At 50.3% G+C, this 69778-nt stretch overlaps 3 protein-coding genes across 6 annotated transcripts; all 3 read right to left on the reverse strand.

The window, feature by feature from the left end:
* Positions 1-6664: 6664 nt before the first annotated feature.
* Positions 6665-29549, reverse strand: LOC112829556 (solute carrier family 22 member 20-like). Its single transcript, XM_025879222.2, is given in 12 exon segments — positions 6665-7149; positions 16653-16856; positions 17050-17158; positions 18951-19165; positions 22746-22861; positions 23985-24111; positions 24639-24807; positions 27420-27474; positions 27476-27575; positions 28975-29078; positions 29176-29450; positions 29453-29549. Coding segments are annotated over 12 exon segments (1668 nt in total). The 3' UTR covers positions 6665-7052.
* Positions 29550-31018: 1469 nt separating this feature from the next.
* On the reverse strand, positions 31019-58765 carry CAPN1 (calpain 1). Of its 4 annotated transcripts, none has more exons than XM_025878456.2 (22): positions 58649-58765; positions 56953-57220; positions 56719-56788; positions 56317-56435; positions 54744-54877; positions 54487-54655; positions 53574-53657; positions 53138-53223; positions 52743-52817; positions 52443-52603; positions 37735-37913; positions 36958-36969; positions 36054-36265; positions 35917-35956; positions 35260-35325; positions 35112-35169; positions 34281-34345; positions 33603-33671; positions 33286-33364; positions 32594-32710; positions 32195-32253; positions 31019-31808 (listed from the first exon to the last, which is right to left on the reverse strand). In XM_025878456.2, exons 2-22 carry the CDS (start codon positions 57217-57219, stop codon positions 31782-31784), a joined length of 2148 nt encoding a protein of 715 aa, XP_025734241.1. In that variant the 5' UTR covers position 57220; positions 58649-58765; the 3' UTR covers positions 31019-31781. The 4 variants fall into 4 exon arrangements, with proteins under 4 accessions (XP_025734241.1, XP_025734240.1, XP_025734239.1 ...); XM_025878455.2 differs by lacking the exon at positions 58649-58765 and adding an exon at positions 58437-58572; XM_025878454.2 differs by lacking the exon at positions 58649-58765 and adding an exon at positions 58064-58221.
* Positions 58766-65913: 7148 nt separating this feature from the next.
* SPDYC (speedy/RINGO cell cycle regulator family member C) lies at positions 65914-67850 on the reverse strand. Its single transcript, XM_025878280.2, has 6 exons — positions 67709-67850; positions 67383-67441; positions 67032-67117; positions 66756-66927; positions 66333-66672; positions 65914-66140 (listed from the first exon to the last, which is right to left on the reverse strand). The coding sequence occupies exons 1-6, from the start codon at positions 67848-67850 to the stop codon at positions 66106-66108; spliced, it is 834 nt and encodes a 277-aa protein (XP_025734065.1). The 3' UTR covers positions 65914-66105.
* Between the last annotated feature and the right edge of the window lie 1928 nt (positions 67851-69778).

A 69778-nucleotide genomic window follows, 5' to 3' on the forward strand; every position in this document is an offset into this window, starting at 1 on the left:
GTGCTTGGCGGGGAGTCTGCTTGAGATTCTCTCTCTCCCTCTCCCTCTGCCTCTCCCCCCACTAGCACTCTCCCTCCACCAAATAAATAAATCTTTTTTTTAAAGATTTTATTTATTTATTTGACACACAGAGAGAGATAGTGCGAAAAACAGCACAAGCAGGAGGAGCAGCAGGCAGGAGAGGGAGAAGCAGGCTCTCTGCTGAGCAAGGAGCCCAATGTGGGGTTCGATCCCAGGACTCTGGGATCATGACCTGAGCTGAAGGCAGCTGCTTAACTGACTGAGCCACCCAGACGCCCCTCAAATAAATAAATCCTTAAAAATAAAATAAAATAAAATATTGAGTGTCACAGAAATAACCAGACTTTCTTGTCAATTCCATAATAATGAACTCTCAGCAGATCTTTAACAATGGGCATTTAAAAATCTTTGTCATTAAGCTGTAATCAAGACAGTATGGTACTGGCACAAAAACAGACACATAGATCAATGGAACAGAATAGAGAGCCCAGAAATGGACCCTCAACTTTATGGTCAACTAATCCTCGACAAAGCAGGAAAGAATGTCCAATGGAAAAACAGTCTCCCAATGGAAAAAAGACAGTCTCTTCAACAAATGATGTTGGGAAAATTGAACAGCCACATGCAGAAGAATGAAACTAGACCATTTCCTTACACCACACAGAAAAATAGACTCAAATGGTTGAAAGACCTAAATGTGAGACAGGAGTCCATCAAAATCCTAAAGGAGAACACAGGCAGCAACCTCTTCGACCTCAACCACAGCAACTTCTTCCTAGAAACATCGCCAAAGGCAAGGGAAGCAAGGGCAAAAATGAACTATTGGGATCTCATCAAGATAAAAAGCTTTTGCACAGCAAAAGAAACAGTCCACAAAACCAAAAGACAACCGACAGAATGGGAGAAGATATTTGCAAATGACATATCAGATAAAGAGCTAGTATCCAAAATCTATAAAGAACTTATCAAACTCAACACCCAAAGAACAAATAATCCAATCAAGAAATGGGCAGAAGACATGAACAGACATTTTTCCAAAGAAGACATCCAAATGGCCAACAGACACATGAAAAAGTGCTCAACATCGCTCGACATCAGGGAAATCCAAATCAAAACCTCCATGAGTTACCACCTCACACCAGTCAGAATGGCTAAAATTAACAAGTTGGGAAATAACAGATGTTGGCGGGGATGCAGAGAAAGGGGAACATTCCTACACTGTTGGTGGGAATGCAAGCTGGTGCAGCCACTCTGGAATACAGTATAGAGGTTCCTCAAAAAGTTGAAAATAGAGCTACCATACGATCCAGCAATTGCACTACTGGGTATTTATCCCAAAGATACAAATGTAGGGATACGAAGGGGTACGTGCACCCCGATGTTTACAGCAGCAATGTCCACAATAGCCAAACTGTGGAAAGAGCCAAGATGTCCATCAACAGTTGAATGGATAAAGAAGATGTGGTATACACACACACACACACACACACACACACACAAAGACACACACACTGGAATATTATGCAGCCATCAAAAGGAATGAGATCTTGCCATTTGCAACGACATGGATGGAACTGGAAGGTGTTATGCTGAGTGAAATGGGTCAATCAGAGAAAGACATGTATCATATGACCTCACTGATATGAGGAATTCTTAATCTCAGGAAACAAACTGAGGGTTGCTGGAGTGGGGGTGGGGTGGGAGGGATGGGGTGGCTGGGTGATAGACATTGGGGAGGGTATGTGCTATGGTGAGTGCTGTGAATTGTGCAAGACTGTTGAATCACAGATCTGTACCTCTGAAACAAATAATGCAATATATGTTAAGGAAAAAAAAAGATAGCAGGAGGGGAAGAATGAAGGGGGGGAAACTGGATGGGGTGATGAACCATGAGAGACGATGGACTCTGAAAAACAAACTGAGGGTTCTAGAGGGGCAGGGGCTGGGGGGATGGGTTAGCCTGGTGATGGGTATTAAAGAAGGCACGTTCTGCATGGAAGCACTGGGTGTTATGCACAAACAATGAATCATGGAACACTACATCAAAAACTAATGATGTGATGTATGGTGATTAACATAACAATAAAAATTTTAAAGAAAAAAGACAGTCTCTTCACCAAATGGTGTTGGGAAGATTGGACAGCCACATGCAGAAGAATGAAACTGGACCATTTCCTTACACCACACACAAAAATAGACTCAAAATGGATGAAAGACCTAAATGTGAGACAGGAATCCATCAAAATCCTAGAGGAGAACACAGGCAGCAACCTCTTCAACCTCAGCCACAGCAACTTCTTCCTAGAACCATCATCGAAGGCAAGGGAAGCAAGGGCAAAAATGAACTATTGGGACTTCATCAAGATAAAAAGCTTTTGCATAGCAAAGGAAAGAGTCAACAAAACCAAAAGACAACCAACAGAATGGGAGAAGATATTTGCAAGTGACATATCAGATAAAGGGCTAGTATCCAAAATCTATAAAGAACTTATCAAACTCAACACCCAAAGAACAAATAATCCAGCCAAGAAATGGGCAGAAGACATGAACAGCCACTTCTGCAAAGAAGACATCCAAATGGCCAACAGACACATGAAAAAGTGCTCAACATCACTCGGCATCAGGAAATCCAAATGAAAACCTCAATGAGATACCACCTCACACCAGTCAGAATGGCTAAAATTAACAAATCAGGAAACGACAGATGTTGGCGAGGATTCGGAGAAAGGGGAACCCACCTATACTGTTGGGAACGCAAGCTGGTGCAACCACTCTGGAAAACAGTATAGAGGTTCCTCAAAAAATTGAAAATAGAGCTATGCTATGACCCAACAATTGCACTACTGCGTATTTACCCCAAAGATACAAATGTAGGGATTTGAAGGGGCACGTGCACCCCAATGTTTATAGCAGCAATGAATGAAATCTTGCCATTTGCAACGATGTGGATGGAACTAGAGGGTATTACGCTAAGTGAAATAAGTCAATCAGAGAAAGACAATTATCATATGATCTCACTGATATGAGGAATTTTAGAAACAAGACAGAGGATCATAGGGGAAGGGAGGGAAAAATGAAACAAGACGAAATCAGAGAGGGAGACAAACCATAGGAGACTCTTAATCTCAAGAAACAAAGTGAGGGTCGCTGGAGTGGCGGGGGGTGGGAGGGATGGGGTGGCTGGGTGATGGACATTGGGGAGGGTATGTGCTATGGTGCGTGCTGTGAATTGTGTAAGACTGATGAATCACAGACCTGTACCCCTGAAACAAATAATACATTATATGTTAATAAAAAAGATAAAATAACTTTAAGGTCATAAAACTCAACTGAGTAAGAATTTCCAGAACTAATGGAAAACTGGATTCAAGCAGAGCAAGAATTAATAACGTGGGACCAAATGAACTGACGAGGATGATTATAATTTTTATGACTTTTTGTTTGAAACATGGCTGGTTCCTTAACATTTTGTTTTTCCAGATTTAAGAAAACTTTGTTCTCTTTTCTCTTACTATGGCTTATAGCAATTTGGTAAGGCATACCTTTGTAAACAAAGATGAAACATTAATTTTCTCTACCTACCTGATCCCGACAGAAACTCTTGAGTATTCTTTTTATGGCAATGTAATCAGTTATGTGCAGAAGTTCCATAAGAATCTATTCTCCTTGCAACAGGACACAGTTGGAGATACTGGCTACATTACCAAAGCTTTGATTGGAATGCCATATTTGAGAGAGATATGCAAGGCTCAGATATGACCAGACGATTTTAAGGAACTGCTTTAACCTTGGCTTGGCTTCCTGGCCTCAGGCTTTTAAGAGTTCAATCTGAGATTCCTTATAAAAAGTTCCAGCAAAGCTGTGTGAAAAAGAGCTTATGTGGTCAATCACTATTCTTGCTACACTTATGTAAATAATCAGTCCAAGTTTAATGCAAATAAATTAGTTTTACTGTGACCATCTTTGGTAAAAAAAAAAAAAGGGGGAGGGCGGGGATGACCGTAGATAGAAAAATTATGTTTACACCTTTTTATAGATATTAGATTCTGATCCTGTTCATTGTCTTTGAGGTTTGGGGACATACCTGTAAACTGGCCTCAATCCTGAATTCTTCTGGTTTCCTCAAATATCTGACTATGACTCCCCAAAATGTTTCTAATTTTCTCCCACCCTTCTGATTTGGAATCGTTAAGAACAAGAACTGCCCTTGAACCTCTTTCAAAGGGACTCTCCCAGGTCCATAGGGTCCTGTGCAGACCGGGAGACCTCCAAACCAAATTGACCAGGAGGAGAAGCAGCTGACATTGATGTTGAGTGCTTCTACCCAAGATGCTGAGTCAAAACTTCAAACTTTAACTAAACATGAAATCCTTTCTTCTTTTCTTCCATTTACTCTGGCATTGGCTTGGAAAGATAATACCATCATCTGTATCTCCCAGGCCATTACTAAGGGGGTAATATTTCAGACTGCTGGATTTGTCATCAAAAACTCTGACCTATCCATGATGCCACACACCCTCTGGTCCATTTCGCTGTTGCTGGTTAATAATGCCAAACTTGGGGACTCTGCCGAGGCCGTATGCAAAGAAAGGGACACAAGGCAAAAGTAATCAGAATAAAACTCCCTGTGTGGTCTCTAGCCCTTTCAATATTTACTGGCCTCGTGGATGTTACCTTTCCAGTCCAAAATCAAGCAGGAATTACCAGGAGGCCTTTATGATTCATTTACGCTTTCCTTGGCAGGGCCCTACTTCCCCGGTTGGGGAGTAAATGTAAATGAGGCTATAATCAGGAACGTCTTCTTAACTCTTGAAAATACTGCAGAATTTGCTGCTAAAAAACAATAGCTGCCCAACAAAAAAATCCTTAGATTCTCTGGTCCAAATTGTTCCTGATAATAGGATAACCCTTTACTATCTTTTAGTCGAGCAAGCTGTCTGTGTTGTGGCCAAAACCACCTGCTACACCTGGATTAACACTTCTGGGGAAGTTGAAACCCAATTACATAAACTCAATTGTACATAATTACATACAATTACATAATTACATTGAGCGAGTGGCTTGGCTTAAAAAGGTGACTCCTTCAAAGGGGTCTTTGACTCATTTGATTTTGATTGTTTTGGGTCCTGGGGACCATGGCTCTGAAGTGTGGTCCGGACATTGTCTATAAAAACCTCAGTAATCTCCCTGGCATGTTGTATTCTCTCAAAAGTTTATTTTTTTTAAGGATTTTCTTTATTTGTCAGAGAGAGAGAGAGCACGGGAGGAAGAGCTCTGGGGAGGAGCTCTTTAATTGTATATACGGCAAGAGAGAGTAAATGCCAAAGCAGGGGGAGCGGCAGGCAGAGGGAGAGGGAGAAGCAGGCTCCCCCCTAAGCAGGGAGCCCGATGCAGGACTCGAGCCCGGGACCCTGGGATCACGACCCGAGCCCAAGGCAGACACTTAACCGACTGAGCTACCCAGGTGCCCCCAAATTCTGTTTTTTTAATAAAACATGTACAAAATCTTGTTTTTCTACCCAGGTCTTCCGTTTTGTTTTTCTGCCTCCTCCCTCAGACTTCAGCAGTGACAGGTCCCTTTTTCTTTTTTTTTTTTAATCCTCATGACTATTTCATCCACTCCAGCAACATGAACTGAGTACCTACTGTGAGGTGGACCGTGGTAGGTACACACAAGGATGACCTACCTGACTGTCTTCAAGGAGCCACTACGATAGATCAGCATGTAATGAACCCATCACAACACAGCAGGGAGAATGTGAGGAGGGACTCACGAGAGCCCAGAGGCAGGCAGGGAAGGTCAGGGAATGCTGCTGCCTGGAGGAGGTGACTCCCAAGGTGAATCTTAAAGGACGCCTTTCAAATTTACTGCTCTGCTGAGAGCTGTGGGTTGAGAACAACTCAAACAAGAAAGGAAACACATAAAGGATCACCAAATGAGCGGTTAAATCTATGGGAGGGACTGAGGATTTAGTGCATCAAGGCTCATGCCTTGGGACAGCTTTTTGGAGGATTCGCATTCAAGCTCTGTTCCAAGGGGTAAGCTGCTGAAAGATGACATTGGCGAAAGGACATGTTGCAGTGGTTCCTGCCCAAACTGTGATATTCTTACTTTTTCCCCAGATTGTGCTTTTTTCTTGAGCTTTAGGGGTGGAGCCCTGATCTCAAGGATTCTCTGGCAATTCCAGGAAGAAGGGATCAGACAGGGAAATGTGCTCAAGACTACTCAGAGAGCCAGGATTTGAATCCCTCATGGATCCAATCTGAATTACAGTGAAGGGCAAGGCCAGGGGTGCAGGCACCTCTCCAACATCTGGACTGGAAATGGATCTGAGGTCAGAGAATACCAGGAATTCGTCTCTCTGTGAGACGTTTGGAGAACCACACCACATCCTGTTTCTGCAAGGTGGTATTGCCAGGAATGCTGGTGAGGGGTAGAGGTCTCTATCCAGTGCCTGAGTCTGGCTCATCACATATTCACCAACTACTCAATAAGCATGTGCCATGTGCAAATGCCGCATCTGCTAGTTGAGAAGGTAAGTCATACACAACCAGGGGAAGAGAACTTTAATTGTATATATGGCAAGAGAGAGTAAATGCCAAAGGTGTGGAGCAGAATGAGTTCTCAAGGACGAGCTGGGTGGGGCTGTCCCAGGGAAAACCAAGGGGCCCAAATGTCAGCCACTTTAACCTTGCAAAGACACAATGTTTAGGGGTAGAACAAGAATGAACAGAGGTTTTAAGGGGACAGGTTTGGGGATGGGAAAGGAAAACAGTTCCTCCTTTGGTCCCTGGACATGGAGGGTCCCTGGTTCCTCTTGACTTTGTCCATGTTTGTGATGCCAATTGGCTGCTGGTGGCCAGTTTCCTTCCAGTAACCACAGCCCTGGCTTGTGAGCAGCTCTTTGGCATGGACCCCCAGAGCCACCACGGCCCTTGGCCAACCTCACCCCCATCAGTGTCAAGAAAAGTCCCAGGGGTGTCTGGATACCAGATGAGGTGCTGCCAGCAAGCACCAGGCTTGTGGCAGCTTACATTGTTTCTTTGAGGGCAGAAGCTCCCAGCTGCTGGAGAGAAATTTCTTCCCTCTTCTCTTCTGCATCCTTCTTGGAAAGACCTCCTTTGACTCTGTTGAAATGAAAAGGCAAATGGAAAAATAAGACAGAAAGGCAGAAAGGACATGGTGAGAAGGAGGTGGTGTGTGCACAGCATTCAACACATGTCTCTACTAGCCCAAAGCCCCCAAGGGTGGTAGAAGCCACGGTGGCCCTTCTTCTAGTTCTCGTGGGGGCACCCCAGGGAAAGACTGCAAGGTCAGAAAGTTTTCCAATGAGGACCTGAGGCCAGACACGCACCCAAGGTCACCCAGCTGGTGAATGGGGCACCAGGTTCACTGAACTTGCTGGGGCTGGGCCTGGCTCCGCTGTGGACCAGGGGCACCTGCAGAGACCCCGGGGGACTGGGCACTGCCGGGGCCCTTCTCGCTCTGCCCCAGGTAGAGAATCAGCCAGGCTGGAGCAGGGAGGAGAGTCAGGGGCTGGGGGATGGCAGGGAAGTCATCTGGAAGAGCCTCCCAAACAGCGTGAGGGCTGCCCCGTGGGGCTTTCTGTCCTTTGAACAGGGGCAGTTTTGCCTTTTTCGCTTGTATCCCTCTATCTTTGAAATAATTTGTGTTCTGGTCTCTTTTATTTTATCCTGGAATTGTGCAGACCAAGAGTGGTTTGTTCTATGTAATTATGTTAGTTTTCATTTTTTTCTCGTTTTCATCATTTACACCTCTTGTCCGTTTCTCTGGTCTACTTTTCACTGGCTCCGGTTTGAGAACCTTTTCCAATGTTCCAAATGTTTTTTCAGAGTTTTCATCCTTACCTTGTAACTCTTATTTCTGACCTTTTAGTCCAACAGTTTAAGTCATTTTTGTGTGTGATTATTTCTTCACAAAATCACAAAGAGACATTTCTTTCTTCTTGCTCTACTGTCCTCCATGTCTCTTTTTTCTGCACTTGAAGCCTTGTCTAGTCTTTCTGACTCTGTCCCTTGGGTCCATTCAGCTTCTTGGTTTTGCTTGTTGTGTGCCTGAGGGGTAGGGGCTAAGGGACAGGAGCCTGTTCCGCCTCCCTGTTCCTCCCCAGCCCCCGGCCACGGATTCCTCATCCCTTCCAAAGATGATTCCTAAAAACCCAGAGGCAGACATCCTCCGGATTCAACCACTACAATGGTTAGGCTTGCTCAACACCATTTTTAAAATTCATCATATGAGCAAAGATGACCAGAGGCAGCATGCTGGGTGACCTGAAATCCATGGTCTTCTTTTTTTAATGTCTGAAATATAATACAATAAGCATTAAAAACGTCCTGGGGTCAGCCATGCAACTGGAGTTCACCATGGGTGAGAGGGTGGCAGGAGGCCCCAGCTGACCAATGGCTTGGGCTTTGGCCTTAGTGGAGTGCCAGACCTCCTGCTGAAAGCCTGAGCCCCATCCCCCACCCCTCACCTCTCTAAGCCCCCACTCCCAGTAGGGGGAACTCCATGGAAGGTCACCGGTGGGAACCTGGCAACTTTGTCCAGGCCCTGCTGCCTCTCATCTGGGTCTTTCCGCCATCTTGGCAGGCTTTTAGGAGGACCAGCATCTTCCCAGACACTTCCCTAGCTTCTGGGCCTTGAGAGGGTCTCCCCTGTGTCTGGGAAATTACCTAATTGAATTATCATATTTTTTTTAAGATTTTATTTATTTATTTATTTATTTACTTGACAGAGAGGGACACAGCAAGAGAGGGAACACAAGCAGGGGGAGTGGGAGAGGGAGAAGCAGGCTTCCCGCGGAGCAGGGAGCCCAATGTGGGGCTCGATCCCAGGACCCTGAGGATCTTGACCTGAGCCGAAGGCAGACGCTCAACGACTGAGCCACCCAGGCACCCCCTAATTGAATTCTTATAATTGCTTTCATTTATGCCTCTCCCCCTTGGTTACCAAAGAAAGCCTGCTCAATATAGACAATTTGGAGATAATTTTTATATTAAAAAAAATTTTTAAGTTTTATTTATTTAACTAATCTCTATCCAGTAAGGGCCTCGAACTCAGGACCCCGAGATCGAGTCGCATGTTCTTCTGACTGATCAGTCAGGCATCCCTGGAGATAATTTTTAAAATGTAAAGTAGCCAGGAAAAAAATGTCACTCCTAACTATGAGGCAACCACTGTCACCATCTTAACATATTTCTTTCTCTCTTACAAGTCTTTATTTCTTTTTTTTTTTTAGTTTATTTATTTATTTAAGTAATCTCCACACCCAAGGTGGGGCTTGAACTCATGACCTCAAGATCAAGAGTTGCATGGTCCACCGACTGAGCTGGCCAGGCGCCCCTCAAGTCTCCATTTCTTGACGTAATTAGGAAATACCGTAATTAATTTTAATACACTATTTAACAGTATAGTACAAACATTACCCATGCCCTTAAAAGTCTTCATCAACATAGCTTTTTACTATTGCACAGTAATCATAATTTATTCAAGGGGCGCCTGGGTGGCTCAGTTGGTTAAGCGTCTGCCTTCGGCTCAGGTCATGATCCCAGGGTTCTGGGATCGAGTGCCGCATCAGGCTCCCTGCTAGGCGGGGAGGCTGCTTCTCCCTCTTCCTCTTCCTCTGCCTCTCTCTCTCTCTCTTTCTGACTCTCATGAATAAATAAATAAAACATTTTAAAAAATCATAATTTATTCAAATTGTTGAAGATTTGGAGAGTTTACATTTTTTTCCAGGCATATTAAGCATGATGATGAATAGCCTTGTAAATAAACTTTGTCCACATTTCAGCTTATTTGCTTAGGGCAGATATGGAAATGTTGTTGCTACTTAGAAGAATATGAAAATTTTTCCATCTCATGATCAGTAATGCCAAAGAAACTTCCAGAAAGTTGTAGGAGTTTCCTCCTTCCTGTCTATATTTCGTCATTGACTACTACTATGTTTTAAATGTTTTCCTTATTGGATATTTAAAAATGACCTCTTTTCTGTTTTAATTTACATTTCTTTGATTATGACTGACGTGAATACCTTTCCGCTGTTTATTTTCTATCAGCATTTCCTCTGTGAATGTTATATTCTTACAGGAAAGGATTTTTTGAGAGGGTTAGTCAATTCTTCTTTTGCTATGTTGCCCCAACAAACTGGGGCATGAGCCAAACTGGGTCATGGAGGCTGACCTGGCCCCACACCCCAGACTATTCTGGAGAAACATTATCTGGTCTTGTGATTAACGAAGGATGGGAGCAATTTACATACAAATAACTTACTAATAACTGGATTTTTGTCAGCCTGTGAAATAAATACGAGGAAGTTCCCTTATATCTTTATGTAACCTAGGAACCGGTGGTAGGTGTGTTACCCCTAATCCCTCTTGGCTTGTGGCCATCTTGGAGATGGGTAACATGAACCTTGGAAAGAGCCATTTTCTTCTCATCTTAATCCTTGATACCCAAGGCCTGGGACTAGCACTCATAATTATATGAGATTAGAAATGGAGAAAAATGAAATGGGCTGAGCAGTTCTTGAATTCTTATTGTTCGGATATTGAAAACTCCACTTGACTGACTCATGACAGAGGCCGTTTCTTGCCTCCCGTTCCCCAACATCACCACTGCCTACCAAACCAAAGCCAGTTGAGTCTTTTCTGTCTCATATTTGGTTAGAAGGGAATTGTCGAGAAGAACCCCAGACAGGTTATTGAAGAAGCCCATGGATAAGAACACTCAAGAATCATGCAGGGGCATATTAAATGTGTATCTGATTATAAGCCCCTCAGGGCCTCCAAAAATCTTAACTGTAGGAGATCCCATGGCTGTTGGAACAGGTAATCATTGCTGAAGAATACTCATTCTTCACGGAGGTGATATGGCCCTCAGGGGACGAAAACTGGTTCTTGGAGTGGGGGGGATGAAAAATCTGAGATATTACAGTGGTTTGTGGCCATCCAAAGGGCTACAGTACGTGAACAGATACAATTGTTATTGGCAGGGTGGAGGTGTGATTAGGGAAAAAAATGTATATCTAGAAAGGTCCCCGCAGTGGGGGTGGGAGGGGTGATAATTGATAATGAAAAATGGTTGAGAAACTGTTCTAAAGCAACTGCTCTAAATTCCTAGACCCAAGGCCGCATTTAGGCTGAGATTTACTAATGCAAAGGAGACAGAAAGAGTCTTTAAAAATCAGACCACATCAGTCCCTTCCTCCAAGTCCTGCAGTGGTTTCTCTATTAACTTAAAAGCCTAAGTTCTCAGAGTGGTCTGGAGGGCTGCCCCTGCCTCTCTCCAGGCTCATCTTTCAGGTTCACACCTGGCCATCACTCAGCTCCTCCCAGCTCCCTGGGACTTCAGGGGGCCTTGCATAAGCTGTTCTCTTTTCCAGGGACACACTTGTCCCCTTCTCAGCCTGGCTAATTCCTTCTCCTTCTTCTTTAAGTCTAGAGGCATCCTCAGTCACTCAGTCAGTCTCTCTTAATTGCATATTTATTTCTGCGTCTTTGTTCTCTCTGTGCCTCTCTTCCTCTGTAACCTCCAGGAGGGCAGAGATCACATCTGTCTTGTTCCTTCTGCACCCCATACTTAGCCCTGTGTCTGACCCATCATAGGAACTCAATGAATAATAATACATAAATTAGATTTAATACGCAGACTAGATTTCGAAAAGGCTAAATTGAACACCAGGTAAAATCCCTGGCCTCCAGAGCTCTGCCACAGCTCCGTGACCACTGTCCACTACGTTTAGCAGCTCACTCATGGTGGGCTCCATCCGGACAAGCTCCTGGTGCCTCCCCAAGAGCAGGTTTTGTTTCCCAAGATGTTAGCCCATTCTCTCTGCTAAAAAAGCATCATGACCGTTTCCTCCTTAATAGGTCACAAGTTTAAGTTTCTTATGCAAAAGTTTATTTGAGAGGTAAACAGGCTTTGAGTGTGGCTAGTCTACCTTTTGGCATGGTTACACTGGCTATAATCTCAAGGGGGAACCCGGAGGGGTGTGAGGCTGGAGGAGTGGGGGAGGTCGCGGGGTTGTCCTTTATCTGTTTATGAGAATGACAACCTGTGTCATCAAAAACATACGGAAAACTTTTCTTCCCTTCTCTTCCTGAACGATTCGGTCTTAAAGCCACTATGTGGGGCAGAGCAAGGTAGGTGTCCACATGGAGGGCTGTCCTGGGATGGGGTTTTGGAGCCTAGGTGGGGTGTGGAGGGGTCCGTGAAGGAGAGGGATGAGTTACATGCTGGGGGACTGTTAAGGCTCTGTGTTAGGGCTGAGGGAAGGCAGACTTCTCATTGTCAGAGAAGGGAGTTAAATACGAAAAGGGAGCAAACTGATAGAAACCTGGTGGTGGGTGGTGTTGGAGGTAATGATGTGACTCATGGTTTTCAGTATGATCTACAGCTATAGAAAAAAAGACGTATGGGTCTCTGTACCCATATGCATATTCATATATTCCCTACCTCTGTTCGCTGAGAGGCTTGAGAGCAGAAAAAACCCCTAATAATGAGCCCCTCACACCTGGATCTTGGCTTTTTTTTTTTTTTTTTTAAGATTTATTTATTTACTTTAGAGAGAGAGAGGTGGGGGAGGGGCAGAGGGAGAGAGAGAATCTCAAGCAGACCCTCCGCTGAGCCCAATGTGGGTCTGATCTCACAACCCTGAGACCATGACCTGAGCCAAAATCAAGAGGCAGATGCTTAATCGACCGAGGCACACAGGCGTGCCAAGGATCTTGGCTTCTAAATACCCTTCTCTACTAAAATGAGCTAAGACACTCAGAGAAATGGTTGCTGCCAAGACAGTTACGGGGAAACTCATTTCCTAGGCTATCCAGGAAACAAGGACATGCTTAAAGAATTTTGAAAGAACACAGAAGTCAAAAGGTTCATACTGCCCAAATTTAGGACAAATTGAGCATCAAAATAAACAGGGTAGAATACATTGAAAAATAAGGATTTATAAATCCATAATGATACAAATCCATATATAATAAATTGAAAGTTTGATCAGGAATGGAATACTTACATAGTTTAAAGTACTTCACCACAAAATGCTTGTTAATTACAAAGGGGAAAAGAATTAACTTCACAGTGCAGGGGGCCTGGCAGGTACCTCCTTAATTAAGGGATCAAGGGGAATATCACCAATCACAGGACAAACCAAAATCGTGCACCAGCTGATGGGATACAACGAGCAGAATCAGGTCTCACATTTGTGATAACAGTGCCAGAGATGCGTGAGCTACAATCTGTAACATCAGAAAACCGCAAACCAGGGAGAAATCTACAGAGTAACCGGTCTCCATCTTCAAACAGTCAAGGTCATTGTTACCTCACAGCTAGTCTGTGGCAGCTCCGTGTTCATCTTCAAAGACATCTGGAGCCAAGACACTGCCCATCAACCACAGCAAGGATGAAATGGACTAGCCAGTAATTTTTCATGGGCTGTCAAAGTGTGACCCTCCCTCTGGAGACAGCCTCTCCCAGCTTGTCCAATATTGTTTGTTGAAAATTATGGATTTATGGTCTGCAATTGGTTTACCTGGCTCTATAAACCAATTTTAGCTGTGATCAATGGGATACCAAAAAACCCCTCGGCAGACATGTGCCTAGGCTTCCCCGAGATTGAGGTATCTCCTTTTCATGCTAACAGCCTGTGAGAGAGACCAAAGAGAGGGCAGAGAGGACCCCCGGGCGGTGCACCTCGGTGCCCTGGGCCTTCCTGATGGTTGCCTGCATTTTCTTCCTCCTAACTGTATTGCATCCTTCATCTCCTGAAAGCCTTATATAAATGTGCTTTGTGGACTCATACCTGTCCTTCCTATTATAAAACCCTGTATAACTGTTGGAGTCAAAAGAGTCTGAGAACACCCGAGGATCTAGTCCAGCCTGAACGAAATGCAACATCTAAATACCACTTGCGATTCTGAACCGGATCCTCTTGCTTTATGGGATGTTAGTGGTGGGGCAGGGGTGGGGGTGGGAAAGACTGGCAGAACTTGAATGAGGCCAGAGGATTAAATGGAAATCATATATCAATATTAGCTTTCTAACTGTGATGGTTCTACTGAGGTTGTGTAACAGAACATCCTTGTTGGAGAGAATTACACATTAGAGTATTTGGCAGAGATGTCTCAACAACTTTTTCTCCCAGGGTTCAGACAAAGAGCGTAAGTTTGAGATTGCCCCAGACCACACTCAACACACAGACACGGAGGCAGACCCCTCATACATACGTAATTTAAAAAATAAACGATAAAAGCAATGCAAAATCTGGGACTACTCTGCAACATTGTGCAGCTTCAGAAAGCTTCCTGCATTTTGGATATTGGTTAGTTTCCCAAGGTGTGCAAGCTCTTCCACATTCCCCGGGATGAATGGACTCCTGACAGGACCAGCTAGGTCAGATCCAATCAGCAAACTGTTGTGAGAAAGAATGGCTTGTTCCCAACTATTTTATTTTATTTTATCTTAAAGATTTTATTTACTTATTTGACAGAGAGAGAGAGAGCACAGCAGGGGAGTGGCAGGCAGAGGGAGAAGCAGGCTCCCTGTTGAGTAGGGAGCCTGATGTGGGACTTGATCCCAGGACCCTGGGATCACGACCTGGCTGAAGGCAGACACTTAACCGACTGAGCCACCCAGGTGCCCCTCAACAATTTTAAAAATAAAATTAATTTTAGGGGCGCCTGGGTGGCTCAGTCGGTTAAGCATTGGACTCTTGATTTCGGCTCAGGTCATGATCTCCAAGTTGTGGGATCGAGCCCCGTGTCTGGCTCCGTGCTGGGCATGGAGTCTGCTTGAGATTCTCTCTCTCCCTCAACCCATGCACTCTCTCTCTCTCAATAAATTAAATTAAATTAAATTAAATTAGTTTTAGTAAATGGCCTCCATCATGTAATTGGTTCACATCTGTAACAACATAAAGTAGCTTTATAATAAATGTTCCTGGCAGGATCAAACGAAGCTCTGTTACCCAAAACTCAAATTTCATTTGGCATTACTGGGTTTCTCTATAGCTAGGGTAAGCAAAATGTGACTTTAAAAATGCCCAGGCCAGGGGCGCCTGGGTGGCTCAGTCATCAAGCGTCTGCCTTTGGCTCAGGTCATGATCCCAGGGACCAGGGATCGAGCCCCACATCAGGCTCCCTGCTCGGCAGGAAGCCTGCTTCTCCCTCTCCCACTCCCCCTGCTTGTGTTCCCTCTCTCGCTATCTCTCTGTCAAAAAAATAAACAAAATCTTTAAAAAAATAAATAAATAAAAATGCCCGGGCCAGAACCATTACAGTAATATTGGGGGGGGGGGCCACTCCTCCAGTTATCTCTTCATGTACTTGGGTCCCTGAGGCAACATCTCAGAGCACCTGCAAACAGGCTCTGGATTGGGTTATTGACAAATACTAACCCAGCATCTGGGGTGTCTAGACCTATACCTGTGGCATGAATGGGAATTAAACAGGCAGAGAGCAAAGAGAGGAACATTCCAGAGAGAGAGCAACCTTGGTGTTTGCAGGGGCCAGATCCTGGGAGTCTTGTGAGATTTCATATTTTATCTTCAACGTAAAAGGGTGCCGGGGAAGGGTTACAAAGAGGAGTGATGTGATTCTTTACATGGCAAGGCTTTCACACTAGTTGCCGTATAAAGAATAAAGTGGAAGGGACAGGGGAAGATACGAGGCTTTTAGAGCTGTCCAGACTTGGAGGGGGATGGTCACAGGGGTGACAGAGAGGGACAGATTCTAAATATATTTTGGAGGCAGAATTGACAGGACTTGCCAAAGGATATGTCCTTGATCTATGTGAGTCCAACCTTAGTCCATGGCTCAGGTTAGATGTAGGATGCTCACGGGGGATTATTTCAAGGATTTCAAACACAGTCCACCTCAAAGGTCTCTGGAGAGATGGTTCCAGCTGTGGAATCAAGCTGGACACAGAGAAAGCTACAGACTTGGGCCCTGTTCCCTTCCCCGGCCCCATTCCCCACAACCAAGGGTCTTTGGTGACCCCACTGTTGCTGAGAAATGCAACAAGTCCACCTGGCACTTTTAGAAACATCATCAAGGACATCACCTTACTCAGTGACCTCCCTAAGGAGATCCATGAGAGAAATTTCTTCTAGTGCTAATTGTTGAGGAAAGTTTCACTTTCCCCAGAGAACTGGTAGCCCCTTTTCTCTCAGACAATATGACGAAAGTCATTAACAGGATCTCCCTTTCTGTTGCCAGGAAGCTCTGGCCCAAATTTGAAGGCCACCATGGCAGCCACATGCGCTTGTCTTTGCTTCAGAATATGGCACCTCTCTCCTCCCCACAAACCGTTATCCCCACTTCTCTGCCAGGCTTGACCTCAGCTCATGTTCCTGTTTTGCCTGGTCTCCAGTTTATTCTTCATTCTATTTCACCATTCATTGTTGGGTCTGTCCTTGATGAAAGCCAAGCCTCTTAGACAAAGGTGGGTAGGCAAGGCTGGTCTTCCCAACGCAGCTCCCACCCACGAGCCATGACATTGGAAGAGCAGAGGGAAGACCCTGAGTTATTTCACCTGCAGCTTGTTTGGCCATCCCCCCCATTCCCGCCCCCCATCCGCGCCCCCCCCACCATGACCAGAGGCTCCTTACCTCCTCTACATGGCCTCGATGGTCTCCACCAGGGGCGCATTGCGGGTCTCAGCCAGGAAGCAGACAGCCAGCCCAGCCAGGATCGAAGTGGTCCCAAAGCCCATGGGGGGCAGGATGGCGCTGAACTCCCCGAGTGTGGTGACCAGGGGCGCAACCAGACCCCCAAAGCGGGCACTGACCGAGGCAAAGCCCATCCCCATCTGCCTAAAAAGTGTGGACTGGTCAGTGGCCATGGCCCAGGCTGCCTAGAGGGCTGGGAGTGCCAGGCCCTGGGTGTCAGGGGGCAGACAGAAAGGAGAAGAGGTCCTGCTTCAGCAAGCTCAGCAGGTGCCATCCTGGAGCTCCAGGGCCTCCCAGGTTGGGGCAGGTGCTGCTCTGCATCCCCCCATGCACCCACCTAATCTCTGTGGGGTACAGCTCTCCGGTGAACAGGTACAGACAGATGAAAGAGCTGGCCAAGCAGCCTTTGCCTAGCGCCGCCTGGGCCGTGCGCAGGGTCTGCATATCTGCAGTGGGGTAGGCAGAGCCGGGGGTTAGGGGGAGCTCAGAGCCCCAGGGGGAATCAGGGAGGCAGAGGGGTAGCGGTGGGAGCAGGGGTGCTCAGGAGGGGATGGGATCTGGGGAAGAGGCAGAGGCTGAGGCTCAGAGCCCGAAAAGGGAGGGGGGAGGCAGAGCACTGGGTGGAGGGGCTTGGGATTCCCATGACCTCATGTTCCCACTTAGGCCCCCGAACGCCTGCACTGCACTTCTCTCACTTCTGCCTCCTTTTCCCGTTCCCGAGGCAGGACAAATTTGGAGTTAGGCCTGGATGCAAATCCCCGCTCGGTCACTGTCACTTAACCTCTCTGAGCCTCCCTGTCCTCAACTGTAAAACGAGGAAAACACCAGCAATCTGCTTTGCAGCATTGTCATAAGGTTCCATGACATCATGAGTGCAAAGGGCTCAGTGCTCACTCAGTGTTTGCTGTTACCATCATTAAGTTTGTCGTGCTACTGGTTACGAATAGTAAAACCCCAATGCACATGCCCAACGTCGAAGCAATCGTCAGGGAAATTATGGTACGTCCTCTGACTGCACACTGGATCCAGGAGGGGAGATTTATAAAACACCCACATCTGGGCTCTACCGCCTCTCCATTATACTAAAGCCTCTTGGGGATAGCCTCAAGTTTGGGTATGTCTTTAAAGGTCCCTAGGAGATTCCAACGTGCAGCAAGAGTTGTGAGACACCAATCTGGATGAATTGTTACAGAGTAATACAAAATTAGGGTCATGGAACATTTGTATGAACATGAACAAGCATATTGGGGTGCCTGGGTGGCACAGGCCATTAAGCATCCAACTCAGGTCTCAACTCAGGTCCTGATCTCAGGGTCATGAGTTCAAGTCCCATGTTGGACTCCATGCTGGGCCTGGAGCCTACTTAAAAAATAATAATAAATAGGGGATTATGGGTAGCTCAGTTGGTTGAGCATCTAACTTCAGCTCAGGTCATGATCTCAGGGTCCTGGAGTTGACCCCACTCAGCAGGGAGTCTCTTTCTTCCCCCCTCTCTGCCCCTCCCGCACTATGCATTCCCATTCTCTCTCACTCAAGTGAATGAACAAAAATCTTTAAAAATAATAACAATAAAAATAAATAAATAACATGAAAAAGCATAATTATGTTATAACATATAGTGAAATAGGATATATCTTATATATATAAATAACACATATATACATATATAATCCCATTTATATATATATATGTACATATATAACATTATCTCAATTATGTCAAATACAAAATCTACAAAAAGGAAAAAAGACTGGAAGAAAATATGTCAAAATACCAATAGGAGTAATCTATCCATTTTACAGGAAGGCGATAAAGCACCGAGAAATCAGACAAGCTGCCCAAGGCATGGGCCCTTGGCTTCACACAAGCTCTAGGACTCTGAAACTCAACCCTGGCTTCTTGCTGGAATCACTGGACTGTTCTTTAAATACCTAGAGTTGGGTCCCATTCCTTGACACTGCTGGCATTGGCCTGGAGCCCCTGGGCATTGAGAATTTCAAAGGTCATCAATCTGATCTCCCTGACAAGATGGTGAGTGCTTTGGGGGCAAAGGCTCACGTCTTTGCCAATTCTCCACCATGGCGCTGAGTGCTTAGTAAAAACTCTGCTAATGGACAGTCACTTCCTCTCCAGATCCAGAAGAACATCCCTCAGCCTGTTCCCTTGCTGTAGTCATTGCCCACCAGACCCCAGACCCCAGAGGCTCCTGGGCGGTCATGGCAGAAGCACATGGCTCACCTTCTGGCACAAACATGTTCATGATCACCATGAGCCCGGCCAGGATCAGGAAGGAGGCCACGGTGGCCCGGCGGCCCACGTATATCATGATGGTGGTGGCCACCAGCATGGCCGGGATGTCTATGACTCCGAACAGGACCTGCACCAGGTATACGCCGAGTCCAAACTTCTGCAGGTCCACGGCCAGCCCACAGTAAGCCATGGAGTTGGAGAACCTGGAAGAGGCAGCAGAATAGTCCTGTTCTGGCCCAGGGTTCACTGTTCTGGACCCAGGGGACGGTACACGAGATGAATGACACAGGACGCCATTCTCAGGGGGTTAAATCCCCTGAATTTAACCCGCCCCCCTTTCCCCTTCACCAAATCCAAGTCTCTGACTTGGGTCTCAGAGCCCAGGCTCCTCCCTCCATGTCCCTGCTTAACCACCTGCTCCCTGAGTCAAGTCCATGGGCTCTGGAGTGTGAGTGTTTTCCCGTTTTCCCCTACCTGCACTGCTCTAGCCCCTCCACCTCCACCTTCAGTGGCTGGTCTGAGCTTCACAGCTAAGAGCTGGAAGGAGAAAACGAGAGGCTTCCAACCAGGCGAAGACCCCATTGGACCCTCACAGCGTCTCTCAAGGTTTACTGAGAAATCTACACCTGAAGATGTCTGCTTCTGCCAAGGGGGGTTTACGGTCAATCTGACGGCAAAGGTCTGGAGTTCCCACACCGGGGGGGCGGGGTCTCCAGAGAAATTTAAAATGTCCCTGAGGCAGCGTCTCAAAGAGATATGTGTACATCCGTGTTCATAGCAGCGTTATTCACAAGAGCGGAAAGATGGAAGCAACCCCAAGCTGCGACCAATGGATGGATGGATGGGTGGATGGATGGATGGATAAACAGCATGTGGTGCTTGCGGGTAATTACTCAGCCTTCAGAAGGAATAAGTATGATGTTGAAATTTCTGTTATGTGTCATTTACCCACGTAACAACAAAAGCATGGGACTGGCCCTCATGAACCCCAGCAGGTTGGCCTGGTTTTGTTTCCCTGCGAGACCATATGCTGACATAGGCTCTGGAACATCTTGGGGAGGGGAGATGGAATTTGGCAGGGGGCTCTCTCCAAGCAAGACCCCGGCCTCTCTGCCCCCTTAGCACCTACTGAGAAACGCCTACCATCCCTCCCACCTACCCCCAGCTATATGAGTCAGGGGAGATGGAGAAAAAGAGAAGACACTTCTAGAAAGGTGATACAGTAATTCTTATTGACCCTAGACAGGTCTGGATTCATGTAACACTGTAAAGATATTTACAAATATGGTTAAGTTATTAGAAGCAAGTAGCAGATATGTATGGTATTAACCCATTTTTGTAAGAATACACGTGCGTGTCTTGTGTGTGCAAAGGTCTGGAAGGATACAGACTCATGCTTGGCAGGACTTGCTGCTGGGGGGTGGAGGGGAGCAGAGTGGGGGAAGGAGCACTCGCTTTCCTCTCATCCAGTGATAACAGGTAGGCATCTTGAGTTTACCAAGTGTCAGATACCGTTCTATCGGCTTCACGTACATGAATGCTTCTAATCTTCACAACCGCCCTATGTGGTAGGTCCTAGCATACCCATGTTACAGATGGGGAAACTGAGGCACAGAGCGGTTCGGTAACTCACCCAAGATCATGCAGACAGAGCCGTGGCAGAGCTGGGATTCAAATTCAAGCAGCCGGGTTCCAGAGTCCTGCCTTTTATTTTGTCTTGTTTTTTTATTTTTTTATTTTTAACTTTTTATTTATTTTTAAAGATTTTATTTATCTATTTGATAGAAAGAGAGAGAGACAGCGAGAGAGGGAACACAAGCAGGGGGAGTGGGAGAGGGAGAAGCAGGCTTCCCGCGGAGCAGGGAGCCCGATGCGGGGCTCGATCCCAAGATCCTGGGATCACGACCTGAGCCGAAGGCAGACGCTTAACGACTGAGCCACCCAGGCGCCCCTTGTCTTGTTTTTTTTAAATTAAAGTACAGTTGAGTCCTGCCTCACAACCAATACAATATCCTGCCTATATGTTTCTGGGTTGTTTGAAAAAACATTGTTTTTTTCCCAATGAGTATGCAGTGCTTTTGTAATTTAGGAAAAAAACAAACAAACCAACAAACGAGTAGAGAAAAAAAAATCCAAGTTCGCGGAAGGCATTTACAACAGAAGCCTGTGAAAGTCCACCAGTTGCTCACCCTTCCTCTTCCTCCCAAATCTCCCCACCTGCTGGCAGAAACTCCATGTGGGTGACCCAGTCACTAGCTGCCTGAATTACTTCCTTTGAACAGAAATGGGCCTGAGCTTATTTTTTCTAGAAGGATCCAAGAGGGGACTTTCAACCCTGGAATTTTTAATTCATGATGTTTCTTCCCAGTGGGAAGAGGACTGCGAAGTAGGGGTGGGCCAGCAGGGTGCTGGGGGTAGAGCATCACCTCCCTGACTTGGGTTCTGAGGAGCTCTCCGGCTGCCCGGGGCAGAAGCCCTCTAAAGGTCCAGAGTGGTGGACAACCCCACATTTCCAGGGCTCAGGGAACAGCTATAGCTCTGAACTTAAATCAGAGAACAGACTCTACCCGAGCACTTACCCTGGCCAGGTGGGGGGTTACATGTCTAAACATTTAGTTCTCAAAAGGACCTTAGGGGTAGATACATAAGCCGGAAATTGGGGCACCAGGAGGCTGGCTGACTTGCTCAAGGTCACCCAGGTAGTCTGGTCTCCCACCACAGCCTGGCCGGTAACCACGAAACAAAAGGGCTGAGTCTCCTTCAGAGAACAGATCACTCATAGCCTGTGTTCTCTACTTCACAAATACCAACCCTTTCTATTTACATATCTAGGACATCCCGTCAAGTGCAATTAAAATGGCCCCCTACCCCCTTTTTAAATCAGTTCCTTACCTTAGGATTTGCCCGCTGCCAGTCTGTGCTAATGGGAATGGATTGCCCTTGTGGTTTTACCCATTTTGCACTTCGTGTTTATCTATGTGAGCTGCTACGAATCCCTTCCTGGTCCCCTGGCAAACGCCACAACCATTTTTGTAAAATCCACGTAGATGCTGTCTCCTGCATGAAGCCCTCAGCAGCCCCAATCAGGAGAACTGCTATAAGGACACTTGCCATACCTCATAGACATTGTTTCCTTGTCTGTCCCTTTCTGACCCACAAGTGTTTCTCCAGAATGGGACACTTCCCAGAGTGTCCTGGAGAGCCCCAAGGGCCCATCAGGATGCGACAAGGTGCATTTTGGAAAAGCTGCGTGGGTGATTCCAATGGACGCCCCCCAACAGCCAAGTTGAGACCCACTGTCCAGATGTGGGGTCTCTAGGTCAGCACAGACGTCTCATCTATGACCACATCTCAGCGCCAAGCAGAGGGCCAGAGGACCCTAGAGAAAGAGTAGGGAACAAAATTGAATTCACAAGGCTCACCTGCTCAATGCATTAAGAGTATCTGAGAACAGGGCGCCTGGGTGGCTCAGTCGGTTGAGCGACTGCCTTTGGCTCAGGTCATGATCCTGGAGTCCCGGGATCGAGTCCCGCATCGGGCTCCCTGCTCGGCGGGGAGTCTGCTTCTCCCTCTGACCTTCTTCCCTCTCATGCTCTCTCTCTACCATTCTCTCTCTCTCTCTCCATAAATAAATAAAAATCTTTAAAAAAATAAAATAAAGTAAAATAAAAGTCATTGAACTTTAAAAAAAAAAAAGAGTATTTGAGAATAGAGTCTGGAAGTGGGGATAAAAGGTGTGTCCCTGCCTCAGGTCAAAGACTTGGGCGCAAGCACATCACCTACCAGACCACCACGAGACAGCATGTGACCTTTCGGATGGCCGGGGTTCGGAAGAGGTCCGAGATGGAGTTGGAGGTGCGCACATTTGCAATCTCACTCTGGATGTAGGAGCTCGCCACCTGGACAAGGGAAGTTTGATCAGCAGAAGGGAAGGATCTGGGACCCTATTTTCCTGCGAGGAGTCCCTTCATCTGTGGAGAGGAAGATCAAGGTTGAGGTCCCCGGCAAGGTGGCTTGTTCTAGTCTCTGCAGGCTGGGACTGATGGCTCTCAACAGATTGTTTCCAGAGCTTCGGGTGAAGCAGAGGCTCCAATGTGAGTCCCAAGGCTCCTGAGCTGCCTGCTGATTAGGCTGAAATTGACGCCTGTGGTTCCCGAGGGACCCTCACACCTCATCCCTGGTAGAGACTCTGAGATAGGCTTGGGCAGTGGTTAAGGGCAGGGGTTCTGAGTGGTTCTGCCACTTCCCACTGTGTGTTCTTAGGCAAATGACCGGGCCCATTCAAACTTCAGTTTCCTCAACCACAAAAGTACCATTTTTTTTAAGGATTTTTTTTTTTAAGATTTTATTTATTCATTTGACAGAGAGAGACACAGCGAGAGAGGGAACACAAGCAGGGGGAGCAGCAGAGGGAGAGGGAGAAGCAGGCTTCCCGCGGAGCAGGGAGCCCGATGCGGGGCTCCATCCCAGGACCCTGGGATCATGACCTGAGCCGAAGGCAGATGCCCAACGACTGAGCCACCTAGGCGCCCCCAAAAGTAACACATTCAATGAGATTATGTACATAAAGCCCTTAGCAGAGTGCCAACACGGGGCTTGAGAAACCGTACTTATTTATAATAAATGGTAACTACTTACAAATGGTAATTATCTTACGCTGGTATTTATCGTTAAGGGTACTTTTATTATTGGCTCTTTGATAATTTCATTTTATGACTTCTACTTTAATATTTTCATTTTATTTTCTTATTTTATTTCAATTTCGGCGAGGTGTCAGTGTGAAGGGGGTTATTTCCCCACGGAATAGATGGGTGGACTGATGAACAAAGCCGTTAAGTTATCGCTCTCAGATCACGCAGCCATTCACCTTTTCGCTTCACCGGAACTCTTCCCTCTGTTTATTCCCAGCCTCCTCCCCTGGGTGGTGGGTGACTCCTGGCAAGCTACCGAGTCCCGGCACATCTTGAGGCTACCAGCCAGATTAAAATGGTCCCTCCCTTTTCTTCCACTCATGCCGCCTACCTCTTTGGTCACAAGCCTCTCCCCTTCCTCCGTTCTCCCATTCATAATGGCCACCTTCCGCAGGTTCTCCACAGCTAGGTGCGACTTGCCATGGAGGAGGAGCCAGCGGGATGCCTCTGGCAGCCACCTGGGACCGAAAGAAGGATGAAGGATGGCAGGGGTGAGTAGAGCTCCTTCCATTCTCCAAACCCAAGTACACTTTCCTTCCCTTTCCTGCTGCCCGCAGACTCGGGAAGACCAGGGGACACGCCAGCTTCCCTTTCCCAAAGCACAGCAGACAGCCAACCACTGAAGGGCACTTAGAAACGTTCACAGATCCAGTGTTGCATCTGGTTCTGACCCTGCTGTGTGGCTTGAATAACATGGGCCCTCCCTGGTCTGTGCCTCAGTTCCCCTCCTGTTGTGAGTTGCAAGGAACTGATGAGGCAAAACCACTCGAACGTTCTGGAGCCCTACACTAATGTAAGGGATTTTATGGGAGCTTCCCGACAGCCATGGGCAGTACCCGTGAGCCATGGTCCCCACAAGCATCGCCCCTCTTTCGAGTCCCCACCACGTCCAGCAAGTCCCAGTCACTGCATAGCCCCAGATTGTCACGGGTGGGGCTCGGTCACACGGGTGCACCCACCTACCCCCCTCTCTGTCGGGACGTACCAAGAATAGAGGAAGAAGATGAGGAAAGGAACAGAGATAGCAAACTGCAGCCACCGCCAGGGGCGGATCAGGTATGCCACTCCGGCCAAAATGAGCTGACCCCAGGTGAAGGAGCACCCCAGCAAGATCCCCGCCACGGTCCGGCCCCGGGTGGGCATCCACTCCACGACTGCAGACAGACTCAGGAAAGGATCAGCAGGACTCACAGCCTCCATGGTTGTCTAATCCACCTGTGCCTTTCATGGCGACTCTGTGACCGCTTGAAATTTTTCCAGAGATTTCCTGAGCCACAGGTGCACCAAAGAACTGAATATAACCAATAAAACCACAAGAACGTTAGAAAAAAAATCATGGCAACTTTTTTTTTTTTCAATCTTAAGAGTCAGGAAAGTCTTTTCTAAGAATGCCACAAAACTCAGAAGCAATAAAAGGGAAAATCAACAAACTTGACTTTATAAAAATTAGAGTGTCTGCATATAAGAACGAACACCTTGACTGGCTTTAACAACAACAAAAAAAGCAAACACCGTAAGTCAAGTCATGATGTGAGCAAAAACAGTCAAACAAAAAATTTGCAACTCAAATTATAGAGAAAGGGTGAATTTCCCTAAAATTGGAAAGATTCTTAAATATTTATAGAAAAAAAACAAAAAAAAAAAAAAAAAAAAAAAAAGAAAAAGAAAAAACCCACAAAAAAAAACGGGCAAAAGATGTAAATGGTTGGTAGGAAAGGAAATATAATGGCTCTTAATTACATGATTTTTTTTGTAAATAGCAAAACTTGGAAACGACCTAGCTGTCCATGCTTGAGGGACTGATGAACAAATCATGCACACTCTTACAAGGCAACTGTAGCCCGTTAACGAGGACACTTCTTTCCCATGAGCAGCCAGCTCGTGTGTCCAGTCCATCAGCAAATCCTGCTGCTTCTACCAACAGAACCCAGTCGAGCCCTTCCTGCCTCTTCCTGCTACCCTCGGCCCGAACCAGTGTGCGGCTGGCTGGTGACCGCAGGAGCCGTGGAACTGGCCTCCACAGGGACCCTGGCAAATGCTAAGTCAGGTCAGATCAGGCCTCTCCTCAGCTTGGGATCCTCCGGTAGCGCCTGTCTTGCTCAGAGTCAAAGCCAAAGTCTGTAAGTGGTCACAGGGCCTAAGGATCTGCACCCCCAACTCATCTGTCACCACTCCCCTCCCCACTTCCCGCCCTGTGCTCCGCTCCAGCCACAAGAACCCCCTCCTTAGGACACCCGGGTGGCTCAGTCGGTTAAGCGTCTGCCTTCGGCTCAGGTCATGATCCCAGGGTCCTGGGATGGAGTCTTGCATCGGGCTCCCTGCTCAGCAGGGAGCCTGCTTCTCCCTCTGCCTCTCCCCTGTTTGTGCCCTCACCCCCACACCGTCAAATAAATAAATAAAATCTTAAAAAAAAAAAAAAAAGAACCCCTTCCTCTTGAGCCCACTAGAAACACACACCCCACCAGGGCCTTTGCCTGGAATGTTCTTCCTCCAGATAGCCGCGGGGCGCACTCCCTCCCTCCCGCAAGCTCTGCTGGGTGAGGACTTCCTCCGGCCACTCCGCACCCCCCACTCCCTGCTTGCTTATCCCCTTTCTGGACTTCAGTTTCCTCTGCAGCATTTATCCCCGGCCAACATACTATATGATCCGCTATTTGTGTGGCTGTCTTTCCTCTCCCACAAGAGCACAGGCTCCATGGGAGCAGAGATCTGCCTTGTGCATTGCTCCATCTCTAGTGCTTAGAACCGCATCTGGTATATAGTAGTAGTTCTAGTAGTAGGTATGTGCAGGGGTATTCGTAGGTAGGAGTGTATGTGTGTATGTAGGGGTGTGAGTGTCATAGAGGTAACTCTAGCACGAGATGGACCGTGCATGTCTGTTCCTGCCTTCCGATCCCACAAGCTGCAGCTGGATGCCCAGCCTGGAGGCTGAGGCGAGTGGGCTGGGATTTGCCGGGATTGTGTGTGAGATCAACAAGCTTCAGTGTCCTGGTTCAGGGAGGGGGATGTCAGGTGTGCCAGCCTGATACAGCCTGGTTCTCTAGCCCTAAGATGTCCCCCCCAGTCCCTGAAAAGAAAGACCCGTTCCGTCTTTGGCAGCAGTCTCTGGATCCCTCAGACCCTCCCTGAGCCCGGTAGTGTCCTGGGTGCAAACTAAGCCGTTAGCACAAGCAGGTGGCACACCGTGAGCTTTCTACTCCCTAACAGTGCTCCATGCTGGAGCTTCCGGCAGCTGCCTGAAACTAGCCTGAAGTGAGGACTGACCCTGTCACTTTGGGAGTGGGGGACATTCCCACCTGGCTTCGAAGGGGCCAGGTCTCCACCATGGTGCTAAGGAGTCACCACCTTTGCAGCCCGGGTGAGCCCTGCTCCTTTTTGGAGCCACATAATCTTAGGACTACCTGCAGCCTCGGGGACCACTGTGTCTCAGCTCCCTTCTGTGTCCCCACACTTGAGCCCACACTGGGCGTGGCATACAGTAGGTGCTTACTAAGTGGTTATTGTGGACCATCGCACACAAGAAATAACCCAACCCTCTCAGGGTACAGATGGGCACATCCCAACCCAGGGTCCATGGCTCATTGCCGGCAGGGCCATGGCTGAGAGCCCGGGTCGCCCAAGAACCCTGGGGTGGGGGCTCTGAGTAGAAGTCACTGGACGAGAATCCCAGCACAACAACACAACAGGCGGGACATCCACTAATAGGGCGCCATCCCCACTTCCGCGAGCCCTCCTCCCCTCCAGGCCCCTCCTCGGCTGGACTCACCCAGGGAGAGGGAGTTGAGGATGATGCCGGAGAAGGTCATGCCCATCAGGAACCGGGAAGATGCAGTAGGCACCGAAGGAGCCAAAGTAGGCTGTGGCCGCCCCTGAAACTGCCAACTGCAGGTACGACCAGACCAGGGGGCCCTTGCGGCCCAGCCTGAGCCGGGCACCGGGCACAGGGTTAGCTTCCGGAGGCAGCGGCTGCATCCCTTGTGGGGGTTGCCGAGGGAGGGCAAGAGGAAGCTGCCCCCCAGGCCAGTCCCCCGTAACAAAACAAGGCATATCCGCTGGGACGCAGGCCCTGGCAGCCGAGGTGGGTCAGGGAGGGAAAACTGGACCCGAAGAAATGTCTTTTCTCTTTTGTTCCTTCACTTGAGGAGTATTTCTGGCCCCCCCAACCCAGCTCCTAATCTTCGGGGCTTGTGGTCAGAGGGTCCCCTGAGTGAACTTCCAGCTGGATGGAGGCCTCACACCAGGACTCACAGGCCAGTGGGAGCGGGACCCCAACATCAAGTCCTCATTTGAACTGGTCATGCTGGGGAGGTCAGGGTGGGGCGGGGGCTTGCCACACCATAAAGGGGTCGAAGGTCAGGGTTCAGGGTAGTAGAGTTAACCCAGTCTGGCCTTGGCACTGCCCCATTTGGGAGGGTCCAGGGCCAGAGCCCTAGCGTGGCTGGGAGGGCAGCAGGCCAGGAAGGGGGCCACACACTGTCCATCCCGGATCCACTCATTTGTTCACTCATTCATTCTCTGACACAAACATGCCTCGATCACCTCTAGGAAACCGTCCCGCACTGGGGGCTGGTGACAAACTCGACACCATGGATAAGAGATAGGCTCGTCCACAGGAAGGCCAGGCTGTGTTGTGACACAGTATGACCAGGGTCATGGCAGAGCTGCCCATGAGGGGTCTGAGGCATGTAGTATGGGGTAGGGGGGCAGTCCACACTCCAGGGTGCCGGAGGGCCCCCCAGAACTGGCAGGGAGGGGAAGGGGAGGGCAGGGAGAAGGAGCGGACGAGCTGGAAGGCAGGGGAAATAGGGCAGAGGAGGTGTGGAGACGTCTCCACTGGAGCCTAGCGCCATGTTGGGTTTGCCGGGGTCTCTCTAGAAGGGCTGCCGGCTCTCCTCGGGGGTCGTTCTGCTTAGTTCTGGTCGCTCATACAGTAGAATTCAGCAGGGACGGTAGGGAGGACCAGAAAGCTCTTTCTAAAGGAACATGCAGAGGCCTCGAAGGGAAGTAAAAGCCAGGTCCAGAAGCACGCGTGGGGTGCGCCAGCATTTGTAAGACAGAAGTGGGACAGAGCATATGTCCCTGTTGGCTTGGATGACATAAAATCATAAAATCTCTGGTAAGAGACACAGAAACCAGGCTGCCCTCTAGAAATCCCCGGGCAGTGGAGCAGGAGTGGGAAAGGGACGCTTCCCTGCAGACTCTTCCACACCTTCTGGAATGGTGAACCCTGCGAATGAATTATCTCTATACAAATCAACGTCAATAAAGTAAGATGAATGAAGAGGCTCAGGTGGCTGGGACCCCCCTCCCCTAAGGCTCACCTGTGCGCGAGGCTGCCGAACACGGCGGCGCCCACCAGCACCCCGGCCATGTAGAGGGACTGAGCTAGGTCGCGGAGGGGGCGGGCCTCACACACCAGATCCCACTGCAGCGGGGAGAGAAGCAGGCTCCGGCCTCGGCCCCGGGCAGCACCCCCCACCCGACACCGCCCCAGTCCCCCCTCCCCGCCCCGCCCCGCTGACCTCTATCACGATGGTGGACGGGAAAACACTGCGGTCATAGACCCAGCCGTCCTTGCAGCCCTCCGCGGCCGCTCCGTGGACAGACGTGTTGGGGCTCAGGAGGGCCCAGTGAGGCTTCGTGAAGCGGCGGCATGGCTCGGGGGCCCCAAGCTGGTCCAGGGGTATGGTGGCCCTCAGCCAGGCCCCCGAGTGGTTGGTGGCGGCCATGGTGTGGTTGACAGGGCCCCGGCAGTGGTGGCTGGGCACGGCGGCCGTGAAGTTCTGCCGGAAGTTTGACAGGCCAGCAGGGTACAGGGCAGCAGCAGCAGGGCCGTGCAGACGAGCTGGAAGCGGCCCACGCCACCCAGGCTGTCCAGCAGGTCCGTGAAGGCCATGGCCCACAGCCCAGCCTGCTGCGGGCTTATGTGAAGGATGGGGCCCCGGGGTCAGGACCGCAGACGCCCTGCAACCGGCAGGTCGGAGGGGTCCAGCTACACCTCACAGGAGGCCTCGGGCATCCCCCTGCCTGCAGGGCTCCCCCCCCCTCCAGGGCCTTGCTCCTCATTTCGCTCCCTCTCCCCTCCCAGTTAGAAAACCGGGGTCCCAGAGCGCCACCTCGCAGCACACCACCCAGTTCTGCAGGCCCAGCCGCCCGACCCCTGCCTGCACCACCAGGACCCCCCAAGTCACTGCGACGCCATCATCACCCTCCCCTTTATTTGCGAGGCCATCGTGAGGCATCTTCGAGAGCCCGATCCAGCCTCAGCACAGGGGACTCAGTCCCTGTGCCCCAACCAAGAAGTCAGAAGCTGCGCAGGAAAAACTGGGGTGGGGTGGGGTGGAGTCCTTTAAAGATGCTCAAGCAGGGCAGCCAAGGGGAAGCCCAGGTCTCCCTGCCTCCGTCCCAGGCACTCAGCCTCAGTCGGGGGAGGGGGGGGAGGGGGGAGGTGGGGGGGAGGGGGGGCGGGGTGTCTGTGGGAGGGTGGGGCCGCCAGATCATCCAGACCATTATTCCAACCTGCTCATCAAACAAAAGCCCAAAACAGAGAACTGGGGCCCACTCACGCACCTGCCTCCCAGCCCTCCACCTGGCCCTCTCACACCGCAGCCCAGACTCCCAGGAAGGGATGGGCACTCTCCTTAGTAACAGGACGCCAGGGCCCAGGACCTGGTCTAGGACGCCTGAGGGCAAAATGCAGGCTCGGGACAGGGGGTCCAGGCCCTGCGCAGCCAGCCTGTGGAGAGCCGAGTATGGGAAGGCTGCCGCTCCGGGCTCTCTCTTCAGCCCCCACCCCCAACCTTGGCTCCCTCAGCCTCCGCCCTGCAGAGGCTGTCCAAGTTTGTGGCTCACCCATCCCCCTCCTCTTCCCATTGTTCTAGCTCTTCTACCCTCACCTCAACCCACTCTTATCTCTGGTGAGAAAAGCCAGGAGCCCAGGGGGCTGGAGCAGCTTACAGAAGCTGCAGGCGTCTAGGTGAAGGAGGCGCTCATGTTCTGGGAGCTTCCTGGGGGGGTCAGGTTTGTGCTCAGTAGGAGTTCGGGGTTCAGCCGGCGCCTCCCGGGTCAGAGTGTACAGGGAGGGCAGGGGTCAGGCCTCCGGGGCCGTGAGGAGGGCATTTAGGACCAGTGGGGGTCAGCGGGTCCTCGGCAGTATGGCCTTGTCCCTGCAGCTGGGGCCCCATCCTCCCCAACTTCCTAGATACCCAGGACTCCAGCAGGGGTGAGAGTCCCCGGGGCATCAGGGAAGGAGCCGGAGGGCAGAGCAGGGGTGGTGTGAGGCCCCGGGCTGTCCCTGCAGGTCAAGGCTTGCTGACGCCTTCCTGAGCAGCAGCTTTGGGCAGAAATACACTCCAGAGACAGGTGTGGGGCCTTTTCCTTTATTGGCTGGGGTTTCTCGGCATGGAAACGTGAGACCGCACCCCCACCCCACACACCAGGTGCCTCCCGTTACTGGTACACCAGTCCCTGAAGAGTCCCCTTTAAAATCACCAATATAAAAAAGGAGGGAGCGAGGGAGGGAGCACCTGACTACCTCTCAGTCCAGGCGACTCCTGGTTGGCAGGTGGGGCAGGGCTGGGGGTGGGTGTGGCGGGCAGGCCATGGAGGCGAGGGGCACTGGCTTCTGCACAGGAAGGAACAGGCCGTCCCAGCCTCAGGAGGAGGCCTCTGCTGGGAAGGGCCCTGCACATCTGGAGCGCAGACCGGGCCGAGTTAGTGGTTATGTTTTACAGTCTGCAGGTGGGGCCAGGTGGCTAGGCTAGGTGGGTGGTCTCTGGAGCAAGGGGAGAGGACACATGGGGAGATGCCAGGAGGCCTGGGGCTGTCAGCTCCCCCCGGGAGCCCCATCCTGAGGCAGGAACAGCGAAAGCCGCCCTCCTCGTTTGACGACGGGAGGGGCGGGGGAGTCCATCCGAGCCCACGGCTAGTGGAGGCAGGGAAGGCCACACAGCTCTCCGCAGAGCAGATGAACTGTGGCAGCTGGGAGGTGAGGAAACGGGAGGCCGAGGCTGCCTCCTGGTCCGAGGAAGGCACTTGCAGCTGGTGTGGCCTGCTGCGCATGGCGGGAAGGCATGGCTGGGCAGATGAGGGAGAGGAACACAGCGGGGGGGGGGCCTGAGCCCCTGCCTCATGCAAACATGGTCAGCTGTAGCCACTGCAGAAGGGGGCAGAGACACGGGTCAGCCGGGGACAGCAGAAGCGCTACGTCCAGCCTCCCAGCCCAGAAGCCACCGTCGCTTCACCCACTGAGGGCAGGCGGGAGGAAACCCTCTGGGGGAAGGAGGGCACTTTCTTACCTCCTATACCCCTGGGAGACCAGGGTGCTGGCTCCCACAGAGACCTCCGGGGGAGCCTGGCCCTCCCTTCCTGCTCCCTTCCCAGGACCCAGACGACCCCGACGACCCCACCCCATCCTGCCTGGACTCAGGAGGCCTGGCCTTTGGGGCTGGGTCTGAGGCCATAGGCTCCTGCCGCAGGCAGGTGAGAAAGCTCCACCACCCCTAAACACCCTCCCCTGCCACAGCCAAGGCAAGTTCCCACCTTAAACAGGTCAAAGGTCACGACACCGTCCAGATCTGTGTCCAGAGTTTTGAAAAACCCTACATTCCAAAGAAGATGTTTTAGCGCTGAGAACTCAGTGGGACACTCATGCAGGGCCAGGACCCACCTTGCCCCTGCCCTTCCCCCCCATCCCCACAGCACCCCAAGTCCTCACCTGTCGCTGCCAGGGAAATAGCTCTTCCTGCCGCCTGAGCCCGCCCCTGCTGCCAGGTCCCCGCTCCCCCAGACTCCTGGCACTCAGCCTTCAGGGTCCCAAGTGCAGAGACCTTCGCCGTTCTGGCACACGCCATGACACGTGTGTTCCATGTCTCCCTGTCGTTCCCCCCCCCCAGCTGACGGGAGACAGAACTGGAGACAGGAGCCAGATGGGACACTCACGGAACATGGTCTCCAGCCGCACCAGGCAGCACACAAAGTTGTCGAAGTCCACAGCCAGGTCTGGCTCGGAGTAGCGGGTGATAATGAGCTCATACAGCTTCTTGTTGAGCTTGAAGCCTGGCCCAGGAGAGTGGGTTAGGGCCAGGGAGGCGTGGCCTGGCCCAAGGGGCCAGGGAGGGAGACTCGGGGGCGGGGGGGAACAGGGTGAGCCCTGCAGCTCTGAGGCCTGAAGACCTCCTGAGCAGGGCCCAGTGCTGGGAGGGGCTGGGCAAGCAGGGTCCGATGGCCCCAGGGAATCAGCTGGCTGGGGAGGGCCCAGGGGCGCAGTTTTATTTGTGCGAAAAGCCCTGGTCTCATCCTGACATGCACCTCTCTCACTGCAGGCTCTGAATCCCAGCTCCACCTGTCTCTGGCCGCAGGCTAGTGGCTTTCCCTCTCTGAGCCCTACTTTCCTCCGTGTACAGTGGAGATGGTAAGAGACCCTTTCCCAGTTAGGCTGCAGCGAGGGCAAGAGGAAATGCTGATAAAGCACTTAGTTCAGTCATCACGGGAAGAAGGCAGAAGACAGCTGTTACTGCCATACCCCATCACCGTCACCACCCCAAGGACAAGGGCAGGGTGGTGGGCTGCCGCCCTGGGTCGTTGACGGGAAATCAGCCTGGGGCCATCAGCCTCCGGCCCTCTGGCCTTACCTGCAGACTCGATGGCCATCCGCATCTCGTAGGCACTCATGCTGCCTGACTTGTCCAAGTCAAACTTCCGGAAGATGGACTGGAGTGGGGAGCAGAGGGTGAGAGCCAGGCCAAGGGGGGCACCCAGCCCTTCCGGTCCCCCACCCCCGCCCCCTGGGCGGGGGCTTGCTGAGGGTGCAGGGGAAAGACCTGAAAGGTGGGCCAGGGGCTGGGATCTGGAGAGGCGGACCCAGGACGGAGGGACCATGCAGCCAGCCCCTCCTGGGACTGAGGCCACAGCGGAGGGAGGGCGCTGACAGGGACCAGGGACCACCTACCAGGTAATTCCGGATGCGGTTCCACAGGATGTTGAACTCTACCAGGCCCAGCTTCCCGTTGCCGTCCCGCTGCGGCGCTACTGTTAAGAAACTTAAACCAGGAGCACCGTGGTGGCTCAATTGGTTAAGCATCTGCTTTCGGCTCGGGTCAGGATCCCAGAGCCCCGGGATCGAGTCCCGTATCCGGCTCCCTGCTCGGCGGGGAGTCTGCTTTTCCCTCTGACCCTCACCCCGCTTGTGCTCTCTCTCTCTCTCAAATAAATAAATAAAATCTTAAAAATAAATAAATAAAAAATAAAAAAAGAAGCTTAAACCAGGCACAGGGTGAGGAGCAACTGGGCAGAAACGGAGACTGACCTCAAGATGAGGGGAAAGGGGAAGGGGCAGGAGCCTGCACAGCCAGGTGGGTTGGGCTCAGAGGGGTGCAAAAAGCACCAGCCTTAAGGTCACTCAAGGACCTAGGCCCTGCTCTAATTCCCATTCAACACAGAGCCCGTGCCTCAGTTTCCCCCTCCCAATCAATGGGAAGTTGCCCAGGAAAAGAACTGTCCATCCACACTAGACAGAGTTTTGTCCCTTTCTCTGCACTGCTCCCGGGAGAGGTCACGGGGTGTCCTTCCCCCACCACGCCCCCCACCCCAAACCAAAGCAGCCTCAGGAAACACAAGCAAAGGATACATCCATGAGGTTCACCATGCTGCGGCATGACTCCAGGCTGAAACCCTTGGTGCGCAGGTCCTTGTCTACAAGAAAATCAGTTCTGACACCCCAACCAGCGAGCTCCCGGGGCCTGCCCTGTGCTGGGGCCCCAGGCACCAGGGAAGCATGATTCCCGGCATCTGGTGTGTAAAGTCTAGCACGGTGGGTGTGTCAGATCATTTTTACTGTGAGCACAGTTTAAAGTAGTTAAGCAATCAAGCCGGTGTCCCAGCAGCCGCGTCCCTGCCACGGAAGAGCCCTGAATGCGAGGAAGTCAGTGCCAAACAGAAGTGGGACAAACGCAGTAGAAACGTGAGGCCAAGGCCGCCACGAAGGGGCTGCGGTTTGCCGCAGGCCCCAAAGCGGGGCAAGAGGAGAGGGCTCTGGACTGAGGGGAGCAGCGTGGAAGGAGGTCAGAGGTGGGGGCAAAAGGAAGGTTGGGGGGTGGCTGCTCTTGGCTGTGCACACTGGGGAGTGAAGCCAGCCTCGTTCTGCTTGAAGCCACTCGGCCCGGCCCTGGGGTGTGTCTTCTGGAGGAAGCGGGGCCTGCTCCTTCGTACTACGGTGCTTGCCTGCAGCTCAGCTTCTAACCACATCGGGCCCCAGAACTTGGGCATAGAGAACAGGGACCGGCAAGATGATGGAAGCAGTCTGAGAGGAAACTGGGGGTGAGCAGGGTTCAACAGGGGGTGAGCAGGGCTTCACCCACCCACGAAGACCAAGGGCTTGGCTCAACGTGGGAGTAGAAGCCTAGATTCTGTGGTTTGGAGGAAGTGAGGGCAAAGGGTGGAGAGCTGCTGGAACGCTCACGTTTGCTGATGATCCTGTTGAGGATGGTCTGCAGCTCCTTGACGCTGATCTCCATGTCCTGGGGGGGAAGAGGGAGGATGGCACCCACCCTGGGGGAAGGCTGCCCCCTGGTGCCCCAGAGCCCCCTGCTCCAGCACACCCAGCCTACCTCCCCTGCCAGTTGCCTGAAGAGAGCCTTGAAGTTCTCATCAATCTCCTCTTCTGAGAGCACTTGCTGGATGGAGAGAAGGGGGAGAGCTGGTCAGGGGTGCTCCAGCCGGACCTGCACTGCTCCCGGGAGAGGTCACGGGCCTGCATGAGCAGCCGCTGGGGCGAGGCTGGGACCACTCATCACCATGCACCTGCCTGAGCCTCACTCTTCTCACCTGGAAAGTGGGGATCTAGACCCCACTCTCCTCCTGCCCAGGGCTCTGTGGCCTGGGGAGGGTGCAGTTCAGCTCCATGATGATGGGGGTGAGCCCTGGGCAAATTCCTTAACCTCCCTGAACTTGAGTTTCTCGCTGAAGGGGGAGATGGTGACGGCACCCTGACAGGGTTGTTGTGGAGGAAACGGGGTGACCAAGAGCTCAGCACAGACCCGGCAGAGACAAGACCTCAGGGACCTCACGCCACTCTTATCTCAAAGTCCTCTGCAAACTGTCAAGTGCTGGGCAGATAAGGGATTAGGATTCCTCGTATGGCTCCTCCCAGGAGCCAGGACACCCAGGTCCCCATGATACACCCAGATCCCCATGATACACCCAGGGTGAGGCAGAGGAGGAAGGCACGGGGTGGGGGGGGGGCAGGGGAGGGGCAGGGCACGCACCTCATCAGGGAGATTGGCTTGGATCTGGTCGTCCAGCTCCCTGCAGAGGTGGGGAGAGAGGGGAGCCAGTCGGGGGGGGTGCAGGGGGACCCGTGGCAGGTGCAGAGCAGGCACGTGGCAAGGGGCCTTCTACTCACTGGGTCCCGGCGCTCTTCTCTGAGAAGAAGCGCAGCACGAAGTCCCCCTCCTTGTTGGGCTCGAAGGTGGAGGGCACCACCACGTACTCCCCAGGCGGCAGGCGGAAGCGGGTGCTGACCTCGCGCAGGTTGATGAACTGCTCCGAGCGTGCCCGCGACGAGTTAGCCAGGAAGAAGTCCCGCTTCAGGTGCACTGCCGGCTGGCCCACCAGCTGGTGGGAGGCAAGGGGGGAGCGGGGGCTGCAGCTGGCCGCTCGCCCCCGCCCCCAGGAGCTGCCCACCGACCCCGACCCTGACAAATCGTTCCGTCTCAGTTTCCTCGGGTCAAGTGAAGGCGACAACCCTGCCTACCGCACGGGGCGGAGGTGAGGAGACACTCTGGAGGTGGATGGAGATACTAGGACACCACTGAAATAACATTCCCACGATTATGCCCCAAGTCACACAGCGCAGGGTACTTTCCACGGGGCCCCTCATTTAAAGCTCACGATAGCCCTGTGAGATCGCGCTTTCGTGCCCATTTAACAGACACTGACACGGAGGCTTGGGCAGCTTGCTCAACGGTGGCGGAATATTCAGCCGGCCCCAGGCAGCCCCAGCCAGCACTACTCAGTGGAAACAGCAAGACAGGAAGAGCCTCAGGTGTGCGTTTGAGGGGAGGAGAACTCTGAGGGCCAGGGTTCAAATTCAGCTCCCTCACTTATTACTTGCCCTGGCCCCCAGGACAGTAGTGTTTGCCCCCTGCCCCGGGTGGGGGGAGGAGGACAGTTGGTGAGCAATAAAATGAAGTGACTTCTTAACTCTCCATGTGCGGGCTTGCTGACATCTTGCTCCCCTCTGGGCACCGTAGGGCCCTCTGTGTTCAGGAGTATGTAAATCCAGGTGATGCCGGTGTCACACCTACCTCCGGAGGGACCTGCCAGAGAGATGGAGGAGTTGAGAGATGTGTGCTTGGCCCAGAAGAGGGGGGGTGCAGCGTGTGCTGGACAGAGGCCCTGAGTTCTTAAGAATGATGGGATGAAGAGGCCAGGAGGGAGGGCTCGGGGCCACTGGTGACCCAGACCTGTCTTCACACCAGAAAGGGACCTCAGGACCTCAGGACCTCAGGAAAGGGGGCCCAGGCAGGGTCCTCTTCATCCTCAGAGCACCCTGGGCCTTGGCTCTGAATCAGAGCACCCAGGACAGCCCCCAGGGTGGCCACCTGCAATGTCCCAAAGTCCGGGTACATGAGAAGTCTACACCAGTCTGCAGCCAGGAGCTCTGGGCCTGGGCCAAGACTGTGGCCATTCTTTGCCCCCACCAGAAAGGTCCAGAAGTTTCTGTGTTGAACACAGGGAGTGAAGCAGGGCCCTCCTAGGCCAGCCTCTGCTTACATACTTCTAAGACAGGGAGCTCACTACTCCAGGACAGCGCACTTGCCTTACTTCTTTCTGAAGCTGAGCCCAAGTCTGTCCCCTAGAAGCTACCTCCCAGTTGTCAACTAAGCCAGATCCCTCTGCCGAAGAATGGCCTCAGCAGGTGCCTTCAAGGGACAGTGTCCTTGCCTGCCTCGGGGCTACGGAGGCAGTGTCCTCCGGCGCCCCCTGCCGGGGATCGCGTACAGTGCACCGGGAGGCCGGCTTTCCCCGCCGGTTCTGAGATCCCCCGGCTCATGGCTCATGGCTCATGGCTCATGGCTCACCTCGTAGACCGCGAAGCCAATGGTCTCCATGTCGCGGCCAAAGCGGCGCTCACGGCGGCGGTGCTTCTGCATGAGGGCTAGCACGAAGCTGCAGCCTGACTCACGACCCCCGTAGTCGTCGTCGGCATCATCTGTCTCCTCCAGCCGGATCTTGAACTGGGGATTGACCCAGAAGGTGGCTGTAGGAGACGGGTGGTCGGCAGGAATCAGAGAAGGAACGGCGCAGGGTGGCCCCTCCCCCCTCTCCAGGCTTCCCCTCCTCCATGTGTCTGTTCATTCATTCATCCAACAAATATTGCTAAGCTCCACTGTGTGCCACGTGACAGCCGTGCAGTGGGGACACACACGGTCCCTACCCTCATGAGCTCACATTCCAGGAGGGGAGGCAAAGTAGGAGCAAGTCAGTGTAATTAACAGAACAGTCACAAAGAAAAAGCAAGCTGGAGCTGGTCAGGGCAGGCATTTTTGAGGAGGTGACATTTAAGAGAGATGGGAAGGAGAAGCCCTGGGAAGACCCTGGGCAGCAGGAGAGAACCAAGAGCCCCACACATGAGGGGCCAGCCAGGGTCTGATGCAGCATCTGGCTCCAGCGAGCACCGGGGATCCAGAAAGGGGACAAAGGGTTGGGAGCAGGGTGGGTGGTAAGGAGTGTGGTTTTAACCGAAGGGCAAAAGGACCTACCCCCCAACCCCCCCCCACAGGCTGGCACCAGGAGGGGCATGAATGGATTCAGATTTGCTAAGGTAGCTAAAACTGCTGTGTGGACAATGACTTAGGAAAGAAAAAGAGAAAGCAGGGTCTGATGGGAGGTCTCAGAACTGCCAAGGGTGACAAAGACATTTCTGGGAGCTTGGTGATTCAGCTGCTCACAACCCCCTAAAACAACCAGGTGCTGGATACAATACGCGAAACTGCTTTTTAGAGAAACAAATAAGCCACAGCATTCTCATCCCCCCCACACACAAGGTGACACTAACCAAAATGACAAGATACTCTCAAGTGCTAGCCAGGATGTAGAGAAATCAGAACCTCAGATACTACTGGTGGGAAAGTAAAATGGGGCAGCCACTTTGGGGAAAATAGCCTGGCAGTTCCTCAAATGGTTAAACACTGAATTACCATATGAGCCTGCAGTTCCACTCCTAGGTATATACCCAAGATAAGCAAAAACATATGGCCACACAAAAACTTGTATGTGAATATTCTTAGTAGCGTTATTTATAATATCCAAATGGTAGAAATAACCCAACTGTCCATCAACCGAGGGATAGATTAAAAAAAAAAAATGTGGTGTAACCAAACAATGGAATATTATTCAGCAACAAAAAGGAACGGAGCACTGCTAGGTTCTCTAACGTGGATGAATATACAACCAGGCAAATCCACAGAGACTGATAGTAGGTTGGCAGTTATGTGGGAATGAGGAGGAAGAGGGGCTCAGGAGTGACAGCTACAGGGTGTGTGGTTTCTTTTGGGGGTAATAAGAATGTTCTAAAATTGATGTGGTGAGAGATGCACAATATATGAAAAGCCACACTGAATTTTGTACTTTAAGTAGGTGAATTGTACTGTATGTGAATTACATCTCAATAAAGCCCTTTTTAAAAAATGGAAACTTAGGTGGGGGCCCCGGGTGGCTCAGTCGGTTGAGTGTCTGACTTCAGTTTGGGTCATGGTCTCAGGGTCCTGGGATCCCAAGCCCTGCGTGGGGCTCCCCACTCAGCGGGGAGTCTGCTTGTCCTTCTCCCCCCGCTCATGCTTTCTCTCTCAAATAAATAAATAAAATCTTACAAAAAAAAAAAAAGGACACTAGGAGCCTGCAAGGTAAATAATGCCAAAGGACTTCTATTGATTCCTGGAGACCCTGAGTCCTGGGTACTGGGATGGGACATAAAATCTAATAGGAGATCCTTGTGATAAAACTGGGACCCCTACGAGGAATGCCAGCAGCGTTAAGTGTGAAAGAAAAATAAACCCCATTGGGAAGAAGGAAAAAAAAAATCTTCCAGAGAATTTATAGCCACAAGCCTTCAAGTGAGCTTTCTTTCTCTCTCTCTTTTTTTAATTTATTTGTCAGAGAGAGAGAGAGAGAGCACAAGCAGGCAGAGTGGCAGGCAGCAACAGAAGCAGGTTCCCCGCTGAACAAGGGCCCCGACTGAGCGGGGCTCAATCACAGAAGCCTGGGATCATGACCTGAGCTGAAGGCAGCTGCCTAACCGACTGAGCCACCCAGGCGCCCCAAGCTTACAGTTTCAATTCATGCTACCTGTAAGGTCAAAGAAACCTTAGGGAGAGAATTTATTTTTGAAAGAGTCCTGGGTTGGCAGCATCCCACGTGACTGACAGAAACACTGGAGGAACCTAACTTCACCCAAGGACTTAAAGAACTCCCACCGATGAACTTGTAGGCCAAATGGGTCAAAAATCTCACAAGGAAAGGCATGAGGAGTGAAAACCAGTAGCCAGAGTGGACAAAAACCAACCCACCAAGACTTCAGATATTGAAATAATCACAGAATATAAAAGACTAGTCTTATTCTATTTAAAGAAATAAATGAAAAGCTTGAATACATGAGGAAGAATGAACAGATTTGAAAGAGCCATTAGAACTTCTAGACATAAATTTTTAACAAAATTAAGTACTTGTCAGAAGGATTAGCCAACAGATTTGATGTAGCAAAAAAGACCATTAGTGAATTAAGAATGGATCTGAAGGAACTATCCAGAATGCAACCCGGGGAAATTAGATGGAAAAATGAAGCGATGTTAAGAGACACAGACAACTGAGTGTGGAGTTCCAGCTAACATTATATTGGAATTCTAAAAGGAGAAAATGAAGAGTATAAGAAGGAGCTGCTATTCTAGACAATCATGACTAAAAATTTTCTAGAATTGTCTAAATACATCAATTTTCAGACAGAGAAAGCCCAATGAATCCAAAGCAGAATGAAAAGAAATCCACACCTCAATACATCACGGTGAAATGACAGAATATCAAAGATAAACAATCTTAAAACAGAAGAGACAGGGCACCTGGGTGGCTCAGCCGGTTAAGAGTCTGCCTTCAGCTCAGGTCATGATCCCGGGATCCTAGGATCGAGTCCCACATCAGGCTCCTGAGCCTGCTTCTCCCTCTGCCTCTGCCTCTGCCTCTCTGTGTCTCTCATGAATAAATAAATCTTTAGAAAACAAAAGCAAACAGAAAAGACAAAGCATCGCAGGAGGCATGGGAGACAAGAGTCCTGACTCACAGAGCAATAACAGATTCAGAATAAAGAGTAACTTTCAATGAAAGAGTAACTCCTTCAATGGGCTGAAAGTAATGCAGTCTAGAATTTTCTGTCCAGAGAATTCTCAAGAATGAGCACACTATAAAGGCATTTTACAGAGATAGTGTGAAAGTTTATAGGAGAGGGAGAAGGAAGAGGTGAAGGTGAAGAAGAAATATAAAAGCATGTGTTTCAGGGAGATGGAAAATGATCTCAGATGAAAGCTGTGAAAATGGTGAGCAAAAATACCATTATGTGGATAATCCAGTGAATCTGGGCTATATCAAATAGTGATAATGATGATGATATTTAATTGACAGCAGGAAGAAAAGTTTTTAGAATTAAAATACTAGCCAAAAACAGCATAGTAAACAAAGGGAGGGGGTGATCCAAGTTAAATAGTCTAAGGTCTTTGCGTTGATCAACTAACTTCAGAATGTATTAATTAAAGCACTTATATCTTCCAAACTCACAGACTGAAAAGCTAGTAGAGGAAAAGGTTAAAGAACTCGATGCAAAATAAGGCATAACAGGAGGGACAAGTGGAAAATGTGCAGTAAGTCTGCTGAAATAAATACAAAGGCATTAGTAATCACTGCAAATGTAAATGGATTAAACTTTCTAATTAAAGGGCAAAATTTTTCAAATGGATTAAAAAGCCAGCTATAGCCTGTTTACAAGAGATAACTAAAACATTGAGTTATAGAAAGACTAGACATCAAAGAGTATAATGAGGGTGGCTCAGTCAGTTAAGCGTCTGCCTTCAGCTCAGGTCATGATCTCAGGGTCCTGGGATCAAGTCCCGCATCGGGCTCCCTGATAAGCAGAGTCTGCTTCCCCTCTCCCTCTGCCCCTCCCCCTGCTCATGTGTGCTCTCTCTCTCTCAAATAAAACCTTAAAAAAAAAGAGAGAGAGAGAGTATAACGAAACATACCACTAAATTACTAACCAAAAGAAAACTGGAGTTTCTATAGTGACATCGACTGAAACAGACTTAAAAGTAGAATTATTATTACCATAGAAGATAGCCATTAAATAACAACAAAAATAACAAAACAGGTTCAATTCACTAGCAACTTATAACAATTTAAGCTTGATGCACCTAATATCATAATGCAAAATATGCAAAGAAATATAATTGATAGATATAAAGGGAGAAACTGGCAAAACCATCAGGAGAGTGTGTGATTTTATCCTCCCTCTTCCAGTAATTGACAGATTAAGCAGATGAAATATCAAGTTTGATATAGTGGACAATTATAAAACATTCCCCCTAACATTCAGAATTGTGTAATGGTCAAGAGAACAGACTGCAGGGCTGCAAACCTGGATTCAAATCCCAGCTCCGTCACTTCTTTGATTAGTGACTCATCTTCCTTAAATGTAAAACAGGAAGTATTTACCAGTCTTTGCAAGAATGTGGGAACACTGAGGAAAATTCACCACATGCTGGGCCGCAGAACCAGCTTCTGTTTACTTCAAAGCTATGATCTCATATAGATTGTGTTTTCTGACTACAAGGAAATTAAGTTAGAAATCAACAATAAAACAATAATTAGCAGGTTATAGCTGGGAGGTTTGGTTATAGACTCAGTCTCTTAATTGTTACAGGTATATTCAGATTTTCTATTTTTCTTAAGTCAATGTTGGTAGCTTGTTTCTTTCTAGGAATTTGTCCATTTCATCTAGGTTAGCTGATTTGTTGGCACACAACTCTTCACAGTATTTCCTTATAATCCATTCGTTTCTGTTGGGTCGGTAGTGATGTTCTCTCTTTAAGTCCTGATGTTAGTAATCTGAGTCTTCTTTTCTCTTGTTTAGTTTGGCTAAAGATTTGCTAATTTTGCTGAGCTTTTCAAAGGACTGACTGTTGGTCTCATTGATTTTTCTCTATTGTTTCTCTATTCTCTATTTCATTTCTTTGGCCTATCATCTTTATTATTTCCTTTCTTCTGCTTGCTTTGGGTTTAATTTGCACTTTCACTAGATTCTTAAGGTAGAAGATGAGGTTATTGATCTCAGATCTTTCTTTTCTAATATAGGCACAAAGTGTTTTAATTGCTATTCTACATGATTTCTCATTTACATTATCATTTCTTTTTGATAAACTAACTCAGTCTATATGACACTACCTTGATACCAAAGCCAGATAAAGACGTCACACAAAAAAATCACAGGACATCACTTACAAATATCAAAGTAAAAATCCTCAACAAAATACCAGCAAATCAAATTCAACAGTATTTTAAAAGGCTTAGACCCCACGAAATAGGATTTATCTCAAGAATGAAGGATAGTTCAACACAAGAAAATCAATGTTAATACACTACACATTAATAGAACAAAGGGGGAAAACTTACATGATCATCTTAATTGATGCAGAAAAGGCATTTCACGAAGTCCAATACACATTCATGATAAAAACATTCAGAACACTAAGAATAGGGACACCTGGGTGGTTCAGTCATTAAGCGTCTGCCTTTGGCTCAGATCATGATCATGGGGTCCTGGGATAGAGCCCCGCTTCAGGCTCCTTGCTTAGCAGGAAATCTGCTTCCCCCTCTCCCACTCCCCCTGCTGTGTCCCCTCTTTTGCTGTTTCTCTGTCAAATAAATGAAATCTTTAAAACAAACAAACAAACACTAAGAATAAAATGGAATGTCCTCAACATGACAAAGAGTGTTTATGGGAAAAGCCAGTTAATACCACACTCAGTAGTGGAGACTGAAGCTTTCACCCTAAGATCAGGAACAAGACACCTGCTTACACCACTGCTATATAACCATGGTATGGGAAGTTCTAGCTAGAGCAATTAGTCAAGGGGAAAAAAAGGTATTCAAATTGAAAAGGAAGAAGAAAACTATATTTGCAAATAACATGATCCTGTATATAGAGAAACATGAAGAATCCACAAAAAGTTACTAGAACTAATATCAAAGTCAGCAAAGCTGTAGGTTATAAGCTCAAGACACAAAAATCAGTTGTGTTTCCATACACCAGCAATGAACAATTGAAAAAGGAAATTAGGAAAACAATTCCTTTACAATAGTATCCAAAAGAATAAAATATCTAGGTATAAATTTAACAAAGGAGTTGAAAGACTTGAACACTGAAAATGGCAAAGCATTGCTGAAAGAAATTAAAGACATGAAACAATGAAAAGATACCCCAAGTTCATGGATCAGAAAACAGTATTATTAAAATGTCAACACTACCAGAAGTGATCTGCAGATTCAATGAAATCTTTATCAAAATTCCAACATCCTTTTTCACAGAGGTGGAAAAGCATTATCCTCAGACTCATACGGAATTATAAGGGGCCCAGAAATCAAAACGGTTATGAAAAAAACGTAGAAGTTATAAGACTCGCACTTCCGGATTTCGAAACTTACTACAAAGCTACAGTAATTACAACAGTGTGGTACAGATATATTATATATTTATATATATATATATAGGGGCACATGGGCAGCTCAGTCGGTTAAGCGTCCAACTCTTGATTTCAGCTCAGGTCCTGACCTCAGGGTTGTGAGATTGAGCCCTGCACTGGGCTCTACACTCAGCATGGAATCTGCTCGGGATTCTCTCTCCCTCTCCCCCTCCGTCGCACTTTCTGAATGAATGAATGAATGAATACATAAAATCTTAAAAAAAAAGCGGGATATATAAACTAAAAGAACTGGGTCCAAAAATAAACTCATACACATCGATGGCCAATTGATTTTTGACACGGGTACCAAGACAATTCAATGGGGAAAGAATAGTTTTTTCAATCGATCATGCTGAAACAACTGATTTCCACATGCAAAAGAATTAAGTTGGGCACCTATCTCATATCATATATGGTGCTACGGTGATCAGTGATCTTTTATGTTACTATTGTGCTTGTTTGGGGGCACCACAAATTGCACCCACATAAGACAGCAAACTTAGATAAATGCTGTGTGTTCCGTTCCACCCACCGGCTGTTCCCCCATCTTTCTCCCTCTTCTGGGGCTCCCTATTCCTGGAGACACAACAATATTGAAATGAAACCAACGAATAACCCTACAATGGCCTCTGAATGTTCAAATGAAAGAGTCCCATGTCTCTCACTTTAAATCAAAAGCTAGAAATGATTAAGCTTAATGAGAAAGGCGTGTCAAAAGCCAAGGAGGGCAGAAGGCTAGGCCTCCCGCATTAAACAGCCAAGTTGTGAATGCAAAAGAAAACTTCTTTAAGATAACTAAAAGTGCTATTCCAGGGGCGCCTGGCTGTCCCTCCCCCTTGCTTGTGCGCTTTCTCTCTCTCAAATAAATAAATAAAATCTTAAAAAACAATAAAGTAAAAGCACTATTCCAGTGAACACACACGATAAGAAAGTGAGATAGCTGATAAGTTTTAGTGCTCTGGACAGAAGATCAAACCAGCCCCAACATTCCCTAAGCAAAGACCTAATCCAGAGAAAAATCCCAATTCTGTCCAATTCCATGAAGACTGAATGAGATGAGGAAGCTGCAGAAGAAAAGTTTGAAGGTAGCAGAGGTTGGTTCATAAAGTTTAAGGAAAGAAGCCAACTCCATACCATGAAGGTGCCAGGGGAAGCAGGAAGTGCTCATGAAGGAGATGCAGCAAGTTCCCAGAAGATGGAGCTGAGATCATTAATGCAGGCAGCTATACTAAACAACAGATTTTCAATGTAGACAAAGCAGCCTTCTCTTGGAAGAAGATGCCATCCAGGACTTTCATAGCTAGAGAGAAAAAGTCAATGCCTGGTCTCAAGGCGTCAAAGGGTAGGCTGACTCTCTCATTAGGGGCTAACACAGTTAGTAACTTTAAGTTGAAGGCAGTGCTCATTTACTATTCCAGAAATCCTAGGGCTCTTTGGAATTATGCCAAACCTTCTCTGCCTGTGCTCTCTAAATTTTTAAAATTTTTTACATAATCTCTACATCCAACCTAGGGCTCAAACTCATGACCCCAAGGGAGATCAAGTCACATGCTCCTCCCACTTAACCAGCCAGGTGCCCCTCCCTGTGCTTTTTTTTTTTAATATTTTTGTTTATTTATTTGTCAGAGAGAGAGAGAGAGAGAGAGAGCAAGAGGGAACACAAGCAGGGGAATGACAGAGGCAGAGGGAGAAGCAGGCTTCCCGCCGAGCAGGGAGCCCGATGCGGGGCTCGATCCCAGGACCCTGGGATCATGACCCGAGCTGAAGGCAGATGCTTAACCGACTGAGCCACCCAGGGGCCCCCCTCCCTGTGCTCTTTAAATGAATAACAAAGCCTGTGTGACAGCACATCTGTTTACAACATGGTTTACTGAACATTTTAAGACCACTGTTGAGACCTACTGCTCAGAAGATTCCTTTCAAATTATGCCTTTTCTTTGACAATGCACCTGGTCACCCAAGAATTCTGGAGACATACAATGAGATTAATGTTGTTTTCATGCCTGCTAACATAGCACCCATTCTGTAGTCCCTGGATCAAGGAGTAAGTTCAACTTTCACGTCTTACTACTTAAGAAATACATTTTTGTAAGGAAGATAGTGATTCCTCTGATGGAGCTTGGCAAAGTTAATTGAAAACCTTCTAGAGGGGTGCCTGGGTGGCTCAGTTGGTTAAGCGTCTGCCTTCAGCTCCGGTCGTGATCCCGAGGTCCTGGGATCAATCCCCAAGTCGGGCTCCATGCTCAGCAGGGAGTCTGCTTCTTCCCCTGCCCCTCCCCCCAACTTATGCTCTCTCTCTCAAATAAATAAAAATTTTTAAGAAAAGAAAACCTAGAAAGGATTCACCATTCTAGATGCCATTAAGAACACTTGTGATTTAGGTGTGCCTGGGTGGCTCAGTCGGTTAGGCGTCTGCCTTTGGCTTAGGCCGTGATCCCAGCATCGTGGGACCGAGCCCCACATCGGGCTCCGTGCTCAGCAGGGAGCCTGCTTCTCCCTCTCCCTCTGCCTGCCTGTCTGCCTACTTGTGATCTCTCTGTGTGTCAAATAAATAAATAAAATCTTAAACAAAAAAAAGAACACTTGTGATTTAGGGGAAGAGGTCAAAATACCAACATGAACAGGAGTTTGGAAAAAGTTAATTGCAACCCTCAAGGATGACTTTGAGGGGTTCTAGACTTCCGTGGGGGAAGTGGCTGCAGATGTGGCAGAAACAGCAAGAGAACTAGAATTTGAAGAGGGGCCTACAGATGATACTGAATTGCTGCAATCTCATGATAAAACTTTAATGGATGAGGAGCTGCTTCTTATGGCTTCACAAAGAAAAGTGGTTTCTTGAGAGGGAATCTACTCCTGGTGAAGATGCTGTGAAGACTGTTGGAATGACAACAGGGGATTTAAAATATTCATAAACTGGGCACCTGGGTGGCTCAGTTGGTTAAGCGACTGCCTTCAGCTCGGGTCATGATCCTGGAGTCCCGGGATCGAGTCCCACATCGGGCTCCCTGCTCAGCGGGGGGTCTGCTTCTCCCTCTGACCCTCCCCCCTCATGCTCTCTCTCTCTCTCATTCTCTCTCTCAAATAAGTAAATAAAAATCTTTTAAAAATTTAAACAGAGAGTTATCTTTTAAAAAATAATAAAATATTACATAAACTTCATTGATAAAACAGCAGCAGGGTTTGAGAGGACTGACTCCAATGTTCATACAAGTTCTGCAGTGGGTGAAATGCATCAAACAGTATCGCGTGGTACAAAGAAAGATTTTCGTGAAAAGAAGAGGCACGCTTCATTGTTGTCTTGTTTTCAGAAATCCCCACAGCCACTCCAGCCTTCAGCAACCACAACCCTGATCAGTCAGCAGGCATCCACATCGAGGCAAGACCCTCCACCAGTAAAAAGATTACAACTTGCGGGGCGCCTGGGTGGCTCAGTCGTTAGGCGTCTGCCTTCGGCTCATGTCATGATCCCAGGGTCCTGGGATCGAGCCCCGCATCGGGCTCCCTGCTCCACGGGAAGCCTGCTTCTCCCTCTCCCACTCCCCCTGCTCGTGTTCCCTCTCTCGCTATGTCTCTGTCAAATAAATATATAAATAAAATCTTAAAAAAAAAATTACAACTTGCTGAAAGCTGAAATGGCAGTTAGCATTTTTAACAATAAAGTATTTTTAAATTAAGGTATGTACATTTTTTAGACATAATGCTACTGCACACTTACTAAAATACAGCATCGTGTAAACGTAAGTTTATCTGCACCAGGAAACCAAGATATTCATCTGACCTGCTTTCTTGCAGGATTTGCTTTACTGTGGTAGTCTGGAAATGAGCCCACAGTATCTATCTCTGAGGTATGCCTCTACAAAAATTAACTCAAAACAGATCAACGACCTACAGAAATACAAGGTTTCTTTGGGGACTAGTGAAAAGGCTCTGGCATTAGATGGTGGTAGTGACTGCCCAATATAAGAGCTAATGCTATAACACTCTCTGAAGAAAACACAAGGATAAGTCTTCATGGTCTTGGATTTGACAATGGATTCTTAGATATGACACCAAAAGCATGAGCAACAAAAGAAAAAAATGAAAAATTGGGCATCATCACAATTAAAAACTTCCGTGTTTCAAAGGACACTATCAAGAAAATGAAGACAACCCACAGAATGGGAGAAGTTATATGCAAATCATCACTCTCATAAAATCATACCCAGAATGTATAAAGAACACTTATGACCCAACAATTAAAAGACAACCCAATCTAAAAATGGGCAAACTTGGGGCGCCTGGGTGGCTCCAGTCTGTTAAGCGTCTGCCTTTGGCTCAGGTCATGATCCCAGGGTCCTGGGATCCAGCCTCGTGTTGGGCTCCCTGCTCAGCGGGGAGCCCGCTTCTCCCTCTCCCTCTGCTGCTCCCCCTGCTTTTGCACACTCTCTCTCTCTCTCTCTCTCCCTGTCAAATAAATAAAGAGAATCTTTAAATACACAAAAACGGTCAAACCTATTTGCATAGCAACTCTGAAAAATATATATATGGCCAATGAATACATGAAAAGACACTTTTATCAACCTCATTCGTCATTAGGGAAATGCAAATTGTCAGTGAGATGCCATTTTATACCCACCAGGACAGCTATAATAAAAAACTTGGGCGGCGCCTGGGTGGCTCCGTCGGGTAAGCGACTACCTTCGGCTCAGGTCATGATCCTGGAGTCCCCGGGATCGAGTCCCGCATCGGGCTCCCTGCTCAGCAGTGAGTCGGCTTCTCCCTCGGACCCTCCCCCCTCTCATGCTCTCTCTCTAGCTCATTCTGTCTCTCAAATAAATAAATAAAATCTTTAAAAAAAAAAAAAAACCTGGGCAACAACAAGTGTTGACAAGCATGTGGAGAAATTGGAACTCAGACACCACTGGCGGGAATGTACCACGGACGGGTGCTGGCACCTTGAAAAACAGGTTATACATGGAATTACCATGCAACCCAACAATTTCGCTCCTACTAACAGACCCAAGAGAACATCTGCTCACACAAATACAGATATATGAATGTTCATAGCAGTATTACTTGTAATAGCCAAAACCCAGAAACAATCTAAATGTCCATCAACTGATGAATGAATAAGCCAAATGTGGTATTATCCACACCATGGAGTATTATTCAGCCGCAAAAATGAAATCAAGTACCAGTACGTGTTACAGCATGGACAGACTTTGAAAGTGTTACAATAAGGGAAAGAAGTGATGCACCAAAGGCCACATATTGTATGATCCCATTTATAATAATGCCCAGAAGAGGGAAATCTGTAGAGACAAAACGTAGATTAGGGGTTGCCAGGGGCTAAGGGGGAGAGAGGGGGAGAGGGAGTGACTCCTTAGAGATACGAGGTTTCTTTGGGGACTAGTAAAAAGGCTCTGGCATTAGATGGTGGTAGTGACTGCCCAACATTGCAGGTATACTAAAAACCACGAACTGTACACATTATACCATGTGAATCATATCACAAGTCTTCAAAACATTATGTATCAAAATTGTGTCACTCAAAGATACACCTGGAGGGAAATGTATCACCTTAGGTATTTCCATAGAAAAACCAGCCCAGGGGTGTCTGGTGGCTCAGTTGGTGAAGCATCTCCTCCAGCTCAGGTCAGGATCTCAGGGTTCTGGGATCGAGCCCTGCTCAGTGGGGAGCCTGCTTCTCCCTCTCCTCCCAGATTGTGCTCTCTCTTGCTATCTCTGTCATTATCTCTGTCACTATCTCTGTCTCTCTCAAATAAATAAAATCTTTAAAAAATATTAATTATAGTTTAAAAAGTTTGCTGGAGGGCGCCTGGGTGGCTCCGTCGGTTAAGTGTCTGATTCTTGCTATCAGCTCAGGTCATATCTCAGGGTCATGAGATCGAGCCCTACGTCTGGCACCACGCTGGGCGTGTAGCCTGCTTAAGATTATCTCTCTTCCTCTGCCCTCTTTCCCCTCCAACTCTACTCCCTCACCCCATGCTCTCTCTCTCTCTCTCTCTCTCAACAAAAAAAAGTTTGCTGGATACAAAATAAATTTAAAAGGTCACCTGCATGTTACTGTATCAGCAACTATTATTTGGGAGATACAATTTTAAAAGAGATACCATTTATAATAGCAACAAATGATACAGTATCTAGTAATTAATCTCAAAGATGTATAAGTCCTTTAGGTGAAAATTATAAAATTTTCTTGAAAGACACTAAGAAGACCAAAATAAATAGATATGCCACATTCTTAGACAAGAAGACTCAAAACTATAAAGATGTCAGTTCTTCCCAAATCGAGCTATAGTTTCAGGACAATTCCAAATTAAAGTCTCAAAATGATTCTTTGTAGGACTTAGTAGCTGATTCTAAAACTCATACAGGGAAACAAAGGGCAAGAAGAGCGAAGAGACTCTTGAAGGCGTTCACGCTGCCCCCAAAGCAGGCCTTCTTGTAAATCTCTAGCAATGAAATTGATGTGCTATCAGCATGGGGAAAGACCAAGGGATGGAATGGTGAGCCCGGAAGGAGACCCACACATATATGGGAACTACAGGATGGAGCTGTCACCACAGGGCAGCGAGGAGAGGACAGATTTCTCAATAAATTATGCGGGAAACAGTTGTTATCTATTTGAACAAAACCTGAAACTGGATCCCCACGAGGGGGAAGAATGCTTCAAAAAACAGGGCTGTGAGCCATGCTGGGAACACGGAGGATGCAGGACGTGAGAACAGAGTAGCGGGGGCATCTGGCAAAGCCAAAGATGTGGGTGGCCTTCAAAAGGAGAGGACCAGTCCCATGGTGAGGATGGAAGCTGGACAAGGGTGGGTTAAAAAACTGAACTGGAAGCAGGAAAGGAAACAGGGAGTATGGTAAGCTGAAACATTTTGCTATGAAGGGGAGCGGAGCAATGGGTGGGGAAGTGGGATCACGAGAGAGTTGCTCTGAGACGGGATTCTCCACAACGACACAGGAGCCGGAGGTGATGGATGACGGAGCCAAAGGCTTTCAGACACGTGGGAGAACAGGAGCCAGGGCAGGGGCGGGGCTGGTCCCTGTGAGTGCGGACAGTTCTGTCATTGTCACAGTCGAGAAAGCAGTGACGAAGGCCACGGGCCAAGACAGGCGGGGCGAATACAAGAGGTGCCCTGCGTGACTCTCAAGGAAGTGCAAGGCCGGGTCGACAGGTGGGAGTAAGCACGGAGGCAGGTCTGAAGGAGCCGGGAACGTTCCTAATGGTTCCTAATCGGCAGGGGAAATGCTGGGGACCACACAAGGTGGTCCTCTGAGGGGTGCGGCTGTGAGTTTAGAGGGGAAATGCTGCCCCCGCTGTGTGATTTTTCTCTCCAGCCCCACTCGGTGGATTTGGAGCTGATGGAGAGGGTTCAGTTCAGATTCTGCGGGTGCCGGGGGTGGGGTGGGGAAGAGGGAGCCAGGAGCCAGAGTGTCTGCGGTGACAAGATTACAATGCTGACTCGAACTCGTGAGAAGAGAAGACATGATGAGAGATGAAGGATACTACAAACTACAAACTCTGGCTTAACAGGCCAGATGGTTAGACAAGGTTAAGGGCCGCAGGATGAGGGAGCCCAAAGCGTCAAGGCAGAGGTCAGGCTGCAACGTCTGGCCCGGCTCCGGTTGGCCTCCAGGGTGGGTGGCTGAACTAAGGTGGAAGAAAAGGTCGCTGCAGGTGAGGATGGGGAGGAATCGAGAGCCCAGGCTGTGGCCCAAGTCACCCACATGGATTCAGAAGCCCAGGGAAAGGTGGCAGAGGCGCAGGCAGAAAGACAGCGAGCCAGGAGGGAAGGTTCCAGAATGAGGAGTAAAGACCAGTCAATCACCCTTTTACTCCTCAAAGCAAATCCCAGAGGTCAGTACAACCATGCTAGTTCACAAATGAGAAAAACCGAGGCTCAGGGAGGAGACGCGCAGGGGGCGAGGCCCGAGAGCCAGGAGGCAGCTGGGCCCAGAAGCCACCCCTGGGTGCCCTGCGGGCCGCGAGGTCAGGTCACCTGGGTAGTTTCGGCAGCCGCCTGCGGTGCTCCCCCGCCGCCAGGTGCCCTCATAGAGTGTGGTGTTCCATTTGCGGATGGACCGACTCTTGAGTGCGTCGGGCGTCAGGTTGCAGATCTCCAGCCGGGTGAACTCACGCAGGAAGTCTCGGAAGGACATCCTGGGGTCCCGGAACAGGGGTGAGCCACAGTCCCCACCCAGGGCACAGAGGGAAGGGGCATGTGCGGGGTTCGTGGGGATCGGGAGCTGGGGCGCAAGCTCCAAAAGGGGCTAGACGGTGGGGGGGGGGCGGTGATCACCAGAACTCTCCATCCTCCATCTTGACCCGGAGCTGCTCCCGATCGTAAGGGTCCACGTTGTTCCACTCCGAGGAGCTGGGGGGAGGGGGGGCGAAAAGGCGCTGCCAGACGCTGGCAGAAACTGACCAGCCGGCCTCAGGCCCTGGAGCCTGTCCTTCCTGAGCCCAGGTCAGAAGGCCTCCGCATGGTCAAGCCCGAGGTCCCAGTTCCAGAGGCTGTCATACGAGGGCCAGCTCCAAGGATGCCCGGCCTGAGCTGTTATCAGGACAGTCCCCCAGACCCAGTAACGTAGAGATGGGCCCCCCCTGCTCAGTCCTGAGCAGAGCCCTGGCAGAGACACCAGAGCACTGACCAGCCTCCCCCAGCCTCCCCGGCCAGTGTCCGCGGCCCCTCACCCGTCACTCCAGGCTCCCGTCCACTCCACCTCGCCCCAGGGATTCCGCATCCGGATCAGGCTCACCCTCTGGCCCTGGTAATTCACCTGTTCCCCAGAACTCCCATGAGTGCCTGCTTCTGGCACGCACTTCAGACATCCCTTCCTTCCCCTTCCCCCTCAGGGGCCCTGCTCAGCACCCAGCACCGCACCAGGGGAAATACAGCCTTTTCTCTAGGAATTTACCACAGAGGGAGGCAGCTATGTACACAAACTACAGAAAATCAGGGCAGAGGAAGACAGACATCTCAGCATTAGTGGCCACAAGACACAAATAAGATGCCGGAAGAGGTCAAAGAGCCAGCCCCTCCCACAGCTCTGGTCACAGGCCGGACAGGCAAAGGCAAGCAAGGAGGCAGGAACCACCCTCCGGGGAAGGCCCCCATGTGGGCTCGTACCTGCTTGGCTCCTGTCACAGAGTAGGCGTGGCCCTTCACCAGCTTCTTGAAGGTGACGGCCTCCATGTCCAGAATGCTGGAGATCTGCACAGAGACACACGTGCCGTGGTGAGGGGCCAGGTTCCAGGGACCGTAGGCATCCCCATCCCCAGTCAGGAGATGAGCCCCATCGTAGGTCCCGGACATTCCCCATGCACATACGACAGCTACTGGGAGTGGGAGGCAGGGACCCTGACTCCACCTGACGCCCCCACACACGCTGCCCCTAGAAGGGGGGGGTCCCTCCACCAGTGCCACCACTGGTAGGGGGCTGGCCAGACCCCGTGCATACCCACACAAGTGCACACACGTACAGTGGCACATAGGTCCCCCAGAGCCCCAAGGCCCTCGCGTGGAGGGACGCAGGGAAGCGGAGAAGGGGGTGAGGACAGGCTGGAGCCAGCTAGGACTGGGGAAGAAGGTGGAGGGTGGGGATGGGGTCAGAGCTGAGGATGCAGTGATAGAGGGGGAGGAGACTGAGGTCAAGGGTAAGTGGTGAGAACAGAAGAGCAGCAAAGGGGGGCGGTGAAGGAGGCTGGGCCGGCAGGAGCTGAGGCTAGGGAAGAGCTGAAGTTGGAGGCTGGAGGCTGGGGAGCTGGACAGCGGGTGGGCAGGGCATTCGATGACAGGACCGGGTAGCAGAAGGGCAAGAAGGGCAACCTCCAAGCTGAGATCTGAAGTCTGGGGGACAGGAATGACACCAGCCATGAAGGAGGCAGATGGGACTGAAGTGATGGATAAGGCTGGGTGAGAATCCAGAGGTAGGGTGAGGTGATGGGTCTGGAGCCAAGCCTGGGGCCAGGATGAGGCCAGGCTAGGCTGGAAAAGACAGCTTATAGGTGGGGGCGGAAAGGTCAAGGCCAGGTGCACTCACGTCAATGGAGCAGCCCAGGAGGGACCCCCGTTCCAGGGCCTTGAGGATGATTTGGTAGAGGTCGCTGGGTGCCTTGCGCAGCTCATACCACTCGGTGACCCCGCCTGTGAAGTCCTCGAAACCCTCTGAAGTGCTGCCCCCAGAGAGAGCCTCGTAGCTGCCATTCACCCTGCAGGCAGCCCTGGGTCAGCACTCGGGCAGCAAGCCAAGACCCCAGGCCCCAGGGTCACCTGCAGTGGTCCGTGGCCCCGACTCACTTGGCATAGGCCTTCTCGAGCAGGGCACTCCAGAACTCATTGCCTTGGGCAGAGTGCACAAACACCAGCTTTCCGTCCTTGATGGGCAGCAGGTCATCCACAACCACGTCCACCCATTCCCCAAACTGCCACAGCTGGAGGGGACGAGAGCACAGTGAGCCCCTGCTGTGGGATGTCCCCGGCCCAAGCTCAAGCCTCAGCTCTGCCATTTGCTAGATGCCTGACCACAGACCTCTAGATCGAGGAGCCTGAGCGAGGTCGCCTCTCGGAGCTCAGTTTCCCTAGCCATAAAAGGGAACAGCAGGACCTTCCCCAAGGGAAAACTAACCATGATCACAAAGATAAAGATTTTAGGGCAGCATTATTGATATTTCTGAAAAGGACCAAGGTGCTTCCTCAGGTAGGGAGAGGTTGGAAAGCCCAGGGGGCTTGGCTCTCATGGAAACAGACCCCTCCCCCTCCCTCCGCAATCTAGGTCATTCTAGGTTGAGATGTGTGTCTGGAAGGGGGATGTGGGGGGATACATTTGTAAATAAAGTGTGGATCAAAAATGTGGCATCTAGACCACCCGATGGGTGTGGTTCTCACATGCATGGCTTTGCTTGAGATGGAGGGAGAAACAGGTTTCCTAGGGCCAGAGGCGTCAGGAGCCCGGGGCCAGAAGTGACCAAGTGCAATGGCGGTGGGAAGGAGTGCAGAACACAGGGGCAAGGGGAGGAGGTGGGCCCAAGTAGTGGGGGGGGGGCTTGTGAAACGGGCGATCAAGAGGCCAGGGAGAAACGGATTAGAGGAGTGAGGGAAGGGGGCGGGGGAAGGGGCAGCAAGGCGCCGACAGGTGCAGCACTTGGCACCGCCCACAGGCCCAGGGCAGGATGGAACAGGGAAAGGGACTCCCTGAGCAGGCGGAAGCAGAGAGCACCCAGGAGTCCCGGGGCAGGGCTGGGGCCACTAGGGCCAGAGGGTCTCATCCAGGGTTGCTGGGGGTGTGTCTCTCCCAACATCAGCTCACTGAAAATTCCTTAGTGTGACTTGAGAAATGGGCCCTTACGTGCAAAAAGGGAATAGCCGGTTTAAATAGTTTTAATCCTTTCCTTTTCTGCAGGGCTCTGTGAGAGGCTGGCGGATGCCAAAGTACAGGAGGAGCTGGGGGTGCGTGGGTGGGGAGACTTGCGCCAGGGGCGGAGATGGCCACCGGTGCTGCTCTGTTTTCCCCAGTGGAACACTATCTATTTTTCAGACGGGAAACTGAGACCCCGTGCAGGAAAAGGACTTGTCCCACAGGAAATAATAGAGATCTTTCTATTCCTCCAAGCACTTTTTCCCTGATACGCACAACCACACAGGAAAACTGCCAGCCAAAATACCTGCCTGCCCAGCCGTTTCACACATGACAGATCTGAGATGGCATCAAGAGGTCAAATTCTTTCTAGAGGAAGGACTGATCCCCGCAGGGTATGGACTCAAGCCACCCTAACTTCAGACTGCTGTAGGTCACTGGTCCTCACCTCCTCCAGTGCCTGCTACCCCTCCTTTCCCCCATGCCCTGGTCCTAGGTGGATTCGGGGCTCCTCACCTGGAAATGGAAGATGCCAGCATAGCCATTCTGGAAGCTTTGGCCGTGTGGAACCACTCGATGCAGAAGCGTGTCATTGAGGGTGAGGGAGGCAATGGCAGCCAGGAGCCAACAGTCCCCTGGGATGGGAAGGACCCAGATCAGGACTGCTCTGCAAATCTGCTCCCAGGGATGAGCAAGTGCCCATGCCGGGGAGAACCTGGGATTCCCTGGGCGTCATGTCCCTCAGCTTAGAGAAAAGACCTAGGAATCTAGGCAAACCAGCCCAGCACTGATAGCCAGAACCTGCCTGAGCTTGCAGGAGGGAGGGAGGGGTTAGGGCAGAGCGGGAAAGAACAGGCCTGGGGAACTACTCTGGAAAAAACACACAGACCCCCCCCCCCACTACCACCAAGGGCCTACCCAGTGCTCCCTGGCAGATGTCTGTGCGGGTGGCTCCATCCACAATGAACTGGGGGTTTGAGAGCAGCTCCTGCAAGAGACCCAGAGTCCTGTCTCTGGGCCACCCCTCCTAGAAACTGGAAGCCAGACACCCCAGACCCCACTCCCCACCAGGGACCTGGAGTCCTGTTCCCACTCCTCATCCAGGATAGGGGTAAACTGACTCCCCTCCCCCCAGGGGGGGGTCCCTCTCACCGTGGGACGCTTCCACTTGATGCCATAGGTTTTGGAGGAGTTGGGGCCCAGGTCCTTGTAGCCTAGGCTCTGGGGCACGGGGGGGAAAGCCTCATCACGGAAGAGGGCCCCACTCTGCAGGCAACGAGCCCGCAGCTGCTCATAGTCCTGGCCCATGTACTTGATGGCGTTTTCATGGCGGCCAAGGCCCAGCTCCTTGGCCCGCAGCTTCTGCACTTGAGCAGACACCCCCGTGCAGTACACTGGGGTGATGATCTCCTCAGCCATCCTGCAGGACAGACCAGCGTGCTCAGAATTCAGGCCTTCCCAGGGCTAGAACTGGGGCTCCTGCCTGCCACTCATCACCCTTCCTTTCCAAACCTGGGTTTTCCCCACCTCACTGTTCCCCTCACAGAACTCAAGACTCTCCGCCACCTCCCTATACCCCCAGAAACCAGGAGGGGGGCTGCTCTGCCCCTAGGTGTGCTGGCCACCACCTCCCCAGCCCTACGCAACGCTCTCCTTTCCCAGACTCCCATTGTCCTGGGCCTGCAGTCCTGTGCTCAGCCGGCCAGGCAGGTGGGGCAGGGCAGAGCCTGGAGACAACACAGTAACCCCTTCCCCAAACAGCCAAGCTCCCAGGCACCGGCCCCTTTCCCTGGCTTGGAGGCCGAGAACTCCAGGCAGCCAGGGACCCCCTCCCCAGACCCCTGACACGGGCTGGGTGATCCAGGGCTGCCGGGCCTCAGTCCCTTCCCCTCCGGCCTTCCCCCAGCCCAGCCCCAAGAGACTGTGGTGAACACAGGCTGGGCCGGCTGCCTGGGCTTCGCGGCTTGCCGAGCCCCCGCCCCTGTCCGGGCACTCAGAAGGCTCGGGGCAGGAGCAGCCCCTCAGCCCGAGAGCAGTGGCCAGGGGTCGGGGAATCCTGGCCTGGCCACCCAGCTCCTTACCTGGGGGGAGCAGTGTTTGGGGGATCGCTGCAGTCCCGCCGGCTGCCTTCCCGGGTGGCGGCTCAGGGCAGGGCCCAACCAGGAAGAGCGCTCCTCCCCGCCCTCCTCCCGCGGCCCCTCCGCCCTCCTCTCCCCTTCCCTCCTCCTCCTCCTCCTCCTCCTCCTGCTGCTTGGGCTCCCACCCCGCTTCCTCTCCGCTCCTTTATCTCGGCGGCACCTTCTCCCACTATCTCTCTCACGGTGTCTCCCCGCCCCTCCCTTCGCGGCCAACTCGGCGAGAGGACAAATTAGTGACAGGCAGAGTGGTGGCCCGGGAGGGGCCGCTGCGGCCCAGACGGAAGGGCACCGCGGGGGCGGGGCGGGGAGCGCGGGGGAGGGCCGGGCCGGGGGTATTTTTAACCCGGGACAGCTGCTCCCCGTGTCTGGCCGAGCTGCCCCGCCCCACGCGGCGCCCCCGGAGGGTATCCCTGGCCGCTCGGCCCGCCTCGCCTCCCGCCGCCCCCCACCCCGCCCCTGCGCGCCCCTGCGCGCCCCCCAGCGCGGGGCCGAGATTACCTCAGGCTGCGGCAGCCGCTCGGAGGAGGGGCCGGGCTGGCGGAGGGCGCACCCCTGTCGGCCGCTGGGCACTCGGCAGCCGGGGCCCCGCCGCAGCCCCGCTCCGCGCCGCCGCCCGCCCCAGCCCCCGCCCAGCGCCTCGGGGCGCCTCCTCCCCGCCTTAGCGGCTCTGCGCGTCCCCCCTGCCCCCAGGCCCCGGCTCGCTGCGTGACCTTGGGCGAGTCCCTGCCCCTCCCGGCCTCGGTTTCCCGGGTGTGTGCGCCGAGAATGGGACGGAGACGAGCGACGGCGGGAACCCATCTTTCTGTTGCGCTCTGGGGTTTCTTGAACCCGGAACCTGCGAGAGGGGGGCCTGCCTGCCCGCGCCCCCAAACCCTCGGCCCGCCCACCTGGGAGCACCCTTGTGCCGCCTGACCCAGGAGGGGGCGGCAGAGGCTGCAGGACCGACGGATCCTGCCTCCAGCCTCCCGAGCTGCGCTGGAAGCAGTCAAGAGAGCCCAGAAGCCCAAGGGTGGCGGAGTGCGGCGTTCCCCCAGCTCGGGGCTTTTCACTGACCCCGGGGGCCCGGGCCCAGCAGCTGCTGCAGGTCGCCTAGGATGTATACACGAGCATTTTGTTGGGGAAACAGTGCATAGCTTTCCTAGGATTTTAGGACCCACGACGCCAAGAAGGGTGGGGGCCCCTGATTTAACCTGACCTCATTCAATCTCACTTTACAGGTGAGGAAAACTGAGGCTTAAGGATGTGACTTGCCGAGCCCACTCACCAGGGGCTGGAACCCACGCCTGGGCTCTTTGCTCTTCACCATTCAGCATTTATGTGTCGAATCTTGACTAAACCCTTCTGCCAAAGGCTCTGCACACCAGAGACCCATGACTAAGACTCACCAGCCCCTGCTGGGGAAGCAGGCTCTCCTGGTCCCTTGGTTTTGGTGATTAGGAAGTTGAGTCCTGATGGACAAGTAGAAGTTAACTAGGCAATGAATCGCTGGAGAGGGTGTCCCGGCAGAAAACAACCAGCTTGTGCAAAGGTCCAGAGGCTGGGAGAACATGTTCCGTGTACCTAGATCACCAGGAATAAGGGCCTGGAAGAAGAAAGAGGCTCCGGAAAAGTATGTGGCTCAACCTACGTGTCCCACAGTTCCCAGAATCATCTTCACAAACCTATCACTCCTACCCAGTGCTTTTGATTGTTCACCAAATGGGCACTGACCACCTCCTGTATGTGCAGAGCACTGTGCTCGCCTCAGCATAAGATGGTGAAGACCCATGGCTTCACCCCCTCTGAAGGAGGTGCGCGTCGCTTTAATTATGACGCCCACAATTAATTGGGAAGAATTGGTGCTAAGCCCTGTCTAGTCCAGGGGTTAGAGTAGGCATAAATCAGACACAGGGAGGCATGAGGCGGTAGGGGAAATGCCAGGTCGGGGAACTGCATTGGCACAGTGGAGGAACTGAAATATGCATAGTGTTGCTTGAGCAGAGAGAGAGAGAATTATGGCAGGACTAGGTGACCCATGGGAGTTTCCATTTTATTCTACTTGGGGTACAAGACTGCTCAGATTTGTACAAATGAAGGAGGCTGCAAGGGAGTGGGTTGGAGGGGGCAAGAGAGGAAGCAGGGGATGCAGATAAAAGACCAGGGAGAGTGGTGGCTCAAACAAGGGAAATGGTAGGTGGGAGAGAGAAGTAGATTGATCTGATAACTATTTCGGATACATCATATCAACATCTGAGACTGGGTGAGACACCTAAATATAAACCCTAAAACTATAAAACTTCCAGAAGAAAGCACAGGACAGATCTTAATGATCTTGGGTTTGGCAAAGACTTCTTAAACATGACACACACAGAAAAACACAAGCAATAAAAGAAAAAATTAAATTGAACTTCATAAAAATAGAACACTTTTGTTCTTTGAAAGGCACTGTTATGGAAATGAAAAGACAAGCCACAGACTAGGAGGAAGTTAGCAAAAATTATATCTGATGAGGGATGTGTATTTAGAATATATGAAGAATTTTAACAACTTAAAAAATAATCCAGTAAAAATGGGTGAAAGATTTGAACAGACACCTCACCCAAGAAGATATATAAATGGCCAATAAGACATGAAAAAATGCTCAACACATTCATCATCCACTGGGAAAACGCAAATTAAAACAACCCAAAGGACCATCACTACACATTTACTAAAATAGCTAAAATGGAAAAGACTGTCCATGTTGGCAAGGATGCGGAGGGCTGAAACTCTCAAACGCTGCTGGTGGGAATTCAGAATGCCATCACTACTTTGGAAAACAGTTTGTCAGTTTCTTAAAAATATGTTTCTTAAACATATATTTAGCAATAAATAAAAGTGACCTATCAAGCTACAGAAAGGTGGTGGAATCCCAAATACCTATTGCTCAGTAGAATAAGCCAGAAAAAAGCTATATAGTATACAATTCCAACTATATGACATTCTGTAAAAGGCAAAACTAGAGATAGTAAAAAAAAGATCAGTGGTTGCCAGGGGTTTGCGGGAGGAGGGGAGGGAGGAATAGATGGAACACAGGACATTTCTAGGGCAGTGAAATTTGTGTATGATATTATAATGGTAGATACATGATATTATGCATTTGTCAAACCCATAGAACATACAACATTAAGAGTAAATCCTAATGTAAACTATGGACTCTAGTTAATAATACTAATTTATCCATATTGGCTCATCAACTGCAACAAATATACCACACTCTTGGAAGATACTAATACGAGGAGAAACAATGTGACGAAGAGGGGGTATATGCGAATTCTCTGTATTTTCTCAGTCATTTTTCTGTAAACCTAAAACTGCTCTAAAAAAATAGTCTATCTTGGGGTGCCTGGGTGGCTTAGTCGGTTAAGTGACTGCCTCTGGCTTGGTCCATGATCCCAGGGACCTGGGATCGAGCCCCATGTAGGACTCCCTGCTCAGTGGGGAAGTCTTGCTTTTCCCCCTCCCCCTGCTCATGCTCTCTCTTGCTCACTGTCTCTGTTTCAAATAAATAAATAAAATCTTAAAAAAAAGTCTATCTTAAAAAAAGAAAAAACTTATACCTACATATTAAACATAAACCTATCATATAGGACCCATTATTCCACTCCTAAGCATTTACCCAAGAGAAATAAAAGTATATGTCCACGCAAAGACTTGTGTTCATAGCTTTTTTTTTGGTCGTCGAATGATCCTTTCTTGAAATTTCCTTTGTAGCTGGGCATTCCACTGCACCACTGCTGATGTCATTTATGGTGCCACAAGGAAGGCAGCCATCAACCCCACAGCCCACAGACTGGCAATCCCCATGATCTCTTTAATGGTTCCAAAGCGCTCTAGTTAAAGATTGGTGGGGTATCTGTCCGGCAGTGTTGACAATCTTACCAAAAGCGATGTTTCCACTGTGCTTAATCTTTTTCTGCTCTGTCTCTTGGTGGTTCCTTGAGGGTTTTGATGATCAGGGCAGAGGCAGAAGGTACCACCCCAACCAATGAACAAAGGAATATCATAGCCTGATGAGTTATATGTATCTCACTAAATTAAATAAAATTTATTTTATGCCCCCCAAAAAAGAAGGTACCACCCCGATCTGGTTCTGTCTGTTCACTGTCATCCTCAGTCCCTTGTAATCACCAGTTGCTTTTGGCAATGTCATCTCCAGTCTTCTGGGGAGACAGACCCCAGGGGCCAATCTTGGGGGCCAGGGCTGATGTGGCACTGACCTCCCCACCCCTGCACCTCCGGTATACAATTTTGATTTCCTTGGGGTCAAACTTAGGCAGCAGGGTGGAGATGGCTAGAGCCAGGTGATGCCAGATTCGGGACTAGCAAAGAAGTTGCACCAGGGCCTCCTCAGAGCAGAGAGCTGAAAGCTATTCATAGCAATTTTAGTCATAGCAGCCCAAACTAGAACCAATCAAATCTTCGTCCGTGCATTGTGGATGGATAAACAAACAATGGTTTACATATATAATAGAATACTATCCAGCAATTAAAAGGAACAATAGATGAATCTCAGAATACTTATAACAAATGTAAGAAGCCAGACAAGAATACATATTATATAATTCCACTTATTTGAAAAGTCTAGAAAAAGGATGCCAATTTAGTGATAGAAAGCAGATCAGTGGTTACCTAGGGGTGAGGTTGGGGGGGGCTGGCAGGTGGGAAAGGGTGGAGGGAAGGATTACCAAGGGGCTTGAAGAAACTTTTGGGGGATGGACATGTTCATTATCTTGATTATGGTAATGGTTTCATGGGTGTATACATGTCAAAACAAAATGTATATTTTAAATGTGTGTGGTTTATTGAATGTCAACTAGACCTCAATAAACCTGTTAAAAACAAATAGGATTTGGAGGGCCTGGCTGGCTCAGTCAGTAGAGCATGTGACTCTTGATCTTGGGGTTGTAAGTTCAAGCCCTGTGTGGGGTATAGAGATTATTTTAAAAAATCAATCTTAAAAAAAGCCCAACAACACGAACAGGGCTTAATTAGGGTTAGAGATGGCTCTTGGAACACAGTAGGGGATCAAAGGCAACTCTAAACCCTTGATCTGGCTTGACAACCTGAGTGGATTAAAGAGGCAGAGGGGACTCACCAAGCCAGGGGGACAGTGCAAGACCTTTGGGAACATTTCCTCCAAGCAGAGGGGCCCAAGGAGGGAACATAGAGGTACAAATTTGGGAGTCACTGGCCATTGGTGCCACGTGAAAGATGCAGAGATCAGGAGACAGGCACTTTACTCTGGATACAAAGATACTTTATAAAGATGTCAGTTCAACTTAAAGCAATCTATAGATATATCACAGTTAATATTCTAACTGATCAGGGGAGGCTAGAAAAGCTGATTTGAGGTCCATATGGAAAGTTAAACAAGCAAGAGTAGCCAGGAAACTTCTGAAAACAAAGGGAAATCAGTGGAGACTAACTCTACCAGATATTAAAACATAATAAATCCATAATTAGATGTAATAATTAAAGAGGGGTACTGACACATATAGATCATTGGAAGTTAGAAAAATCTAGAAGTGGGGGCACCTAGGTGGCTCGGTCAGTTAAGCGTCCGTCTCTTGATCTCAACTCAGGTCTTGATCTTAGAGTCGTGAGTTCAAGCCCCACATTGGGCTTCATGCTAGGAGTGGAGCCTACGTAAAAGAAAAGAAAAAGGAAAAAGAAAAATCTAGAAGTAGATCCAAATGCACATAGGAATTTAGTATTTAATATAGCATTTCAAATCTGTTGAGAAAAGATGAGTTTTTAAATAAAAGGCATTAGGAAAAATGGGAAGGAATTTTGCAGATGATAAGTTCCAGATGAACTCAAGATTTGAATGTAAAAAATGAAAATAAAAATGTAGCCAAGAGCTAAGGGAGAAGATTCTTTAGTCATCTCAGTGTGGAAAAGGTCTTTTTAACTATGACACAAAACCCAGAAGCCACAAAAAAAGCTTATTTTCCTACATTAAAAAATCTGCCCAGCAAAGTCAGCAAGAAACTGAAGAAAATACAATTGACATCTTGAAGGGCTATTTTTCTCGCAAACCCTTATATGTCAGTCAGAAACCAAAAATGGGGAAAACAGGCAAATAGGGTTGTTCACAGAAAAGAAGACAAACAGCTCTTAATTGTATGAACTTGAACTCACTCTAAAGAAGAAAACATGAAAATTAGAACTTCACCAAGAGACCATTTTCCACTTAGCAGTTTGGCAAACATAAAAAATCTGGTATGTCACTGATAGATGATTGTTCTGGAAAACAGCCTTCATATATACTGCTGGACGTGGGGCTCAGTATGGGCATGACCTCTATAGAGGGACATTTGGCAAAAATTGTAAAAATGACTATTTGGATGTGGCCTTGGGGCAATTCTTCTAGGAATTCCTACTATAGATATCTTTTCACATTTGAATAATGATGTCCTTACAAAGTCTTGGTGACTCTCTGTAGGACTGTTTGGAATAGCAGAACTCTGGGAGCAATTTAAATGTCAATGGATAAGGAACAAGCTACATTTTGGTACATCTGCAAAGAGGAATACTATACAGCCGTCTAAAGGAATATATGGCTAAGGAACCATCTCCAGACCTGGGGTGCCCAAAACCCCTTCCTCAGGTTTGCTCCTTTAGTAGAATGACTCACAGAACTTGGGAAAGTACTTTACTTATGAGTTTTATTTTAAAAGATACAACACTGAAGCAGCCAAATAACAGATGTGCCTAGGGCAAGGAAGGGCTGGGAGGGGTGCAGAGCTTCTGTGCCCTCTCTAGGCAGCCCACCCTCCCAGCACCTGTGTCCCCCAATCCAGAACTGCTCCAATTTCCAGACCTCCTCTCCTCCCTGGAGGTGGTGGGGAAGCTGAAAGTTTCTGCTCTTGATTGGTCTTTCTGGGGTAAGTAGGGGCTCCACCCTGAGTCACTTCATTAGCAAGAACTCAGGTGTGGCTCAAAGGGGCTCATTGTGAATAACAAAATTCACTCCTGTGACTCAGAACATTGTAAGGGTTTTAGTAACTCTGTGCCAGGAACGGGGACAAAGACCAAATCCATACATTTTTTTTTTTTAATCACACCACATTTGGCTGTGTATGCTTATATTCTTTCTCTGGAAGGACATAAGCTATTAGTTTTATTGCTTCCAGGGAGGGGAACTGGGGGTAGGAGGTGACCCTTGGTTCAAAATTTAAAACATACATGTGAATATATTATCTCTTTGAAAAACAAATTAAAAGTACTTTGTAGCCCTTGTCTTGGCTTCTAATGCCCTCAATCTCCCGGCTTTCTCACTTCCATGCTTCCTGGGAGCCATTCAGAGAGTGTGCAGGGGAATGGTGTGCAGATCCACTTGTCGGACACCACCCCCCCCCCATGGACTTCACCAGCTTCAGTTCCAGCCACTTCCCAAACACACCCTCCCCTCCAGACTTTCCCCAGCCAGCCGTTCCCTCTACTGGTAACACCCAGGGCTCGCATCTGAGCTCCATTCTTGAGAAAGTTCTAAACACATCTAGGATTAACGCACTCAAACCTCAGAACAGGGGTGGCTGAGTGGCTCAGTTGGTTAAGCATCTGCCTTCAGCTGAGGTCATGATCCCAGGGTCCTGGGATTGAGTCCCACCTCGGGCTCCTTGCTCTACGGGGAGTCTGGTTCTCCCTCTCCCTCTGCTGCTCCCCCTGCTCGTGCTGTCTTTGAATAAAATCTTTAAAAAAAAAAAAATACCTCTTCTCATTCAACCTCATCGACACTATGTAGATTTCATCATTCATAGGTGAAGTCATAGAGGGGAAACTGAGGCTCGGGATGACTGGTCATCATTGGAAAGGGGAATTGTTGTTACAGAGCCTGTGCTCATGAGTCTCCATCACTGGTACCTAACTTGGCAGACCCCCCTCTCCTCCCATTCCCTCCCTAACCCTACCCTGGGTCAAGGAGCCAGGCCAGGGCCTAAGCATAGTCGGTGTCCTATAGACACGAGTTTATTAGAGGGGCCAGGGTCAGAGTGGTTACATTTGGGAGGAGGTGACAGGGGGCCTGGGCAGCTCTGCCAGCCTGATGGCAATAAGGCAGAAGGCCGGGGGCGGGGGGGGGGGCGCAGCCAGTGGGGCTTGGGTCAGCAGGTGAGCAGGTGGGCTACTCTTCACCCTGCAAGTGTCAGTGCCCAGGGCACGGTGGGGGCTTCGGGAAGACTGGGGATAAAGAACAAAGAGAGGCTCAGAGAGGAATCTTACCAAGTGCACACAGCTAGGAGGTGGCAGAGCTGGGACAGGTACCCAGGCCTGCTGGACCCCAGGTCCTGTGCCCCTCCTTCTCATTCTGTCAGGCCCCACACCTGCCTCCTAGCCTCCCAAGCCCAGCCCCAGCTGCTGTCCTCAACTCACTGTGGAGACTGTAGGTGCCTGGCTCCAGTTGCAGTTGAGGGGGCGGGATGATAAGGAAGCCCCCCACCAAGGAGTCTTCAGCCACTGAGAGACAAGCTTGGAGGGGAGGGCAATGCCAGTCAGGGGTTGGGGAAGGGCACTTGGTTAAGACAGGCAAGGGGCGGGGCTGGTGGCGGCAGTGGCTGTGGGAAGGGGGCCAGCCACAGAGGGAACAGTGAGGTGGCGAGAGGCTGGGGGGCCCAGGGAGGGGGACCCGGGCCTTTGGACCCCTCTGAGCCCCACCATGCTGGGGGCGCCGCTCTCGAGTCCAGGCCCAGTGGGACCGCTCCTTGGCCATGACCTGGCGTGAGTAGAGTGCATAGTAAATGGGGGCGGGAGGTCCAGCCTTGCGCCCCCCACCCCAGGATGATGGTGGGGCCTCACCTCCTCACAGCACTCGCGGCTCACCATGGCCCGGAAGCCCATCCGGGCCCACAGATTATCCCTTTGATGCAGGAAGTCCGACACCCGGAGATGCCAATCTTTTCCCAGGGCCCACAGAAAAATCACACATTTGGGGTCCTCTACATCCTCCTCCATGTCATTGGCGAGAAACCTGGCCGTGGAGGCGGGGGACAGAGAGCAGAGGCCATAAGCATCTGGCCTGCCCCATTCCACAACTCCCAGCTAGCGTCTCTACCACCTGCCCTGGCCACTCACAGAGCCAGAAACAAGTTGCTGTGGGTGTACTCGCTGAGCTTCAGGTTGGCACGCCGGAAGTAGACCAGCACCATGGCCAGAAGATACTGCAAATACAGAAAGGGGGAGAATTACAGTGAGGCACGGGGGAGAGGCAATTGCACCAGGCCCACTCGCTCCCAAGGAAGCGGGGGGTGTGAATCAGAAAACCTAGGAGAATTGCCCGGGGCGGGGCGGGGGGGCAGGGCACAAAGATTTAAAAGGGAGGTGCTCCCTCCACCAGACCGGGAGGCCCAGTGAAATAGCCTTCAAGGCCCACGAATTCAAACTGCCCCAAGTGACTCCCGGCCTCTACTCCCCGTGTCACCTCACCTTATCCGAAATCTGGAAACAGGGATCTTTGGAAAGGAATTCCTGGAGGAAACTGTGCTCTGCAGTATAGAGGAGATGGTGGACTGGGGTTACCACCAGCCCCCACAAGACAAGAGTGGCATCAGAGTTCCAAAGCCCAAGCCTCCACTGATCCCACATTCTGCCAGGACCCCTCCCTTCCCCTTGCCAAACTGGGGTCACCTGAGAAGGGAAAGGACAGAGATTTGAGAGGCATGCACGGATGGGCAGGTGAGATCCCACCTCTCCCGTCGACTTCACGCAGGGGCCCCACAGCCGCTTCAATGCCAGCCCCCAAGTGAACTCACCCAGCAGGCTGAGAAAGGCCTGGAGCTCCTGGTGCCGGCGCTGATGGACAGACCCACTCCCCCCACCTTGACGGCTCCAGCCCCCCAGCTTCACCTGGGTGGCAACCACAGGAACAGTGGCCAAGTCTTGAGTGTCACTCATCTCACAGCCGGGGGGGGGGGGCGGGGGGGGGCGTGTAGAGAAAGCAGCCTCAGGATTTAGGACCTACCCCCTCGCCCCCCCCAAATCGAGGGGGTTGATGAGGCTGGCCTGACACAGGACCTCCAGAAGGTGGAGACTTGGGGTGGGGGGCGGGGCGGTGCTGGGAGCAGACAGAAACTGGCTTATGTGTGGGGTGAGGCCAGAAAAGCAGCAGAGTTCCTGGAGGATGAGCCCCCCCCGCCCCCGCATCCTGGCACCCCAGGCCAGGCCAGGGAGGAAGCAGAGCATCAGCAGGCCCACTGAAGGCCTCCTAAGTGCCTGGGGCTGTGCTAAATTCTTTAAGGGCATTATTTCACTTCATCCCGGGAGTGGGTCTAGGCCAATACCCATTTTGCAAACACGGAAGCTGAAGCGTGGAAGTCTTGTCACAGCTACTTAAAATGTGGGGCCGGCCTGACCCCCAAAGCCAAAGAGTTTAATTGCTCCTCTGGCCCCCCCCAACACCCAAATACCCCCTCACTCCACACCAAAGCGGCATATTTGGAAGGACCACCAACCCCTTCCTTCACGGAGAGGAAACTGAGGCCCAGAGGGGGGATGTTATTAGACATGTACCTGAGGTGGGGCGACCTCAAAATTTTCAAGCTACGGGGAGAGACGCCACCCTCGGGGCTCAGAAGTTGCCGCCCACCACCCTGTGGCCAACCTGGGGTCCTCCATCTAGGCTCCCACAAACAGCCCACCCTCCTCCTCCTCCAAAACGCCTCACCTGAGCTAGGGGATTACCTACAGCATGACTCCTCGCGCCCAGGGACTACATTTATAAAGCCCTAGCGCTGCTCCGCCCCCGCAGGCCTCCACCAATCAGGCCCCTTCCTGGGGAGGGGGTGGGGCTTTGGGCCATCACCACCCACCTCTACCTGGAGTGCACTTGGTCTCCACATTCGCCTCCCAGCTGCGGCCCCCCAAGGTAAGAGCTTCTCCAACATTTCACCACCTGCAAGAGGAGTAAAGGCAGGCCAGCGGGACCCCAAGGCCGGAATGGCAACACGCTCCCCTCCCCACCTCTTTCTTAAAGGTGAAGCCAAGGTGCAGGCCGGAAAGGAGGCCTGGGCACGATTAACTGATTGTGTCTTGGTGGGACAGGGTCGCTGGTTGGGTCTCTGTTTCAGATCCAGGAACCTCAAAACCTAGGAGCCAGAGAGGAGAATGTCTTGGCATAAGATTTCCCAGAGTCCGCATCCCCCTCCCAAGATCCTTTAGTGGCAGGGGGAGCCTAGCCAGTGGCTCCAAGGTGGGAGAGGAGGCCTTTGCTAAAGACCAGCAAGCCCCTCCCCCTCACCTCCCCACCCCCCTAGCTTGGTGCAGACCTTAAGCCTTGCCGTGCTCACTGGTTCATTTACTCTCTCTACAGTCCTACGGGACAGTCACCATCTGCATTACCTTCTACTTTTAATAGGTGACACTTGGGTTCCCCCCCCCTTTTTTATCGTGATAAAATACACATACCATACAATTTACTACCTTAGCCATTTTTACGTTGGGTAGATTTAAGTACATTCATATTGTTGTGCAACCATCACCACCACCCATCTCCGAAACTCTTCATCTTGCAAAACTGGGTGTCTATGCCTATTAAACAGTCACCCCCCATTTCCCCTCCCCCAGTCCAGGGCAACCACCAAGCTGCTTTCTGTGTGTGAATTCACCTCCTACAAGTGGAATTACACAGGAGTTGTCTCTTTGTGACCGGCTTATTTCGCTTAGCATGTCCTCAGGGTTCATCCGTGCCCTGGCATATGTCAGGATTCCCTTCCTTTTTAAGGCTGAATAATATCCCATTCCACGTATAGACCACAGTTTGCTTATCCATTCATCCATCCTTGGACACTTAGGCTATTTCCCTATCCTGGCTCTGGTGAATAAGT

Source organism: Callorhinus ursinus, unplaced genomic scaffold (genome assembly GCF_003265705.2).
Source record: "Callorhinus ursinus isolate GAN/ISIS: 27379988/994484 unplaced genomic scaffold, GSC_fseal_2.0 scaffold51, whole genome shotgun sequence".
Taxonomy (NCBI): domain Eukaryota; kingdom Metazoa; phylum Chordata; class Mammalia; order Carnivora; family Otariidae; genus Callorhinus; species Callorhinus ursinus.

Coding starts and splice junctions, on each gene's coding strand:
- CAPN1 (XM_025878456.2), bottom strand. CDS start 57,219: ATGGCTGAGGAGATCATCACCCCAGTGTACTGCACGGGGGTGTCTGCT. Junction 54,656..54,743: donor CTCGAGAAGGCCTATGCCAA/GTGAGTCGGGGC, acceptor GGCTGCCTGCAG/GGTGAATGGCAGCTACGAGG. Junction 31,809..32,194: donor TGACCTTTGACCTGTTTAAG/GTGGGAACTTGC, acceptor CCCCTTCTGCAG/TGGCTACAGCTGACCATGTT.
- SPDYC (XM_025878280.2), bottom strand. CDS start 67,850: ATGAGTGACACTCAAGACTTGGCCACTGTTCCTGTGGTTGCCACCCAG. Junction 67,118..67,382: donor GTTTCCAGATTTCGGATAAG/GTGAGGTGACAC, acceptor CTGTATTTGCAG/TATCTTCTGGCCATGGTGCT. Junction 66,673..66,755: donor GCCGCGAGTGCTGTGAGGAG/GTGAGGCCCCAC, acceptor TACTCACGCCAG/GTCATGGCCAAGGAGCGGTC.